The 71,841-nt window shown below is 47.0% G+C and overlaps 2 protein-coding genes across 2 annotated transcripts; one reads left to right on the forward strand and one right to left on the reverse strand.

Annotated features, from left to right (window-relative positions):
* Positions 1-19,447: 19,447 nt before the first annotated feature.
* Positions 19,448-31,242, forward strand: IGFBPL1 (insulin like growth factor binding protein like 1). The gene is made up of 4 exons (XM_061201122.1): positions 19,448-19,901; positions 28,619-28,728; positions 29,355-29,471; positions 31,093-31,242. The coding sequence occupies exons 1-4, from the start codon at positions 19,448-19,450 to the stop codon at positions 31,240-31,242; spliced, it is 831 nt and encodes a 276-aa protein (XP_061057105.1).
* An 11,227-nt stretch (positions 31,243-42,469) lies between these two features.
* Positions 42,470-44,333, reverse strand: ALDH1B1 (aldehyde dehydrogenase 1 family member B1). Its single transcript, XM_061201124.1, has one exon. It carries the CDS (start codon positions 44,152-44,154, stop codon positions 42,886-42,888), a length of 1,269 nt encoding a protein of 422 aa, XP_061057107.1. The 5' UTR covers positions 44,155-44,333; the 3' UTR covers positions 42,470-42,885.
* Between the last annotated feature and the right edge of the window lie 27,508 nt (positions 44,334-71,841).

Consider the following 71,841-nt stretch of genomic DNA (forward strand, 5'->3'; position numbering starts at 1 on the left):
AGGCTAGCTGTCCACAAGGAATTCCTGCTCCCTTGCCATAAAGTGAAGCTGTTGCTGGCAAGGACCTGCCCAGCCAGGGGGCATACTGCCCAGCCCACCAAGGAGTCTAGGAATAAACACGGGATCAAGGCTACCAATGGGATGTGAGCAGAAGTGATGTGTGTTACTTCTGGGCTAAGACAGTTAAGAAGCAAGTGTGTTTTTTCTACCCTCTCCTTCCACACCTGCTGGTTTAGGCCTCAAAGGCCCAAAAGGAATGGGATGGGAAGGAGCCTGAGTCCCTGAATCACCATGTAGAGGAAGCTGTCCTCTACACCAACTGTCCATAAGCAAGAAATAAAGGTCTATTGTAATAAGCCAGTGAAGTGCCAGCTTATTTGTTACAGCAGCTAGTGTTGCCCTCGCTAACATAGCACAGAGTGTGGAGGACTTGTAAGCATCATATGGTCCAAGTTCTTGATTTTAAGGATAAGAAGACAGAGGCTTAAGGAAGGGAAGTACACTAAGAGGACTAGCCTTAGAAAGCCTGCCATGTCCACAGAGCTGTGCCAACGGTGTGAGCATCCATACTGGTGCCATGCGATTCTGTGCCCCAGAGCACTGCTCATTGGACCGAAGCTGAGTGCCTGACCTAAGGGCAGCCAGTCACAAACCATATCAATCTGCCATCTGTGATGGACATTCTGTCCAACAGGTCATCTCTTTCAGGAGTCTGACCTTGAGACACAGAACAAGAAATAAACACTCATCAGTGGGACCGAGAACCAAATAACACCCAGAGAGATGCAGGAAGCTAAGGAATGGTCAAGTCCTGATCAGGGCAGAGCGTGACTCTTGCTGCTGAGAAGTGTGTTAAGATTTCCCAGTTACTAGAATGGCCCATGGATTCTAAATGACCACCCTGTTCCCAAATGATCATCCAGAGCCAAATGGGAACTAGACCCCAGGTGCTCTTATCTGTTAATTCACTGCATCCATCAGCTGCCAGGCCAGTTAATGGCAACATCACACTCTTATCACCCCTGAGTTGTCTGTGGCTCCTCCCCTTCTCTCACCTCATTTGTTCTGCCTCCTGGTGGCTCTTATCCATCCCTTGGATGTCAGAGGGCTCATTCCTCTTTTCCCTTCTGCCAGCCTGGAGTTGGTGTTCAGAATGGTGGAGCCACAACATGGAAAGAGCCTGGGTCCCTGAATCAACACTTGAGACTAGGAGACTAGGAATAGCCATTTGAGAGTTTACACAAATAAGTAATAAACTTCTATTATGTAAGAGCCATTATATGCTTTGGAGTTTGTTTGTTAGAGCAGCTAGTCCTTATCCTAATCAATACAACTTCCTTTCCATTCACACTGCTACTGCCGCAGTTGCAGCCCTCACCACCTCCTGCCTGGACCAGCACGAGTGCTAACAGCCCTGCAGCCTCCAGGCTCCATGCCTAGTACAGACATGCATCTCCCTAAAGCACAGCTCAGACTTGCCAAACATCCTCCATGGTCTGCTCTCCCAACCCTGGCTTTCCAAACCCTCCAAGAAGTTGCTTCAACCCTCTTTTCCAGCCTCATCTCCACTGGATTCCATCTATATTTTTTACAAAGTTGCTTATCCATCCCTAAACATGGCCTTCCATGTTACTCTGGCTCTTTAGGGAACAAGGAACAGAGATCCACTCGAGTTGCCTGGAGTTAAAGGGGTTTCCAATTCCTCCCCTGCAAGGACTGGGGCCCAACCGGGGAAGGCGTTGGAGACTGAAGCCACTCTTGGGAAAGGTTCCTCCCCTCTGTGGCCAAGTGGTCTTTCTCTTGTCTCTCTCCTATTTTGGCCTTTTTCTTCAATCTTTCCTCTCTCTGACTCAGCCCCTTTGCTTCCTTAGGGTTTCTGCTCTCTTGGGGCTTTAGCTCACCACCATCCTGACTTTAGTTCATAGTTATACTTTCAACCTCTACCTCCAAAGTCCACTGGCTCCTTCCCAGGGTTCCCCAGTTCTAACTGCTAAGAGAAAAGATCTGCCCCAGTTCATCTTTTTCCCAGGTGGTCACAGCCAGTCTATGCCTTCCTGTCTTTGGCTCAGTCCTACACCCCTCGTATAAGTTTGCTAGGACCCCCATAACAAAATACCACGTACTGGGTGGTTTAAACCAGAACTTTATTTTCTCACAGTTCCAGAAGCTGGAAGTCCAAGATCAAGGTGTCTGCAGGTGTGGTTTCTCCTGAGGCCTTTCCTTGGCTTACAGAGGGCTGCCCTCTTGCTGTGTCCTCACGTGGCCTTTCCTCTGGGCACCTGCACCCTAGCATCTCTGTGTCCTAATCTCTTCTTATAAGGACACCAGTCAGATTGCATCAGGCTGCCCCAATTGCCTTGTTGTAACTTAATTACCTCTTAAAGGCCCCGTCTCCCAATAAAGTCACATTCTAAGGTACTGGAGGTTAGGGCTTCAACATATGAATTTGGGAGGGGACACAATTCAGTCCATAACACCCCTGGTCTAATCAGCTCTGATGGAGTGGGAGGGGGTCCTGGAGGCAGTGAATAGGCACCATAACCGACAATTCAGGCCATCTGTGTTCGCTCACCTTGATCCCATTACTCCTGCCTAGAACGGCGCCTCCCAGCTGCTTATCACTATGGTTTTTTGTTCATTAAGTCCCACCTCAAGCATAATATCTGGCATAATATCCTGATCACCATGGTGTAATCTTATTTCTCTTGGCTTGGCCTACATCTCTTTTATGGCACATATTTAGGCCTTCTTTATTTGTCCATTTAGCACATATTTGTGGAGAAGCAGCCTGGGGCAGTGGTACAGAGTGTGGACTTTGGGGCCAACTCCACCATTTACCAGCTGTAATTCTGGCCACGTTATGTTGTTAACCCTTCTGATCCTCGGTTTTACCTGAGACAAGCTATACCTACTTCATGACAGATGAGGTTGAAATGAGCTAATATAAAATGCTCAGGAGGGCGCCTGACACACAGCAAGCCCTCAACGAGGGCGCCTGCTCTCTGCCGAGTGCCAGCTGTAATGTGGAGCAGACAGTCACATCCCAGTTAATTGTGCCCAAGTCCCAGTCCCCCTATTAGATCACGGTAGCTTGGAAGCCAGGACTAGACCTGATTCACCATGACGTCTGGGAGACAGGGGAGGCCCCACAAATGCTTGTTTTCAAAATTGAAAATGATGAAAGAAAAACGAAAAAGACAGAGAAATATGAGGATCAGTACAACATAACACTCTTACTGGACACCTGCAAACAAAGAAACACTGTCAATGTGTTTCCTCTGAAACCAGGCCCTCTCCTTCCCAGAAGAAGCAGTTCTCAGTACATCCATGCCGCATCATTCAGAGAAAAGAATTGTAAAGCTCTCCTCCTTCAGGCACGTGGAGATGCTATCTCTTCTGTGAGTGCCCATCCGCCAGGTGCTTCCTGGCTCCATTGCCCAGGCTTCAAATGGATATTTTAAATTCTTGGATTTCTCCTGGTTACTTCCGTCACAATTCTACAATTCCTCTCTTCACACCATTAAGGAAGAGTCACTATTGAATTGCCACTGACTGCCCAGGGGAGTTAGGAAGACAGCCATGTTAAAGCGGAAGAAAAGCCAAGACTCTTGTTCTAAAATGCTTAAGTTCAGCACAGTTTCAGTCACAGTAATAAGGAACCATTTCTAAGTGGCTACCATGCTCCAGACGTGGCCTCTTTGAACCTGGAGACAACCCTGTGTAATCCATTTCAATTTCCCCCCCATGCTTTCGCATGTTAGTGTCGAGTCTAAATGCAGAACTTGACATGCGTCTGTAGGACAGTTCAACATTTGATTTCTCTCTGCCATTCTAACCTCTGCAAGCCTTTTTGAATATTGCTTCTTCTATCCAATGTACATTAATTCCTTTTTGAAGTACTGGGGCATTTGAACACTTTCGCTGAGTTCATCCAGGTTACTGATAAAAACATTTAAAAGAACACAGCCCTAAGCACTCCGCTAGAAACCTCTTTCCGGGAGCCATGTAATGGTGCTGCAGTTGGCAGGACGTGAGGAAAGAGATGACTACACAAGAACCCAGGTTAGGAAGACTTACTCTATTTAAGCCCTGTGTTTATCAGGGTCCAGGGTTCTGGCGACATGACAGAAGGAAATTCAGCAGTGCATCACAAAGGCCATGCTTGTTTCCCGAGTGTTGGGAGCTTATCACAGGACAGCCTCTATTTATTCTATAGACATATGGCTTAATTATTTAATTTAGAAAAAAAGAACCAAAATATCTGGAAGACCTAGGGCAGGGCAATTTCTTCCTTAAGTAATATCAGTGGGTATGACCCTTGACTAGGGACAATATTTCTCACTTTGAAAAAGAATGAAACTACTATCCTGTATTCCCATCCTGTCCCTCCTCTGTCACAAACAGGCCTGGCTCCCTCTGCTGGCAGAAGAAGGGCAAACTCCTTCTCTGGGAGAATGTTCAGTGACCTTTGTGACCTGGCCCCAATTTATCTTCCCAGACTAGACTCAGCTCTGGAGAAGTCCACAAGACATCTGACTGACCTCTCAGGTGCCACCCACCTCCCCTTCCCGGACCTCACCCATTCATTCAGGTCCCCAAATTTACGAAGTACCTGTGTACTGAGAAGTATGGTAGTCCCTGAGGGCAGATGCCCTGGAGACACACCTTGTGCCCTCTTCCCAGGTCAGCCAAGACCCTGGCTTAAGTACCGTGTCCTCCCTGGGGAGGGTTTCGGTGCTTTGCAGTTTATCACAGGCGGAGTGCAGAGAACGAGGGAAGCGATTACTGCAGCAATAGGCAGGCTGGACAAACTGCTGGGATGGGGCTGCCCCGGGACAGACAGGAGCAGCAGATCAGATTCTGCAAAGGCCATTTCTGGCACTGGGAGGGGGACCCATTTTAACTGGAGGCCAACCATGCACAGGAAAAGGGGCCCTGGCCTGGGACACCCACCTGAAGCACTCTGATTTTGAGCGAGTCCCTTCCTACCCTGGGCTGCAGTCGCCCCCCTCTGTAAAGTGAGGATGTCAGAGGTGGTCTCTAAAGACCCTTGCTCTCTACCTGACCCAGCTCAGATGTCACCTCTGTGAAGCCTTCCCACATCTTCTCACCGACCCCACTGCTTCAGGTAGACTCACACCTCTGAGCATTCGGTGATCGTCTGTATGCATTTTTGTCCTCCCCTCAAACCGAGGGCACCTTATCCCAGCACTTTGGCTCGTTTGAATTATTAGGAAATACTATAGTATATTGAACTAAGGAATGAGGAAGTCATTTGTAGATCTGTAATCCCTGTATTGTCCACATGGTGGCAGTCTGCACAGGTGGCTGCTATACCTACCTTGCATTTTGGTGGAAGCCCTGGGAAAAGATGCTGAAGGGAAGAACGGAGAAGTAGGAAGGACTCTCCTCAAAGACTTATCCTCTGGCTCCTCGATGGGCATGTGCTGTCCCTCTCCCCTCCACCTTTAAAGTGTCAGTCTCAGACAACAATGCAGGCCCTGAGCTATAGGGGCCAAGCCTGGATATTCCACATTTCCAAGCTTCTCAAGCTGGCTGGGCAAGGCTGGTGATCTGGCCCTCACTGCCCTCTCCGGCCTCCTGCGCCTCTGCACCTCCCACCCCCATCCCCACGAGCTCTCTCCTCCCTCCTGACTATGCCTTGTTCTCTCTGGTCTTCATGCCTTCGGACATTCTGTGCCCTCTCTCCACTGTCCTTCCAGGCAGCACCTACTGGCTCTTCAAGACCCAGCTGAGTGTTGGAAGGATGTGGAGAAAAGGGAACCCTCATACACTGTTAGTGGAAATGTAAATTGGTGCAGCCACTTTGGAAAACAGTATGGAGTTTTCTCAAAAAACTAAACATAGAAGTACCGTATGACCCAGCAATTCCACTCCTGTGTATATATATCTAAAAAAAACAAAAACACTAATTCAAAAAGATACGTGCACCCAGTGTTCATAGCAGCATTATTTACAATTGCCAAGATATGGAAGCCACCTAAGTGTCCATCAACAGATGAATGGATAAAGAAGATGTGGTATATATACATACAATGGAATACTACTCAGCCATAAAAAAAGAAAGAAATCTTTGCAGCAACATGGATGGACTTGGAGGGCACTATGCTAAGGGAAATAAGTCGGGCAGAGAAAGACAAATACTGTATGATATCACTTACATGCACTTTAAAAAATACAATAAACTAGTGAATATAACAAAAAAGAGGTAGACACACAGATGTAGAGAACAAACTAGTGGTTACCAGTGGGGAGAGGGGAGGGGGCAGGGACAATACAGAGGTGGGGGAGTAAGAGGTACAAACTATTAGGTTTAAAATACGCTACAAGAATATATTGTACAGGGACTTCCCTGGTGGTCCAGTGGTAAAGAATCTGCCTTCCAATGCAGGGGATGTTGGTTCGATCCCTGGTCGGGGAGCTAAGATCCCACATGCTGCGGGGCAACTAAGCCCGCATGCCACAACTACTGAGCTCACACGCTTCAATGAGAGAGGCTGTGCACCACAACCACAGAACCCATGCGCCCTGGAGCTGGTGCACCACAACTAGAGAGAGAAAACCTGCACGCCACAACTAGAGAGAAGCCCACGCCACAGTGAAAGATCCCCCACGCCTCAGTGAAGACCCCTAGTGCCACAACTAAAACCCAATGCAGCCAAAAAACTAAAGAAAAGTAAATAAATAATAAAATAAAAAAAGAAGTCTATCTAAAAAAAGAAAAGAAAAAAGAATATATTGTACAGCACAGGGAATATCGCAAACATTTTGTAAAAATTGTAAATGGAGTGTAACCTTTAAAAATTGTATTGGGTTGGCCAAAAATTTGTTTGGGTTTTTCCGTAAGATATTATTAATATTAAATATTAACATTAAAAAAAAGACCCAGTTGAGGAAGCATCTTTTCCAGAAAACCTCCTTGACTCTCTTTTCCCCCGAGCACTGTTCTGTAGAAGCGTTTATTGCACTGAAATTGCTTCCTATCTGCCTTGCCTTCTTAAGAGCCTGGCTTGCTCTTCCATCCCCGCCCCCTCTGCCCTGCACAGGCCTGGCGGGCAGGGGTTAGGCCCTCTGAGAGCTTGCTGAATGAAGAATGAAGCAATGAATCTACGAATTAGGGATGAGCTGTAGTAAGATCAATGGAGAAACTCCCCCTCCCCAACAGGGGAGTCATTTGAGAATAAGAAAAAAAACCTTATTTTTCTGTTGACCCTGGTTCAGGAAGGGACCAAATGCTCCTTAGCACCATAAAGGCACATTATTACTTTGAAAGGAGCCGGGCCAAATGTTCATTAAAGGAGGCCAACGCTTTCCTCACGTGAGACTAGGCTGTGCTGCTTTCTAAGAATGAATGCTCCCTTTGGCAAGGTGACTCCTCTTTCAATTATTTATACAGAAACTGATGGCAGCTGTTTTACTCTCCTGGCAGAAAAGGTAAGTTCCAGGGGCTTCCTGCCTCTAACAGGAGACCTTACTCCATGTGTCACAGAACTGATGTTGGGATTCTGCCAGTTGCCAGGTGTGTCTAGTCGATTCAGTACCTGGAGAAGTAAGCACAGGTGGGTTCACTGTGATTGGAACGTGGGCCCTGACTGCTGTAAGCCCCCATGTTGACTGTGGGCTACAGTGGACCACTCTAGTAAATGATCACAGGTCCCTCTGGAGGGGGCTTAGATGAAGATTTCTAGAATCTGTACAGAGTTCTTCAAGGGGGCACGGCCTCCTCTTCCAACAAGGCGCTCCGTGTCTAGATGAAGTCTGAACCTGGTTAAGACCATGGCTTGAGATTGGTGCAAGACGGCAGAGTAGAAGGACGTGCTCTCACTCCCTCTTTCAAGAACACCGGAATCACAACTAACTGCTGAACAATCATCAACAGGAAGACACTGGAACTCACCAAAAAAGATACCCCACATGCAAAGACAAAGGAGAAGCTGCAATGAGATGGTAGGAGGGGCGCAATCACAATAAAATCAAATCCCATAACTGCTGGGTGGGTGACTCACAAACTGGAGAACACTTATACCACAGAAGTCCACCCACTGGAGTGAAGGTCCTGAGCCCCATGTCAGGCTTCCGAACCTGGGGGTCCAGCAACGGGAGGAGGAATTCCTAGAGAATCAGACTTTGAAGTCTAGCGGGATTTGATTGCAGGACTTCGACAGGACTGGGGGAAACAGAGACTCCACTCTTGGAGGGCACAGACAAAGTAGTGTGTATATCGGGACCCAGGGGAAGGAGCAGTGACCCCACAGGAGACTGAACCACACCTACATGCTAGTGTAGGAGGCCTCTCCTGCAGAGGCGGGGGGTGGCTGTGCCTCACCTTGAGGACAAGGACACTGGCAGCAGAAGTTCTGGGAAGTACTCCTTGGCGTGAGCTCTCCCAGAGTCTGCCATTAGCCCCACCAAAGAGCCCAGGTAGGCTCCAGTGTTGGGTCGCCTCAGGCCAAACAACCAACAGGGAGGGAACCCATCCCCACCCATCAGCAGACAAGCAGATTAAAGTTTTACTGAGCTCTGCCCACCAGAGCAACAGCCAGCTCTACCCACCACCAGTCCCTCCCATCAGAAAACTTGCACAAGCCTCTTAGATAGCCTCATCCACCAGAGGGCAGACAGCAGAAGCAAGAAGAACTACAATCCTGCAGCCTGTGGAACAAAAACCACATTCACAGAAAGATAGACAAGATGAAAAGGCAGAGGGCTATGTACCAGATGAAGGAACAAGAGAAAAACCCCAGAAAAACAGCTAAATGAAGTGGAGATAGGCAACCTTCCAGAAAAAGAATTCAGAATGATGATAGTGAAGATGATCCAGGACCTCGGAAAAAGAATGGAGGCAAAGATCGAGAAGATGCAAGAAATGTTTAACAAAGACCTAGAAGAATTAAAGAACAAACAAACAGAGATGAACAATACAATAACTGAAATGAAAACTACACTAGAAGGAATCAATAGCAGAATAACTGAGGCAGAAGAACGGATAAGCGACCTGGAAGACAGAATGGTGAAATTCACTGCTGCGGAACAGAATAAAGAAAAAAGAATGAAAAGAAATGAAGACAGCCTAAGAGACCTCTGGGACAACATTAAACGCAACAACATTTGCATTATAGGGTCCCAGAAGGAGAAGAGAGAAAGAAAGGACCTGAGAAAATATTTGAAGAGATTATAGTCAAAAACTTCCCTAACATGGGAAAGGAAATAGCCACCTAAGTCCAGGAAGCACAGCGAGTCTCATACAGGATAAACCCAAGGAGAAACACGCCGAGACACATAGTAATCAAATTGGCAAAAATTAAAGACAAAGAAAAATTATTGAAAGCAGCAAGGGAAAAATGACAAATAACATACAAGGGAACTCCCATAAGGTTAACAGCTGATTTCTCAGCAGAAACTCTACAAGCCAGAAGGGAGTGGCATGATATACTTAAAATGATGAAAGGGAAGAACCTACAACCAAGATTACTCTACCCAGCAAGGATCTCATTCAGATTCGATGGAGAAATCAAAAGCTTTACAGACAAGCAAAAGCTAAGAGAATTCAGCACCATCAAACCAGCTCTACAACAAATACTAAAGGAACTTCTCTAAGTGGGAAACACAAGAGAAGAAAAGGACCTACAAAAACAAACCCAAAACAATTAAGAAAGTGGTCATAGGAACATACATATCGATAATTACCTTAAACGTGAATGGATTAAATGCTCCAACCAAAAGACACAGGCTTGCTGAATGGATAGAAAAACAAGACCCATATATATGCTGTCTACAAGAGACCCACTTCAGACCTAGGGACACATACAGACTGAAAGTGAGGGGACGGAAAAAGATATTCCATGCAAATGGAAATCAAAAGAAAGATGGAGTAGCTATACTCATATCAGATAAAATAGACTTTAAAATAAAGAATGTTACAAGAGACAAGGAAGGACACTACATAATGATCAAGGGATCAATCCAAGAAAAAGATATAACAACTATAAATATATATGCACCCAACATAGGAGCACCTCAATACATAAGGCAACTGCTAACAGCTGTAAAAGAGGAAATCGACAGTAACACAATAATAGTGGGGGACTTTAACACCTCACTTACACCAATGGACAGATCATCCAAAATGAAAATAAATAAGGAAACAGAAGCTTTAAATGATACAATAGACCAGATAGATTTAATTGATATTTATAGGATATTCCATCCAAAAACAGCAGATTACACTTTCTTCTCAAGTGTGCACGGAACACTCTCCAGGATAGATCACATCTTGGGTCACAAATCAAGCCTCAGTAAATTTAAGAAAATTGAAATCATATCAGGCATCTTTTCTGACCACAACGCTATGAGATTAGAAATGAATTACAGGGAAAAAAAGGTAAAAAACACAAACACATGGAGGCTAAACAATACGTTACTAAATAACCAAGAGGTCACTGAAGAAATCAAAGAGGAAATCAAAAAATACCTAGAGACAAATGACAATGAAAACACGACGATCCAAAACCTATGGGGTGCAGCAAAAGCATTTCTAAGAGGGAAGTTTATAGCTACACAAGCCTACCTCAAGAAACAAGAAAAATCTCAAGTAAACAATCTAACCTTACACCTAAAGGAACTAGAGAAAGAAGAACAAACAAAACCCAAAGTTAGCAGAAGGAAAGAAATCATAAATATCAGAGCAGAAATAAATGAAATAGAAACAAAGAAAACAATAGCAAGGATCAATAAAACTAAAAGCTGGTTCCTTGAGAAGATAAAGAAAATTGATAAACCATTAGCCAGACTCATCAAGAAAAGGAGGGAGAGGACTCAAATCAATAAAATTAGAAATGAAAAAGGAGAAGTTACAACAGACACCACAGAAATACAAAGCGTCCTTAGAGATTACTACAAGCAACTCTATGCCAATAAAATGGACAACCTGGAAGAAATGGACAAATTCTTAGAAAGGTATAACCTTCCAAGACTGAACCAGGAAGAAACAGAAAATATGAACAGACCAATCACAAGTAATGAAATTGAAACTGATTAAAAATCTTCCAACAACAACAACAAAAAATCTTCCAACAAACAAAAGTCCAGGACCAGATGGCTTCACAGGCGAATTCTATCAAACATTTAGAGAAGAGCTAACACCCATCCTTCTCAAACTCTTCCAAAAAATTGCAGAGGAAGGAACACTCCCGAACTCATTCTATGAGGCCACCATCACCCTGATACCAAAACCAGACAAAGATACTACAAAAAAAGAAAATTACAGACCAATATCACTGACGAATATAGATGCAAAAATCCTCAACAAAATACTAGCAAACAGAATCCAACAACACATTAAAAGGATCATACACCATGATCAAGTGGGATTTATCCCAGGGATGCAAGGATTCTTCAATATACGCAAATCAATCAATGTGATATGCCATATTAACAAATTGAAGAAGAAAAACCATATGATCATCTCAATAGATGCAGAAAAAGCTTTTGACAAAATTCAACACCCATTTATGATAATAACTCTTCAGAAAGTGGGCACAGAGGGAAACTAACTCAACATAATAAAGGCCATATATGACAAACCCACAGCAAACATCATTCTCAATGGTGAAAAACTGAAAGCATTTCCTCTAAGATCAGGAACAAGACAAGGATGTCCACTCTCACCACTATTATTCAACATAGTTTTGGAAGTCCTAGCCACGGCAATCAGAGAAGAAAAAGAAATAAAAGGAATACAAATTGGAAGAGAAGAAGTAAAACTGTCACTGTTTGCGGATGACATGATACTATACATAGAGAATCCTAAAGATGCCACCAGAAAACTACTAGAGCTAATCAATGAATTTGGTAAAGTTGCAGGATACAAAATTAATGCACAGAAATCTCTTGCATTCCTATACACTAATGATGAAAAATCTGAAAGAGAAATTAAGGAAACACTCCCATTTACCACTGCAACAAAAAGAATAAAATACCTAGGAATAAACCTACCTAGGCAGACCAAAGACCTGTATGCAGAAAACTATAAGACACTGATGAAAGAAATTAAAGATGTTACCAACAGATGGAGAGATATACCATGTTCTTGGATTGGAAGAATCAATATTGTGAAAATGACGATACTACCCAAAGCAATCTATAGATTCAATGCAACCCCTATCAAATTACCAATGGCATTTTTTACAGAACTAGAACAAAAAATCTCAAAATTTGTATGGAGACACAAAAGACCCCGAATAGCCAAAGCAGTCTTGAGGGAAGAAAACGGAGCTGGAGGAATCAGACTCCTTGACTTCAGACTATACTACAAAGCTACAGTAATCAAGACAATATGGTACTGGCACAAAAACAGAAACATAGATCAATGGAACAAGACAGAAAGCCCAGAGATAAACCCACGCACCTATGGTCAACTAATCTATGACAAAGGAGGCAAGGATAAACAATGGAGGAAAGACAGTCTCTTCGATAAGTGGTGCTGGGAAAACTGGACAGCTACATGTAAAAGAACGAAATTAGAACACTCCCTAACACCATACACAAAAATAAACTCAAAATGGATTAAAGACCTAAATGTAAGACTGGGCACTATAAAACTCTTAGCGGAAAACATAGGAAGAACACACTTTGACATAAATCACAGCAAGATATTTTTTGATCCATCTCCTAGAGTAATGGAAATAAAAACAAAAATTAAAAAATGGACCTAATGAAACTTAAAAGCTTTTGCACAGCAAAGGAAACCATAAACAAGACCAAAAGACAACCCTCAGAATGGGAGAAAATATTTGCAAACAAATCATCAGACAAAGGATTAATCTCCAAAATATATAAACAGTTCATGCAGCTCAATATTAAAAAAAAAACCCAATCCAAAAATGGGCAGAAGACCTAAATAGACATTTCTCCAAAGAAGACATACAGATGGCCAAGAAGCACATGAAAAGCTGCTCCACATCACTTATTATTAGAGAAATGCAAATCAAAACTACAATGAGGTATCACCTCACACCAGTTAGAATGGGCATCATCAGAAAATCTACAAACAACAAATGCTGGAGAGGGTGTGGAGAAAAGGGAACCCTCTTGCAGTGTTGGTGAGAATGTAAATTGATACAGACACTATGGAGAATAGTATGGTGGTTCCTTAAAAAACTAAAAATAGAATTACCATATGACCCAGCAATCCCACTACTGGGCATATACCCTGAGAAAACCATAATTCAAAAAGACACATGCACCCCAATGTTCATTGCAGCACTATTTACAATAGCCAGGTCATGGAAGCAACCTAAATGCCCATCGACAGACGAATGGATAAAGAAGATGTGGTACATATATACAATGGAATATTACTCAGCCATAAAAAGGAACAAAATTGGGTCATTTGTAGAGACATGGATGCATCTAGAGACTGTCATAGAGAGTGAAGTAAGTCAGAAAGAGAAAAACAAATATCATATATTAACACATATATGTGGAACTTAGAAAATGGCACAGATGAACCGGTTTGCAGAGCAGAAATTGAGACACAGAAGTAGAGAAAAAACGTATGGACACCAAGGGGGGAAAGCGGCGGGTGGGGGTGTGTGTGATGAATTGGGAGATTGGGATTGACATGTATACACTGATGTGTATAAAATAGATAACTAACAAGAACCTGCTGTATAGAAAAATAAATAAATTTTTTAAAAAAAGAGAGACCATGGCTTTCTTCTACAGTGATTCAAATTGGTTTTTGGACATGAGACCCAGAGTTTTTCCTATTGTAATAGAGCAAGTAACCTTCTAGTAGGAGGCCATCTATTTCATTCTTAGGGACACTGACAATTAGCCAAGGCCAAAGACCCCTGTGGGTCAAACACTGTGATATCCAATTCACCCTGCCGTCCATTATGATACCTGCACCCAGCTAAGTCTTTGGCAGTTAAGTACTTGCACTTGGCCTCTGTTCTTCTGGGATCCCATCATCCCCAGTGGATTCAAGGAGCCAATCTCAATGGTGGAATCTCCCATCCTCATATGTGACTGACAGAGGAGAGCCACCACAGGGCTTTTCAAGGATACTAGTGCTCCCCCCCACTAATGAATTCCCCAACGTTGCAGGGAAAGGAAAGTCCTCTGGGCCCCCCCTTGGGGAATGTAGTGGGTGGGTGGGTGTGCAGGTTGTCAATAATAACTCTCTTCCAACATCTCCCATAAGCCTTTTGATTCCTTCCTTTATAACACAATAGGGAAGATGCTCATCATTGAGTCTCAATTTCACTCAAACAGATAAGTAAACTATAGGCATAACCAGCTGTACAAACCAACACATTAAGCCCATAATCTCAGGTAAGGCACTTGTATCAATAAATTCAACTTTTATTGAATGTATTCAACTGTCCTTCTTGGTCTAACACCCTTAGAATCCATTCCTGCACATAGTCCCCAGGATGCTGCAATGTAGTTTAGCAAAATCTTGCCATTCTTTCTACACTTGCCATACAGTGTAGAAGCTGTATCTTCCCAGATCACACTCTGTACTTGCCCTGTTTGAACATGTGGAGCTCTGATGCCAGTTGAGAGTCTAGTGGCCATAAGAGGGGGCAGGGTTAAGTCTTGAGGAGAAAAGGTATCCCTTGCAAGATAACTGCCCTGGGTGAACTTATCAAAGTGTCCTTAAGCAAGGGAAAGTGAGTATTCCCACACATAACTTGCAAGCTGCTTCCACTGGCAGGGGAGGCTCAGAATAACTCAGAGGCTCCAAACTTTCAGCTTCATCTGAGCCCACCAGATATCCCCATTTTAACTCTCTCTTTTTTTTGGAGGCACAAATAAGACAAATTTTTTATTTCAAAGTCTCAAATTTTGACCAGCAGAGCACCACTGACATGGGTACCCTGATAGAACTTTATGATTTGGTTACCAGAAATGATTATGCCACGTATAATTAAGGCTAACCAATCAAAATCCAAGTTCCCACTCCTTCCTAATCAATGGCCTAACTTTCACACAAGAGATTGGCAAGGCTGTAAATTCAACTTACTTTGTAATTATGCAAACCACACAATTAAATTTTATGTCATTTTCAGCAATATTTACCCTAATTTACCTTATTTATTTATAAGAAATAAATTTACTACTTTAGTAAATAATTTATATTATTATTGGTGCTTATTTCTAGTTAAGCTCTCTGGTTCTCTGATTGTGACCCATCTTTAAGGGTTGTTTCTTGAGACCACTCCACTTAGGGTCTAATCAGGTGGAAAAAAAGGAAGTTAACGTAAAGAACTGTTAACTAGGTAATTTGGAGGTAGCAACTGCAGGAAGCAGCTACCACTATCAGGAATAGAAAAACAAAGAGAGGGACTTCAGTGGTGGTCCAATGGCTAAGACTGCGCTCCCAATGCAGGGGGCCCTGGTTCGATCCCTGATCAGGGAACTAGATCCCACGTGCTGTAACTAAAAGATCCCACGTGCCACAACGAAGATCCCACGTGCCACAACTAAGACCTGGAGCTGCCAAATAAATAAATAAATAAATATTTTTTTAAAAAAAGGGAAAGGTTGGAATTATTTAAACTTAGTAGCATATGGCATGAGTTCTTAGAGCTGAAACTCACACCTCTGCAGTGGGTAGCTACTTGCCTGGTGTCTCTGAGCTTGGAGAAGGGTTCCTGGTGGGCTGGGGCACTCCATTCTGGATGGGCCTGTGTGAGCCCCAGCATCTCCACCCAGCCCTCAGCCTCCCAGCGGCTGCTCTCTGCGGAGCCTCCGGGTCTCACCCTGCACCTGTGTGGTTCAGGATCAGCCAAAGGTTGAAGGGGAATTTCTACACCGACTTCCAGGGTTCCCTCTCTGTGGTTCCTCCCTCTTTTGTGGCTGCCTCCCCACAAAACCCAGCTACCTGAGCCCTGAACTCTGATCTCTGCCTCATCTATCCAGGAGACCTTCTGCCATCTGCTTGGGCTCCACCTTCCCATACTGTGGTCTGGGAAACCTATCTAGGAGGAAGGTCTGGGTAGATGTGGGGCTCACGTTATGTGTGTCCCCTCTCAAGGATCACAGCCCCACGTTGGAAAATACTATCCAGTGTCTGCACACAGCTGTTTTCTTTATCTGTCCAGGTTTTATAGCTGTTTATGGCAGGAGGGCAAAGCCCTCTACCATTTTACTTTGGCTGCTCAGCATCCGAGGCCCCATCTTTGCAGAGCTCTACATCTTGGATGTTCCCTCTTACACAGTATTGGATTGAAATCTTCGCTCCTAGAACTCCCACCCCTCATTCATGGGCTTCTCTCTGGAAACCCACCTCTCCTTCTACTCTGGAATGGTCCAGCAGAGGCCTGGAGACAGGGATTTCATACTCCCTCAGCCTGGGTGGGGACCTTCTATGCCTGGCCTGACTGTCATGCTTGAGATTCAAGGGTATTGCCTGTGGATGGAGGGCCCTCTGCTCACGTGAGCCCCTCTCCACTCCCAGAGGGCAGGGTAGATATGAACGGAGCCATTCATATCTACATTCACAGGAGGAGTGAATCGGCTGGGACGTTCACACCCATGTTAGCAGCTGCTGGGTGTGCGTGCATCCACCCTGAGTGGGGCATTAGCCAGCTTTCCCTGTGTGCCCTCTGGGAGCAGAGGAGGTAGACACTCACGCCACGGGAGCTCATACCTGCCATGTGGCAGAGGTGCCTCAACCCCCTTTCCCGCCGGGAGAATTCATCTCCATTTTTCCCAGAATCCTATGGGCCCACAGGTGTTGCCCACAGTGTCAACTGGTGCTCTGGGAACCAGAGTTCGCTGGGCTATAGGCTCGCGGGCAACTTTTAAAAGGAAATGGATGCCTATCACCTTCAAAGCTTTGGAATGTTTTCTCCGACCAGATGCCACAGGCTCAGTGTTGGAAAATGAGTCTTCTGCTTTAATTCTGAGTCATGCTTACAGAATGCTCTTCCTACTACTTAAAAGGCATGTAGATCATTGTAAATGTGCCTCTGTGACTGTGTATCCCAACCTGCACTAAGCACACATTAACTTCATCATTATGACACCATTCAATTACTGCACTCTCAATGTTTGCATTAAAAGCTGGCAAATCATTTCTGTGTACATTTATTTGCCAATCACGACCAGCTTTTGTCCCGTCCAGGTCTCAGGGCACTGTACCATGGGAATCGTGGCTCAGTTTGAAGGACTTAGAGATCCTCTCACCCAATCCCTGATGCTTTGATCCCCTCCACACTCCTTGCCATCCTTGAACTCCTCCACTGACAGGGAGCTCACTACCTCCGGAGCAGTCCATTCTCACTTTGGACAGCCATGCCCATTTGAAAGTTTGAACCCACTAGGAAGGATGTTTCTGAAAACCAGCATGGAGCTTATCTCTTTTGTTTTCAAGCCCTGTTTTGTTCCATTTAACATTATAAGTGTTTCCTTTACATCATTAAACTATCTTGAATTTCTGCACGTATAAAAAACCACATATTTACAAATATGCCTTCATACTAGACATACAATTTATCATTGCTATTTCACTAAACAATATATTACAAACATCTTTTCATTGCAATTAAGCTACCTCTCCTTCCTCATTTTCAATGCCCAGGTAATCCTTTATTGTTGGATATACCATAATTTATTTAATCATTGCCTATCAGTGGGCATTTAGGTTTTTTCCAATTTTTTGCTGTAGTGACCAACTCCAGAATGAAATCTTCACACATAGTGATATTTCCTTAGGAGAGGCTTATAGAAGGGTGTAGAAGGTCAAGGGGTGTGAGCACTTTTAAAGACCATTCCAGGTAAAGACAGCAGCCTTCTGGTTGAAATCAATTGCTAATAAGTACTGAGAGCCATGTCGAGTGCTATACCGACATTATTATATTTAGTCCTTATCACCATCTACCACCACTCCCATGGTGCTTGTCTGTACCTGTTCTATGTATCTGCTTGCAAGGGAAGAGCTGCAGCAGGCCAGGCAGCTGGCCCTGCTCTGACCACTACATAAAGTGGCCTCCGCAGGGGCTCCTTTTGGGAATAAGGACATCTCCTGAAAACTGCAAACTGGAAAGGACCTGGGCTTGAAAAGCAAAATGGACATCACACAAGAGTACTGTAGCTGGTCTTCCCAGACTCCACGAGGCTTCCTCCATCTCTAGAAATTCAGAAAATAAAGAAAACAGCACAGGGCAAATGAGGGCTAGGGGGTGAAGGCATGAAAAGCCACTCGTAAAGTCTGGTCAACAAGTCCTTCCTTCCACCCAATGTCTTCATTTGGCCACACATTAAACTCCAGCAATCAAGACTCCCTTGGGTTTCTTGTCTGGGACCCCTGCCAGGACTGGGCCATGGACGGGGTGCAGAGTCTGACTCTGAGCAAGCACAGGGGCCACAGGAATAAAAATCTGACTGAAAGAACCTGTTCCACTGCGTCTTCCCAGCACGCACACCCCACTATGCCACAGATATGCGCTGCTTGTGCTCCAGGACATCAGAGCATTATTTGCAGTAGCAAAAGTACTGAAAACAACTGGTTAAATAACTACGTTTTTGTGCAGTTAAACACTTTGCAAAGTTAAAATGTCCAAGGACAATCCAAAATGTATCACCATCTCATCACAGCCAAAGTCACTGCTGACTTTGAGATGCACCATGACTTTATATAGCATTATGGCGGAAAAAACCCAGTTAAACTCCACTCCATTGATTGTATTTACAAGACGGTCAGTTTCACAGATGGTAAGAGGTGGGGAAACTATGGGAAATACCGTGGGTAGAAAAACCAAGTGCAGAGTAATGTGTAGAGCATGCTTGTGTGTGTGTCTGTGTGTGTGTGTGTGTGTTTAAAGGGAGGGGCTATGTAATCATACGTGGTTTTATAAACATACAAAATTCCTGGAAAGATACCCAAGAACCTGATAAAAGGTGTAGCCTCTTGAAGCTGGGGGGTGGGATACTGGGTCATAGGGTGGAAGGGAAGCCCTCTTTTCATAGTTACATCCATTTGTAAACTTTGAAATTTTAAACTATATATTCCCTTTTTAAAATAAAACTTAGAAAACTACTAAATGCAAAATAAAATAAAAGAGCGCATCCTTCTGGATTAAGTGGAATAGTACTTGGAGCTAGCCTCGGATCCGGAGACCGAACATCCAATCGTTGCTCTACCAGAGCGACCTCGGGCAAGTTCCCGCCCCGAGTGGGTCTCCAAGAGCCCACTGGTTGCCGGAGAGCAGGTCTCAGAACACCCCTCCAGTTCGGAACCCGGGCCGGGCCAGGAGCCTACCCGGCCGCGCTAGTCCGGGGCCGAGCAGCCGAGTGCGGGAGCCCCGCGGTGCAGGCCCGGCCAATCAGCGGCCGCGAGGCGGGCGGGGTGGAGGCGCCGCGCTCGCTGAGCGGAGCTCGAGGCAGAGGCGCCACTGCCGTCCCAGAGCGGAACATGCCACGCTCACCCGTGCTCTTCCTGCTGCTCCTTCTGCTGCAGCCGCAGCCGCAGCCGGCACCGGACCTCGGGCTCCGCGGCGCGGGCGCCCAGAGCCCCGAGTGCTATCCGTGCCGGCCGGAGCGCTGTCCCGAGCCCGCGCGCTGCCCTGCGCCCAGCATCGCGGCGCGCGACGAGTGCGGCTGCTGCGCGCGCTGCCTCGGCGCCGAGGGCGCGAGCTGCGGGGGGTGGGCCGGCGCGCGCTGCGGCCCCGGGCTGGTGTGCGCGAGCCGCGCCGCGGGGGCCGGGCCCGAGGGCACTGGGCTCTGCGTGTGCGCGCAGCGCGGCGCCGTCTGCGGCTCCGACGGCCGCTCGTACCCCAGCGTTTGCGCGCTGCGCCTGCGCGCCCGGCAGGTGCCCCGCGCGCACCACGGCCACCTGCACAAGGCGCGGGACGGACCCTGCGAATTTGGTGAGTCCGGCTTCTGCCCTGCACTAATGGCGCGGGTAAAGAAAGAGGGACCCCGACCCTCTGTGGGGTGAAGGATCACCCCGTGCACCGCGATGGACAGCACTGCACGGGCCTCAGTTTTCCCTCTGGGGTCAGTTTTTCCTTACCTGGCCAGTTACTTAAGGAGACCGCGGCAGGAATCCACATCCTGTACCCTTCCTTACCAAACCCATGGAGACACCAGCCACCGAGCTGGTCGTAATTTTGATGAGCCTGCTGTCCCTTTTGGTACTTAAGTAATTGCTGGTACAGTTATTTCCAGGCCTGGCATGTTTGCCTCCAGGAGACTGGGAGTTTGGGGAGCAAGGTGTTCCCACTGGGTCCAAATCCCTGGGGTCCGGCCTTACGTGGCGGGAGGTAGGTGGTTTGAATGAAGAGGGAGGGCAGATGGAGATGCTGGAGGAGGGGGAGCTAGAGCTCCAGACTGGGACTCAGGAGTCAGGGGATCAGAGCACCAGGACTCAGTGAGTGTAGGGTGGGGCCCTGCTGGGAGTCTTGAGGAAGCTCCCACCCAGGACAGGTAAGACCTTGGGAGACCCAAGCTCTGAAAAGATTATGGTGCCATCAGGGGCAGACCCAGGTTTTGTGAGGCTAAGGCTTACATAATTTGGAGCGTCCCACTTTAAGTAAAGTAACAGAAGATGATTAATTGCTTGGGACCTAGAAACATAAGCTTCATTCACATCACAATAAAACCATCTATGGGTGCCATCTTTGCTCACCCTCTATATGTAATTTTTAAAAAATCAAACAAAAAAAACAAAATATCAGTATAGGGATGCCCAGCAAAGCACCCTGCTGGCCCATTAGGTTTTGGAGAAAAGCCCCTTGTCTAGGCTGCCTGGAGGGGCCAGTGGCAAGTTTAGGTGAGCTTGTGGCAGGAGAGTCCCAAGGAGCCCCAGCCTGGGGTTCTGGCCTGGGACTGGAGACCAAGTCCAGACCTAAATGTTTCAGTCAGTGTAATGACTTCAGCTCCAACAAGGAAGCCTTGGGGGTGGGGGACGGCCTTTTCCAGCCTTGGGAAATTTCTAGTATTATTTCCCCGCAAGCATCCAGTTAGATGCCCTCAAGTCCAGGAGACCCAACGGGTTGTTGGAGATGAGGCAAGAAGGCCCCTGTCCCTGGAAACTTGGAAATAATCTGCTGCCCACTGGGGGGTCTGAGGCAGCCCCCAAAGCACAGGAAAGTCACCGCTGGCTGTTCCTGGTTGGGGCTCCCAGTGGAGGAGAGAGCTGGCTGGCGTTTCCCTGGCTGCAGCGTTGGGCTGGTTCCTTCCAGGGGCTGTGTCAGCCCCTGTGGAGCCACTGTAGAGGTTCCTCCACTTCAAACCTTTGTTTCTGCCCTGTGGCATTTAAACAGTCCTGTCTCCTTTCTTCTCGTTCCTGTCACCCGCTTTTACAATCTGCTTTCCTCAGCAGTTAATTCACAGGAAAGTCTCTTTGTTTCCAGACAGGTAACACTTTCACTTCACATGCAGGAGACATGAGAAATGCTGACCAGGTCCCCAGACTCTAACCGGTGCTGATGGTCTCAGATGATTCCTCCCTGGGCTGGTATTCTGTTCCTAAGAGACAGCTGCCTTGAAGGCATTTAGACCAAATCTGCTGTTATGCAGAGGAAACTGAGACCCATGGGGCAGGGGACTCATCCAGGGTGATCTGTAAAGCCTGGCTAGCTTCCGGGTCCCCGGCACCCTATTCAGTACTGTTTCAGGACAGGACTTGATAGTGTTAAGTCAGGCAGGTGGCGGTTGCCATGGTTACCAGAGTGCAGCCAGATGGCAGATGGAAGCCCCATACCCCTAATTCATTGAAAATTACCAAATGACAAGTAAATGTGACAGCCCCTCCACTCTGATCTGTGGGCTCTGAGCCCACCCCAGGCACAGGCCCTGGGAGAAAAGATGTGCACGGGGCCAGAGGCAATTCAGAAGCTGCTCTTAATGATCCCATTAGTGACAGGCGTCGGGCCTCCCCAGAATTTAGCCCTCCTTCCCTACCAGCGATTGTGTCATCGGCCACTATCCAGACCCCGGCACTGTTTTCCCATCTCATTTTGTCCTGAAATGTTTGTGTGGCCCCCCTTCCCTTGTGTCCTGGTGAAGCATGAAGGTGTGGACGGCGGATCTTTTCCAGCCAGGGAAGGCAGCACCTCATTCTGTGCTGCCCTCAAGCCATCCTTTATCCAGATGACTTGGCAGGAGCACTTTTTAACAATGCCCCTGGGGACCTCGCTTCAAGGGAAACAGACTGAGTCAGAGCAGCAGCTGTTCTGCTTCAATATTGGTAATAAAATCACCCCTCCTCAGTCCTCACCTGTGCCTTCAATAAGCAAGCACCTGACTTTAACGGAATGAGGCCTCCATAAATATTAGGTTCCAGCAGTGTGGGAAGTGTTCTTACCCATGCCTCTGAGGGGTATTTGGAAACAGTTTTCAGGCTTAAATTCTGACCTTTCCTCCTACTCTCTGAAATGCCCCAAAATGCTAATAATGAGAGTAATCCTTTGATCAACACACATGTATTGAAGACCCACTATGTTTCCATATAAGAATAATTCATTGCTGTTAGAAATCGCTTTTGCATTCCATCTTCTTCCTTGATTTTTACAACTACCCTGGCCAGGTCTCACTCCCATTTAATAGAAGGGCAAACTGAGGCAGGCAGAAGAGAATTCCCTGGAGCCACATGGCTAGTTCCCAGCTGAGGTGGGGCTCCAGCCTGAGTTTTCCTGGCTGTTTTCAGATGGGGCCATGCACCTCTAGCCCTCTGGCAACCTGATTAGGAAGGTGCTGCAAATTGGCCACCCTTGAATCTTCAGGGTTTCTCAGTCTGAATCCACCTTCCTTTTTTCCCCCAAGGCTTGTTGCTGGTTCCTCTGTTTAGCACCAGGTGATGGCTCCTGAGAGGAACAGGTATAGCTTCACAGAAGGGGAGGCATCTGAGAGGAGCCTTGAAGGATGGGTAGAAAATTCCTGGGTTGAGAAGGGGGGATGGGGAGGCACAGCATGAACAAATACAAGGAGGTAGGAGATCCTGGGGCGAGTGTGAATAGTGCACCCGTGGGCAGTACCCAGTGGGATGGCTGGCAGAGGAGATGATACCCAGAGTAGTCTGGGGCAGGCTTATTGCAGGCCTTGAGTGCCATGCTGCAGGGTGACGCTTCATTCTGTACTGAGTTATTAGTTCCATTTCTCAACAGTAAGGTGGCATGGCGTTGTTGTTACTGTTATTATCAGTAACAATACTGTAATTGTTATTGTTATCATTACTTTAAAAGGCTGCTTTGGGGGAATTCCCTGGTGGTCCAGTGGTTAGGACTCCACGCTTCCACTACAGGGAGACATGGGTTCGATCCCTGGTCGGGGAACTAAGATCCCGCATGCCACGCAGCGTGGCCAAAAATAAGTAAAATAAAATAAAAGGCTGCTTTGTTCCATGTATGCACCCTGATGTTTGCTAGCATTGGGAGGAGGTTGGGATCCTGCAGAAAGCAGGTTGAGGTCGTGTTTTGAATGCTGCATTAAATAGGAATGGGGTCCCGTGCCAGTGCCCATGAGGGCACTGAGCCCCTGAAGCTTCAGTGAGCTCTCGAGATCCGAAATCTTAGAAAATTCGCCTCGGTTGAAATTCCAGCTGCACTTAGAAACCTCAGTCTGTGCGAGGCATGTGTTACCAGGTAACCAGGAGAGGCAGCGAATACCACTTTGTGAGAGGGACAAAGAAGGGGGGGCCTCGTGCTCAAAAGCCTTTCATGCCGAGGGAGGGGGCTTGAGGCATAGGCTGCAGGGAGCCAGATTAAGCTGTTTCTGGTTCCACATCCTAACATGACTATTAGCATAAATTATCAGGGCTGTTCAGTGTGTTGATTATTAAAGTCTTTGGTTGTGTGCTTTTTTCATACGAGCAGATGGGTTCCTGGGGGATGACTTTTGATATTCTTTCCCTCCCGAGCGCCATTAACTTTAAAGAAATCTCAGAGGCATTAAGGAAGATCTTTCATTCCAGCCATCAAAGACACTCAGTTGACGGGGTTGGGGGACAGATCCCCACACACTTAGCAATATCGATCCCTTTCATTTGTATAGATCCACACGGTTAATAACACAGTCACATTCATTCTCTCCCTTCACCCTGGAGGATGTAGGGCCACAGTCATTATCCTCATTTGCAGATAAGGAGGAAATTGTTAGCAACTTGCCCAATGGTTAGCGACCAGGCCCCTGGGCATTTGAGTTTCCCTTGGTACTATTTTGCCCACCCCCAGTGCCCACCTGGGTGACTATTCTGTTACCTGATGGGTGGGTTTGTGCCATCCTAGCATTTCCAGGGCTGTTGCTGACATAAGCAAAAGGAAACAAGTGTTTGGCAAGGAAGAACTAGGGAGACGAAGCTGGCACATTCACAGACTGGGCTGACCAGACACCATCCTCCCTCCTGAAAGCCACATGACTCTTGCCAAAGGCAGGTAGAAAGGAGAGCCCTGGCTCCTCCAGGAGTGTGGCAGCTCGGGCAGCAGTAAGGTGAGAGGCTGTGCCCTGGGCTCGCCAGAGTGAGGGCTATGGGCCACGGCCTCTGGAGCCTTCAGGCAGGGCCCACCGATAGGCCCACTCACCAGAGGCCAATAGAGGGTCTTGAGCAGGCAAGGCATCTTCGAGGAGACTACCCTTTGGGGTAGCACAACCTGCGGGGTCCTCAGGTCCCTCCGTGGAAGCCTTTTACACTTGGCGAGAGGTCTTGTTACTGTCCTCACAACAGCCTATGTGGAGGGCACAGCGGAGAGAATGGACTCCTGTGCCCATTTTAAAGAAGAAACTGGAGTGTGGCAGAGACAGGATTGAACCTGCCTGTGGTAGTCATATGTGGAGGACCCCAGCGCCACACTCAAATGAGCCCTTGGGGACAGTAAGACTGGGAATGTCCTGCCAGGGTTAAGGACACATTGCCCATTTAATGGTATCTTCACAAGAGCTGTTCCCTGGGGTGATTATGGGGAGTTTCATTTCTGTGCAGAAAAGAGTAAACATAGCAGGCCTGAGACTGTTATCCTTAGAAAGCCCTGCTGGCGAGGTTGACCCTTGGCTGGTGTCTGAGAATTTGGATGTGGGGAGGCTTCCCACTGTTTCCAGAACTGATAAGAGGAGCTCACTGTACAAACAGCATGGTTTATGCTGCACACCTGCTTTCCTTCTGCGAGTCTGGAATTTTGGTACATAGGAGGCAGAGGCTGCCTGGGGGAGTGGACCCCAATAAAAACCCTGGGCACTGAATGTCTAGTGAGCTTCCCTAGTAGAGGGTATGCCACACGTGTTGTCACAGGTCGTTGCTGGGGAATTAGGCACATCCTGTGTGACTCCACTGGGAGAGGCTCCTGAAAGTGTGCTCCTGGTTTCCCGGGTCTTTGCCCCATGAGCCTCTTTTCCCTCTGCTGAGTTGCTTTGTCTCTGTTTGTTGTAATAAATCCCAGCTGTGAGTAAACTGTGCCGAGTCCTGTGAGTCCTTGTAGCAAATCATTGATCCTGGGACTTATCTTGGGGGCCCCCAACACAATCCCTAAGGAACTCTTTCTTATTCTGGAATGGAGTCCATATGGCTAACAAATGTTTCACTTTAAAAATCCATGTGGAATTAATGGAATCAGCGTGCCTGGGTTTGCATCTTCACTCCTCCAGGTGCTTCACCTTTCTGAGCCTTGGATTTCTCATCTGTAAAGTGGGGCTAAAAGCACCTACTTCACAGGGCTGGTGTGAGGATGAAAGGAGTAGCAGACATGGAAGTGTCATTTCAGGAGAAGGCAGGATGGTGTGGGACAGAGCTCAGAGCTAGACCGCTGGGCTCATAGCCTCACCCTGCTGTTTAAGGCTGGGTAACCCTGGCTAGCTCCCCCAGCTGGCAGCTGGGGAGATTGCTGGAAGGATCGAATGGCTTAAGCCTGTAAGCAGAAGGGTGGTATTATTACCATTAATACTATCATGATAATGATCACTGATTGTAAAGAGCTATTATGGATAAAAATATTTTAAATTTAAAATCAGATATGTTAAAATTACAAACAGATTAAGCAACATGAGGACATTTTTCAAGATAACTGAACAATGCTATATCTTGGGTATGGTGGTGGTTACATGGCGTATGCATTTGTCAAAACTTAGAACTGTATACTAGAAGGAATGAATGTACTGTATGTACATTTAAAAAGAAATCAAAATTTGAACGTCACTTTATCACCAAAAGCAGGGGGCTCTTTTGGAAAAGAAGTGCTATTTTCTGCCTTGAAATTAGTGGCAAAGGCAGTATTTCCAAGATGGTCTTTCTTAATTGTAGTTATGGAAAAAGAGGGAAATGCAAAGAGAGAGAAAGATGAAATGTGATTTACTGGCTTATTCATTTAGGCCTGAAAGGGATTGATGAAATCTCATTTAAAATTTATGACTCTACATGAAAGAAAGTAAAACACGTTGATTGAGTGTCCCTTTGGAATCTATTGAGGGCTTTGGAATAAGATGCAGTTCTGATTGTTCCCACAGCGAGCCATTTGACGACTGGTTTGGGCTCCAAAGGACGTAATGCTGGCAGGAGGATGTGAATAAATTAGACTTTCTTTGTCGTCCATTGCAGATGGGGCTCTGCCAGAGAGCAGCGGTGCTGTGGTTCTTTGTAGCAGTCGGCAGGTGGCTGGGTCATGTTGGGCAATGTTAGAAGCCTAGAACCTTGGTTCATTCAGGGGACTGGCTACACTCGGGGCTGTGGGTAGCGGTGTGGTGCTTGGAGGGCGTTCAATTGGTCACAGCTGAAGGAGTGAGCTGATCAGGCTGAGGGGGAAGAAAGCAGCCTGGGGGTGAGGAGGGCAGGGTCTATGTTCAACTCACTGGAAGCCATTTGAGGCACCCAGGGTGCTGTGGGGCTCCTGAGGGCAGCCCTGAGATCAACAGGTGGGAGTTACAGGAGGTGGGTTTTAGCTCCAGGTGAGAACAAGCTTTCTTACCAGCAGAGCCAAGGACGGAAGGACCTGGCTTCATAGGTAGTGAGCTCTCCATCACTGGGGGCATGCAAGTGAAGGCTAGATGAGCCCATCACAGTCAGGCACATGCTCTTGGGGAGTTGGGCCCCTCCAGTTTGAGACTCCATAGCTCTAAGACACTTTCCCAGAGATTTTTTGGCACCAGTTTGACAGGGTCTGCTTCCCAGTCTGTCTGGAGGGGCCAGGCCAGTCTCATTTCTGCGCCCCTTCACTCCTTCCCTCCATGCTCTTGCTCCAGCCTTCTGTCTCTCTCCCTTTGTTCTCCATTTTCATTGCAGCCCCACCTAGGTGGGCGAGGGCCCTTTCCCTCTCCAAGGCTGGCCTGTGGAGGGCTGCAGGGATGTCCATGAGTCCCCAGGTGAAGCCCCAAGAGTCGTGAACTCTGCATTTTGATGGCCCAAGGGTGAATGTGTTTGCTCTTTTATTTGTCATGTGTTTCTTCGCGGAGTCATCTGTTTAACAGGCCTACCCTGTCCCCCACTTGCATATTGTGTTAACTTAAACCCTCAGTTTCACACTCATCACGTGGTAAGATCAGCTCAACAACCCTGTGAAGCAGGGGTATTATCCCCACCTTACAGACAGCAAACCTGAGCCAAGAGCATACTCCCCACCAAGCCTCCACATTGCGCCCTGCCCAAGACCCCACGGGGCCAGCTGCGAGGGTGGGTTTGTGAGACGAGATGAAGCACCTGCACTGCAAGGCAGGCAGGGTTTCAGCAAGTCAAAGGGGGCAGACGCCCTGGTCCTGGACTAGGACACACCCCCAGGCCCTCAGGATGGGGAGCTGTGGGTGCACTCCACGTAGAGGGAAGGCAGGGCAGGGCAGGGCAGGCAGGTATGCTGAGGGCCGGATGGAGGGCCTGAAAGCTGAGGCAGTTGGACTTGATTCTTTTAGTTCCAGTGTGAGTAGAGCAGGTGCCAGGCACAGGGAGAAGGGCAGAGTGTGGGGTATCAGCTAAGAATGTCTAACTCAAATGCCACATGCTCTCCTGTCCCACCCAGCGAGCCCACACCCGCCCTGGCAGCCTAGCACCACATTGCCGGATTCCCTGATTTACCTTTCTCCATGCAGCGAGGCTCCGTGTCCATGCCTGCAGTCTTGCCCTCGGGGATGGGGATGGGAAGGTGTGTGGAGCCTGTGATATGCAAATGAGCATCTTGAACCGCAGGGGGTCTCAGCAGGGGGTGAGGGCAGCTGTTCTGCGTGGCGTTATTCTTTGAAATGCCCTCCATGCGGAAGGAGAAAAGCCCATCTGGTAGAAGACTCTGCCGTGGGTGAAGTGACACCAGCCCCTCCCGGAGCCTGGCGCACTGTCGTGTAGTTGAGCTGTAAGCAGATGGCAGCTGGGGTCCTGGAAGGGATCCTGGGAGGGAGTGTGATGAGACCACAGACAGACGTGCTGGGCGACTTTGAGAAGTCGCCTTCTTCTCTGGATCCCTGTTTTCCTGTTGGTAGAACAAAGGCAATGTAGGAGGAAACAAGTAGGCATCCTTCCAGGTCTAAGAAAACTCTCTTCTATGATTCCTTGCCTATGAGTGTGTCCTTTCTGTGGGGAGCTCTCATCTGCCCCAACATGCTCTCTGCAGGCAGGGTATCTTAGATGTGGGGGGCTTGATCAGGGTCAAGGTTGTCTTCCCTTGTCTTCTTCTCCCAGCTCCTGTGGTCATCACTCCACCCCGGAGTGTTCACAACGTCACCGGGGCACAGGCGTCCCTGTCCTGTGAGGTGAGAGCTGTGCCTGCCCCAGTTGTCACATGGAGGAAGGTATTTATATCCAAGAACTTCTCTGTGTGTTTGGGGGGGGTATAAATGTTTTTTAAGGGTGTTTATGTGTTTATATGTGAATTGGGGGATTAAAAGAAAACTTATGTTCCACTCCTCTGCCTCCAGATTTATGCCTCAAAACTTTTACCCCAAACCTCTCCCCAGAGAAGGGGTGTTGCCATTTGCTCCCTCTGCCACTTAGCTGTCCAGGAAGTTCTGCGGTTTATCTAGCCTAGGTCAGCCGGGATGAAGTTAGAGCTTCCTTCACTGGATCTGGGTTTTAGAAAGACTTGGCTGGTGGCAAATGACCCAATCCTCTTCCAAAACTAGATCTTTCTGCAGCTCGGTTTTTGAGAGACTGGCATGTGTTGTCCCCTTATCTCAACAGCCCTGAGAAAGGCAATGAAATTCTGATAGTGGTGGTGTCTACATCTTTGCTGTCCAGCAGGGGGCACTGTCTGTACATACATTCAGTAGGAAGAAACTGGCATTTAATAGGAATAAGAGATACTAGGGTCTCAGCCTTCAAGTCAGCAGGAGGGTGAAGACAACGAGTGTGTCTGTGGGGTGGTCCTTATCCAGAAATGCTTTTTCTAAATCACTCCTGGTTTTTCTGTCCTCTGTAGGTCACACGGTCTCCTGAGGGCACCCAGGTGCTGAAGGACCTGCCTGGGGACCACGTCAATATAGCTGTCCACGTGCAAGGGGGCCCTTCTGACCACGCAGCCACAGCCTGGGTTTTGGTGAGTATCTCATTTGTTTAGGATTATTGGCTATTATTGACTGGCCCTTATAAAGCACCTTTTATATTTCTATAACATGTTACACCTTTCAAATATTCTGAGCCATTTCTCCCTGGACCCTACAGTAACTGAGAGGAAAGCAGGGCAGGTAGTATAACCCCTGAGAGCAGAAGTGATCTTCAGAGGTAGGCAGAATTATGGCCCCGGAAAGATGTCTATGTGCTAATCCCTGTAACTGGTGGATATGGTATGTTGTGTGGCAAGAGGGGAATAAGGATGGAATTAAAGTTGTTAATCAGCTGACTTTAATAAAGTTATCCTGGGTTATCTGGGTGGACCCGATATAATCACAAGAGTCCTTTAAACGTGGAAGAGGGAGGCAGGAGAGAGAGCCAGAGAGATGGCAGTGTCAGAAGACATGAACTACTGTTGCTGGCTTTGAAGATGCAAGAGGGGGCCACAGGCCAAGGACTGCAGGCAGCCTCTAGAATGCTTCTCTTAGGGCTTCTAGAAAGAAGGCAACCCTGCTGATACCTTGGGTTTAGCCCACTGAGACCCATTCGGACTTCTGACCTCAAGAACTGTAGATAATAAGTTTGTGTTGTCTTAAGCCATTAAACGTGTGGTCATTTGCAACAGCAGCCATAGGAAGCTAATACAATTGCCTAAGACCACATGGCTGATAAAGAGGAAGATGGCACATTCGCATCCTCCTCCAGGGCTCTTCTATGCCACGTGCGGCAGTTTGGCTGAGAAGAGGGAATGCCCTGTGTTTGAAAGGGCGATGGAGTGACGAGATGGGGGCCCGCGTGGGGCTAGTTACCCTACCTCTCAGAGCTTCAGCGTCCACAACCATAAAAAGAGGGCCTTGGACTGGACCATGTCCAGTGACCCTAACAGTCTGTGACTTACCTGTGAGTCTCCTGTAATGTGAGGATAACGATGCTCCGCCTTCAGCCACCATGGGATCCAAACGAGATGGGGTGCACAAACCTTCTCCAGTCGGTAGTGACTAACACTTGAGAGAAGCTGTTATGACGAGAGAAAGCAAGAGAGGAGGGAGCTGCTGTGGATCTCCTCTGCAGGGGCGTGAGACGGGCTCTTGAGGGTGTCCTCCTCATTCCACCCCCATCTCGGCCAGCTTGGGCGACTTCTCCACCCAGCTCAGAGACTCAGAATGCAGTTGGGTCCATGGCTTTTTCACATAAAGTGTATTCCCCCCCTTTTATTACAAGGAGAGGCAGGGGAAGGTTGTCTCTGGTGTTATCTTGTAAAGGCTGCCTCCGTTGGGAGCATTTGTGGGCTATTCCGTGGTCAGTAGAGTTTTGTTCTTTTAGTTTGCAGTATTTTCCTTGGAATCTATACCTATCACCTTCAATAAAAGGACCAGGTAGCTCACAGTAAAAGGCAGAAATGCAGAGGAGACATTAAAATGAGAGCCAGGATACAGAAGGTACTGAGAAGGAAGTTTAACTCTTTCTCGGCAGCCAAGGCAAGAAGAGAAATAGAGGGTGAGCTCTCTCACTTTGAAAAGGAGTAAGTGTTCAGACTCATTAAGAACTAAATAAGTGATTTTGCTGTGCCATATATGACTGTACAAACTTGCCTGTTTAACTTCTAGATCAACCCTCTGAGGAAGGAAGACGAGGGGGTGTACCAGTGCCATTCAGCCAACGCGGTAGGGGAGGCCCAGTCGCACGGCACAGTCACCGTGGTGGATCGGAGCCAGTACAGAGCCACCCGCTTCCCGGGTCCAGATGACCACATGTGAGGGGGTAATGTGCATGTTCCAAGTCATCTGCAGTATTTGTACACCTGTGTCACCAGAGATCGAGATGAGTCATAAGATGCATAATAAATAAGAAGAAAAATACATGAATCAAGGAAACCAGAGAAATGCAAACCAAGAGTAGGAACATATTACAATTGGCAGGTAGACTCTGTGGTGTGTTCTACACACGTATCACACTAGGCTTCCCACTAGCATGCAAAGTCAAGAGCTGTGAGTGTTATGGGTATCCGTCAGGTGAAAAAGACCACCTATTTTTTTCTATTTCTCCAAGTCCGCCCAGTGAGGGTGCTAAGAGAGCAAACATGGTCACTATGACAGCACCCGGGTGAAAACACGCCCGCAAAGAAGACAGTCTGAGCTTCATGGGTCTATTCCCAGGTTCTTCCTTGTCTGTAGCTCTGCAAGTAGTTAGAGCTTCTAGAAACAGGGAGGAAAATGTAAGGTGTAAAATCATCAAATAGGAATTCAGTGAGGAGATGGCTCTTAAAGTTGCCCTCCTGATACTTACCTTTTAGTTTTTTATGTATGTGTGTAGTTATATATATGTATCAAAAAGTCAAGTATTGAGACTTTTTGTCCTGTACACTTGTATGTATACTTCTGTATGTACAAATGTGTGTATGTATGTTTCATGTTTTAAATATATGTATAATTTATAAGTACATATATTTATATTTTAAAAACAGAAATGATACCAGGGTATGAATATAGTCTATTATAAGTGAGTTTTAAAAGGGGTCACAAAGAGCCATGGAATTTTAATACCATTGCCACGGCCCAGTCCTTGAGTTCCGTCTACAACATGCAGAATTGGCCGGCTACTGCTTGCATACCTCCAGGGACACAGAGCTCACTACCACCAAACAACCATCTGTGGATTTTTCCAATAGTTGAAAGTTCTTCCACATATTAAGCTGGAATCTGCCTCCCTGAAATGCCCATCCATTGGTCTTACATGTATTTCTTAGACCCCACAGGCATCTCTGCTCCCCACCAGCACCACTCCTGGTTGGGGAGAGAGTTAAAGTTAGGGGCATTTCCTCCACCTTCCATCTAACACATAGTTGACTATGACAGAGCAGGCTTTTTTTCTCTAATTCTTTTCCCTCTTTTCTTCTAGGGTCTTAGAAACATTGATTACAGGACGATGGAAAAGCCAAGTCATGGATCTTTTTTGCTTTGTGAAGAATTGGAAGAACTGTGTTTGTAGATAACCGCTTTTGTATGTTTTTAAAAATTAGATGCAAACTAGATTCGTATACAGATGTAGTTTTTAGCAGGGCAAACATTGGGAAGACAGACTGCATGTAGCCTTTTTATACTTCTGAAATGAATAGCTCTGTGAGAATTCTTTTTTTAACTTCTCCCTCCAAGGGAAGGTCACGTTAGGTATATTTGTAATTCTAAAGGGCTGGACCGAGGCGTGTGTCAGCTGTGACTCTTTACCTCATTTGTCTAGGGCTGATTAGTGATTTAGTATGTGTTGTAGGAAGAGGGGGGAGGGTCCTGCTGTCCTCTGCCTGACCTCTCCAACTTTGCTGTGTGACCTGGGTAGGTCCCTCCCTCTCTGGGCCTTGGTCTCTTCAGCTGTGAATGTGGTATTTGGACTGGATGTTACCCATGTCCCTTCAGACACTGCCATCCTGGAGTAAGATGGTCCTACAGAAAAAATATGGGAAGTGTAGTCTTAGCATTCTTTTAAAAATAATATTCCCTCAAAAACAAATGTCATTGCTTCATATGAAGGTGTGGACAGCTGTTATTCCTGCTGTATTCCCATTTTAAAGAGACTTAGTCCTAGATGGAACACTTAACCAGACTCAGGGGCCCCTTGTCTGGGCATCTGGGGACCAAGATGTCCGCTTATTAACAAGCCCAGCATTCTCTAACCAAGCTGGCCGTGGAGACCTGGATTTTGGACATCAAATTGTAAAAATGGGGTCAACTGCTCTCTCTGGGCTGTGGAATTAGAGTGGAGTAGAATACATTTTACTTAGAGATGTTTTGACCTTACCCAGAAATAAAGCTTTCTTTCTTTTCATCAAGAAAAAAAAAGGAGAATATTTAATATCTGGCCTAAAAAAATAGACCCCCTAGGTGACTAAAATTTTTTAAAATCAGAATTGGGATCTCACATGTGGATAGTTGTTAAATTTCAAGAAACACTGTTCTGTCTGTGGTCACTTCCCATCTCTGGGACGGCAGGCAGGATGAGCATTAATGTCCCTCCCCCTTTACAGATGAAGAAAACCAGGCTCCAAGAGTAAAGCACTTGCCTGAGGCCTGAAAGCCTCTGAGAAGGACTGGAGCTGAGGGCGCCTGGTCCTCTTTGGCACCCTTTCCACTCCATGGTGCTGCTTCTCAGAAGAAATCTCATAACTATGGAAAGGAAGATGCTGCCAGTTCCACAGCTTTCAGGGATTCTCCTTAAGGTCCATCTCAACTTTTAAAGCAACACTCTCAAGCCACTCACACCGGGCATTGCATTTTGGAGTCCTTTCTGGAATTGCATTTTCTGCCTTTAAGCCTGGCTGTTCCACATCTGAAATGCTGGGGTGGCATCACCCTGACGAACATAGCAGGAGGGTGGCCCAGGAATCCAGGAACATGAGGTCCGTTTGGGAATTCACCCCTATCTTTCTGGGTGACCCTGAGCAAGTCCCCTTCACCTTCTGGACCTCGATTCCTCATTTGAATAAGAAGGGAATGAAACGAGATGGGTGGTTTTCAAACTTTAAAACATTGGAACCCCTTCTTTGAATAAAGTCAAAATTGAAGCTGATCAAAAGAGAAGCTATCCTTGTCTGTAGGAGGTTGGGCCTTCCAGGGGATCTGCTCACATCCCCTCCCTACTCGGCTCCCCCAAACCCCACGGCAGCGATTTCCGTATCTAAGTCTGCAGTTAATTCCTCTGTGATTTGAGTGGTTGGGAGATGGCTTGGGAAGAGACTTAGTGAAACCGTGTCAGAGGAATAGGGAACTGTAGAGAAGGTAGTAGAACAACATCATGCATCTGCTAATCAGCACATTCAGCAAAATCAGTTGAATCACCTCAGATTTGCCCAGTCAAAATTGGAGAGCTGGATGTGGACCCAAAGAGCAGGGTAGATGGAGCCCCGGGGTGACAGGGCTGAGCATCAAGACTGCAGGAGGCTGGGTGTAGCATCGTAATGATGTACAAAAAATAATAATAATAAATGTTACACTGTCTGAAGTTTTCACCAAAACCAAAAAGGTAGGTTAGCATGATTGTTCCAACCTAATGACTTTTCAACTGTGAGAGCCCCAAGACCTCTCAGAGGCTAAGCGAATGTATGCTGTGGCTTTTATCATTTGGAAACATGATGCCCTCAGAGCCTGTGTTTTCTACCCTATTTTCATAGATGTGATGATGTCACAGGATCCCTGCACTCTGAAAATAAATGTTTTTAGGGACAGTCTTTGTGGTCTCTGTCCTTGGAATGCTGCTGTAGGTGGGTCCAGGTCCCACTGATACTTCTCCGTCATCCCTTATGCATCTTGCCCTTTTTTGCTTGCCCACATCAGCTACTGTCATCCGAATCGTCCTTACCTCTCACACCTGAGCTGTGGTTACAGTCGTACCTGGTCACCTTGCTTGCAATTTTTAACCAGCCCTAACTAATCATCTACTGCCAGCCTGATCCTTCTAACTCCCTCTGAACTGGTGTCTCCCACTGTATAAGCATTCTACTATTTAATTCATTCACTTAGATCTGCCCTCTGTTACCCCACATGCACACAGAATAGCATTCTCCAGAGGCCAGAGGGTGCAGACACTGGCAATATGAAGGTGTGTGGGACCTGAGCCCTGCACTCAGGTGAGACTTGAGTGGGGATGAGTGGGACAAGGTTGCCATCCTGCCACACACCACAAGGTGTCTGCTTTGTGATCAGAGTAGGGGGGGATCAAGGAAGACTTCCTGGAAGAGGAGAGCCATCTGAGCTGGGGATTGAAGTGATGTGGGAGATTCCCGGCTAGGGAAGTAGCACGTAAAAGGAGCAGGGGTGGAGAAGTGCAGTGTAGTTTGTGCATGGGGAGTAGTGACCAGTTGTGGTTGAGAGCTCTAGTGGCAGGTAGGAGGGTAGTTTTTGGCCACACCCCTAACTGCCATCAGAAGAGGTTGGACTTGATGCTATAAGAGGTGGGCCTGAATCTCAGTCTTCTGTTGTCAACTGGGTTATAACTAGGCTTGAGGAAGATAATCCAAAAGCTAGTGTTCAATCCCAAAGGTACCTACTTTCCACCTTAAACAAGAAAGGGTAGTTTTTAGTCAAAATGGATTTTTTCTTCAAGTTTTAGGGTGAAATTAATCCCATGTCTTTAAAAAACATTGCCCTCCCCTCTCCCCCAGAGATGGATGATGCAGGAAAAATTAATAAGAGCAAGCAAACCAGTTGACAGTGAACAGTCTCCTATAATAAATTTCCTCATCCCCAGCCTTCGCCAGAGCCTCTTGAACATTAAATCAGAGAATGATTATTATGTGATATTTTAATTAATTAAGGGAAACTAAAGTGCCCTGGTGTCTGCAGCTGAATAATGAATTCAGAGCGTGGGGAGCCCATCATCCAGGGCAGAAGTGGATACACTTGCCCACGCTCAGCTCAAGCCAACACCTCTCTCCTGGAGCGTGAACTTTTTTACAGTCATGACTGCCTCTGAGTTCAGCATTGACTGCACCTGTGTCTCCTTTCACTATGGCTGTCTCTTTGTTATCCTAAATCTCCCCCATGATATTAGGGAGTGGTTGGATGTCAGGGGAAGAGTAAAAATCATTAATGCTAGGGGATGGGGGGCAGGGAGCAGAAGCTTTTCTCATCTTCATTGGTAAATCCACCCACCACACACATCTACAGAGCACCTACTGGGCGCCAGGCACTGCTCGGTGCTGAGGGATCTACTGTTGCTCACAGCCCCCAGAGAAGCAGCCCTGGTGCAGAGAGCTGGACCTGTCTCTGCTACTGAAGGTGCTGCAGTCATCCCTGGGGTAGAGTGGGCATTAGATTTGGAGTTGAAAGACCCGGAACCAAGGTCAAACCCTGCCATGGTCTGTGGGTCTGGGGCACTTGCCTCTGCTCTAGGAGCCTTCATTTCCTCATCAGTCCAGGGAGGTCAGCATCACTGCCCTGTCCTGCTGCCCTGAGGATCCCATGCATGAATGGACATGCACCGTCCACTCTCTAGGGGATACTGAGGGCTGTGAGCTGAGTGGCAAGGACACAGGGAGTCAGATCAGACATGCTGGGGGTCTGCGGGAAACACAGCCTAGTGGGACAGAAAATCGGACCCAAGAGCTGCCACAAGGCAAGACTAAAGGAAGGGTGGGTGCTATGAGCTCAAAGGGGCCAGAGATGACTTGATTGAGACGGTCAGAGAAAGCATCCTGGAGGAGGTAGGTCCCCAACAAGGCTCCAAGACAATGGGCTGAATTTGGAGAGGAAAGAAGGAAGGAGAAAGAAACAGCATGAGTAAGGCTGGAAGGTAGGAGTGAACAGCCCACAAGAGGATTAAGCTTTAAAAGCATCTTTGTAAGACACACTCTAACCATTGCGCACAACTGCAAAGAGGTGCTTCTGTGTGACAGAGCGAGCTGTCCTCCGAAACTTGAGGACAACATGGAAATGCCCCCATAACTACGTTTCCCACTTCCCTCTGCACCTCAGTTGGGTCAGATGGTTTTTGCCAATGGCTGGGCATGGAAGCAGTGCATTCCACGCCAATGCCAGTGCCTTAAGAAGTAGCTGTGCCTTTTCTGTACTTTCTTCCCCATCTAACAGGGGACATGAGGTCTCTAAGGCCCCATGCAGCAGATTTTCACCTGGGCCTGTGGACTCATAGGAATTCTATAGATGGCTTCATGGGGTCTATGAGCCCCTTGAAAGTGTGCCAGATTTTGTGTGGATGTGCATGTGTGTATTTATTTCTGGTGAAAAAAATTAGCTTTCACTAGCGTCTCAAAGGAATACATAACATAAAAATGGTCAAGAAGTACTGTAGACAGTGGAGCCACAAGATGGAAGGAACCTGTGTTTCTGAATCTCCACATGGAGGACACATGCTGATTAACCACACCTGCATTAGATTATTATCTAATAAGAAATAAAGCACTGTTGTGTTGAACCCTGAAAACTTGGGGGTTTATTTGTTGTGGCAGCTAATGTTACCCTGATACATGTGGGAAGAGCATTTGGTTGGGGGCAAGAGACCTGTAATCCAGGCCACGCTCTGACCTCACTGAGTTCCTTGGCCTTGGACGGTCACTCGGTCCACTCTAGTTAAGTGAATGGGGAGGCTAGGGGCTCTCAAAGGCCCTCACAATGTGCCTTCCTGCTTTCCTTCCAAGGTCTTCCAATTCTAGGATTAATGTACAGATCACTGGGGCTTGGGGGGATTAAGTGGTGCTCTCAACACACAGCAGTCTGGCTTCTGCCCCCACCCATTCACACAACCTGCCCTTACCAAGGTCTCCAGGGACCCCCATGGCTTCAGCCTCCTCTTACTTGATCTCTTGGAAACACCTGATTCCACCCATGGCTCCCTCCCGTTCCCGCCTTCCTTGGCTTCTTGACTCCTCTCTCCCAGGTCTTCCTCCTGCTCCTCCTGCTTTTCCTTAGTGCCTTTCACAGAATTCTCATCCTCCACCCACCCCTTGATGTCAGCATCATCAAGATCAAGCTATCCTCGCCCTCCCTGCAATCTGTTGTCAACACAGCAGACCCAGTGATCCTTTTAAAACATGTCAGATCACATTACAGCTCTGTTCCCCTTCTGGTTCCTTCATCGTTCAGAGTAAAGGCCCCAATCGGCACCGTGACCTTCAAAGCTCTCACCATCTGCCCCTCCCCCAGCCCTGCCTTTTCTCTGTCCTTGTCTCTCCCCACTGCTTGCTCCATCCAGCTCTCTGGCCTCCTTGTGCTCCCTGGACACCTCAGGTGTGCTTCAGCCTCCAGACCTTTGCACCTGCCATTTCCACACCTCTTTCAGTCCTTTGTCATCTCTTCAGTGAGACCTTTGTTAAGTGATGGACCTCTTCAGATGGTCTATCACTTATTGAAGATAACAATTCCTATCCCACCCCACCCATACTCCCTATTCCCCTTCCCAGCGGGACCTTTCTCCCTAATAACCTTAACCATCTGACAGACTAAATATTTCATTTATTTTGCTTACAGTCAGCCTCCCCCTGATGGACAGGATGTGCAGGACTTTAGTTCCCTGCTGTATCGTCAGCACCAACAATACTTCCCAGCACATAGCCAGCACTCAATAAAGTGTGCTGAATAAACAAACAAATAAATAAATAAACTCACTACCTTGTCCCCAAACCTGCTCCTCCAGCTAGGCTCCCTTTCCCAGTGGGGGCACCACCACCCACTTTGTTATCCCAGCAAGGAATTCAGGGTCACCCTAACTTTCACTCTCCTCTTGCAAGCAGTCTGTCACCACACCCCAAAGCCCACCTCTTGGCTCCCAGGATCTCCCACCCATCCTCACACCTGGTTCAGGTCAGCACCCCTGGCATAAGCAGCAGTGTCCCGAGTGGGCTCCCACTCCAAGCTGACCCCTCAACCTATCCTGCACATTGAAGCAGAGCCAGCTTTAGGAACCAAAATATGACCCCATCACTTTCCTTTGAAACCCTCGTGGTTGGACAACATGCGGCCTTCCTCACAGGGGTAAAGGCCCTTCCCCATCCAGTCCCTGCCTCCTCCCAGGTCTCTCCCTTCCTCACACCATTCCTTGCACCCTCTGTGCTTTCTCACAGACTCCATGCCCTTTCCTCTCCCAGGAATACCCTTCCTGCATCCCTGTGCCAGATTACCTCCTTTTCATGTTGCAGAATCCCATGCTCCTGCCATTGGGCCTTTCCCTTGGGCTGAGCTGGGTGCAGAAGACAGAGTCAGAACACCTGAATTTGAGTCCTGGCTCCACTTACTAGCTGAACATGGCTGGGCTTCCATGTTTATTTATCAAGCATGAAAATAATAAGTGCCTTGAGGGTAATCAGAAGCATTAAATGATATAACAAACATTATTGTAGGTGCCTTACAAACATTGTGGGTGCTTAATATTATTTCTTTCTGTGAGCTTACAGTCTCTGTACTTCTACTTATCACAGCACTTTTCACCTTGGTCTGTAATTATCCCCCTGCCAGACCATGAGCCCCTGCAGGACAGGGACGGCCTCATTCAATTGTTTCCCTACAACTTGCCTAGAGCCAGCACCTTAGCCTTCAAATTAATTAACAAAGTGGCCACCAGAGGGCAGCCTCACACCCAGAATACAGCCAACCCAAACAAGTTCTTAAGTGGCCTGGCATCTGGGTGATGGAGCAGCAGCCTGACGGCTCCAGCAAAGAGGTTGGGTGTTTGGGATTCTTTGGCATTGCTGTGGGCTCTCCAGGCTTTGGGGTTTGATTATATGTGCTCTTAGTTTGCCTCCCCCTCCCCTGTCTCCTGGACCCAATTCCAAAGTGTGTGTTGCTCAGAAGGGGGGTCCCCCATACCAACAAGCAATTCTCAGACACAAGCAGGTAGTAGAATTCAACTCAATTCTGACACTATCTACCCAGAGATAGTGTCAAATCCCATTTAGGAGTCAGTCCTACTAGACTGTCTCCCCACCGCCCCCCCCCCCCAGGTTGTTACCTGTGCTTCTGACTGACAAGGCCCAAAAGTCACTTCATTAACATAACAAAAAACACCTTTATCACTCTCATCACTTTGGAAATTCCAAGGGTTTTAGGAGCTGTGCCAGAAATGCGCGAAGACCGAATATATATGTCTCGTTATAAATCACAGTATCACACCTTCCTCCTGGCCCATAGTGTAGGCACATGGGAAAATTACTCCAAATGAGCTGCATACAAAACCTCTCAGCTTCTCTTTCCTCCTCTGAAAAAAGGGTAACCCCACTGCCTACTTCATAGGATTACTGTGAGACTTCAAAGGCATGTAAGGCATAGAGACTGACAAACTAAGTGCGTGGTGTAAGTTTGTCGAATGGGTGGATGCCCCGGAACTGCAACGTCTATGACCAAGTGAAGTCATGCAGGCAGTGTCCACACTCAGTAATGATGCCCGGTTCAGCCTCCCTGCTCACACTCCCCCGCATTCAGAGCAATGGTGATAAGAAAAGAGGGATTTTGGGGGCTGAGCTGATTGGGAATCTGACCCATTTGACTCCTCAGTCTCAGAATTTTAGGGACTGAAATGAGGGACTTAGAAGATTATCCTTTTCCAGTCCCACCCCATACTGGGACACCCTCTACAAAACTCCTCTTTGGTTTAGAAAAAATTTTTTTTAATTTACTTATTTTTTACTTATTTACTTTTGGCTGCATTGGGTCTTGGTTGCTGTGCGCGGGCTCTCTCTAGTTGTGGCGAGCGGGGGCTACTCTTCGTTGCGGTGCGCAGGCTTCTCATTGCGGTGGCTTCTCTTGTTGCAGAGCGTGGGCTCTAGGCACACGGGCTTCAGTAGTTGTGGCATGCAGGCTCAGTAGTTGTGGCTCATGGGCTCTAGAGCGCAGGCTCAGTAGTTGTGGCGCACGGGCTTAGTTGCTCCGCGGCATGTGGGATCTTCCCTGACCAGGGCTTGAACCCGTGTCCCCTGCATTGGCAGGCGGATTCTTAACCACTGCGCCACCAGGGAAGTCCAGTTTAGAAGTATTGAGAAGCAAATGAGGAATGAATTTGTTAAAACATTGAGATGTTGCATGTTAATCATTAGAGGCCCCACTGACCCATCAACCCACTCACTCATTTCCCTACTTCACGAGAAACTTTCACCATGGTGGGAAGTGCCAATAGCCTCCAAGAAAAATAGGTAAAATGTGCACTTTGGGGGGCAGTCAGGGTCATCCCAGCCTTAGACAAATGGTGTAGAAAGGAGATCCTAGGAAGGAGAGATGAAGGGACCAAACAGACCCTGAATCCTCAGGAAGCAGTTTCAGGCCAACTCCAAGGTAAGATACTGAACAAAATCGTTTCAATGCCTAGGTGAGATAATGGGGTGTTAAAGAGATGACGGGGTCGGGGGGTGCATTCACAAGGCTGAGTGGACCTAAAAGTATGGTGAGTCATGAGCAGCATGGTCTAGAAAGATGGAAGACAAGGAGAGAGAGGATCAGCATTCTGTTTCTGAATCGTGCTCTGGCTGACTTGGTTTCACTCCCATCAGCTGGGGAATGGAGTTGTGAGACTAACAACAAACAAACTGAACACTCAGGTTTGAAATTCCCCAAACCCTAGCATGTCAGGCTGGCCCTGATGCTGAGCTTGGCTTGAGGGCTGGTGTGTATTGGTGAGGGCTGGAGGGACAATACCAGTGGAAGCCTTGAAATGAGAGCTGAAATAAACTGGCTCTAGGCAGGACCCAGCCCTTTTCTCTGTGGGTCTTAAAGTTGCACTTTGTCACTCAGGTGAGAGAAAACAAAATCAAAACTAGAAATATTATGGAGGAGACTTTTGACTATCGGGGTCCCTTCCATCCCCAAGACTTTGTAAAATGTTCAGCAGCAAAAGAATATTGATACAAAATTCATTTGCAAACAGAATGTGTGAGTTTATTTTAATTTTTAACTGAAATTAATTCACATATCATAAAATTCACCCTTTTAAAGTATGTAATTCAGTGCGTTTTGGTATATTCACAAAGTTGTGCAACCATCAACACTAATTCCAGAACATTTCAAAACCTCCCCAAAAGAAATCCTATAGCCATTAGCAGCTATTCCCCATTCCCTCCTCCCCCAGCCCCTGGCAACCACTAATATACTTTCTGTCTCTATGGACTTGCTTACTCTGGATATTTCATATAAATGGAATCATACAGTATGTGGCCTTGTACGTCTGGTTTCTTTCACTTAGCATAATGGTTTCAAGGTTCACCTACGTTGTAGCATGTGTCAGTACCTCTTTCCTTTTTAAGGCTGAACAGTGTAAGAAATATTCCATAGAAACATTTTGTTTATCCACTCATTAGGTGATGGACATTAGGGCTGTTTGAGCTTATTTTAAGTGAATGGTTATATAAATGCATTTTCTTTCTACCTCTTCCCTCAAATTAAGGACAATCAGTAGCAAAATGAAGCAATGCAAGCAAGCAAACCAGCCAGCAACTGGTACTTAGAAAAAGAAAAGCAGCCTTGATTTTTAGGGTACGTCACTGAAGAATGGGGCCAAGATTATGGGGTCTAGCTTAAAACTCCTAATGCCTTCCAATCCCATGTCTGAGATAAGTCTACCCACTAAGACGTCAGTTAATCCACCGGGAAGTCCTTGGATCAGTAAGAAGAACTGAGAGCCATGGTCTGGATCAGTGTTTCTTAATCTGTCGTTCAGAGACTCCTAAGGTTTCATGGAAGTAACACAGGGCCACCAAGGGGGCTGGAGTGCAGGTGGACAGGGCTCTGAGCCCGGCCCCCATCCCTGCTTTAACTAAAGCAGCTCTCATTTTAATTGCTTTATTTGTTGAGGTTCCCTCTAAGTGTTCATCTGGAACAAATAAAGGGGGTCCATGGCTAAAAACCTGTTTGGCAACCACTGGCAGGTGGTGGTGGCATCCTTGGACTAGAGTTGGTGCTCCCTGGCAGCTGTTCTTACGAGTTCTTCTTAGGAACCTTGATGGTGATTGTCTTCACCTCTGTGTAGGCCTTAAGCCCATCCTCCCCCAGCTCCCTCCCATTGCCAGATTCCTTAAAGCCTCCGAATGGCGTGTGGCAGGTGACAATGTTGTAGGTGTTCACCCACACCGTCCCAGCTTGGAGTGCCTGTGTGAAGTACATGGCTTTGTCCAGGTCCTGGGTGAACACAGCAGCAGCCAAGCCATATCTGGTGTTGTTGGCCCTCTCAATCACCTCCTCCATCTTCCTGAACTTGAACAGAGGCTGCACAGGCCCGAAGATCTCCTCCTTGGCAATCCTCATGTCATCCTGCACACCACCAAAGACCGTGGGCTTGATGAAGAAGCCTCGCTCTCCAAAACGCTCCCCACCGCAGAGAAGTTTTGCCCCCTCCTTCTGGCCAAGCTGGATGTAGCCCAGGATTCGTTCAAACTGTTCCTTGTCCACCTGGGGCCCCTGCTGGGTGTCCAGCTCAAAGGGGTTCCCAACTTTCCTCTGCTTAGCTTTTTCCACAGTTCTCTCGAGAAACTCATCATAGATGGATTCTTCAACGAAGGTCCGGGAACCGGCACAGCAGCACTGACCCATGTTGAAGAACAGGGCTTCATGGCACTGCTCCACAGCATGGTCCATGTCGGCATCAGCCAGCACAATGCTCGGGCTCTTCCCACCCAGCTCCAGGGTGACTCTCTTGAGGTTGGAATCGCCGGCCGCCTTCTGGATCAGGTGGCCCACCTCGGTGGAGCCAGTGAAGGCAACTTTGTCGATATCCATGTGATGGGCAATGGCCGCTCCTGCTGTTGGGCCATAGCCTGTGATGATGTTTACCACCCCAGGGGGAAAGCCCGCCTCTTTGACGAGGGAGGCCAAGTACAGGGCAGAAAGGGGGGTCTGCTCTGCCACCTTCATGACCACAGTGTTGCCCGTGGCAAGTGCCGGGGCCAGCTTCCAGCCCTGCATGACCAAGGGGAAGTTCCACGGGATTATCTGGCCACAGACGCCAACAGGCTCGTGCCGGGTGAAGCAGAAATGCTCGCCATCCATGGGGATGGTCTTGCCATGCCACTTGTCAGCCCAGCCAGCAAAGTACCGGTATACCTTGATGACCTCATCCAGGTCCAAGACATAAGACTCCTGGAAAGGCTTCCCATTGTCCAGGGTCTCCAGTGAGGCCAAGTAGACACGATCCCGCTCCACTAGGTCAGCCAGGCGGTTCAGCAGCCGGCCCCGCTCTGAGGCATCCATTCAGCGCCATGGAGACCCCAGGTGGAAGGCCTCCCGGGCTGCTTTCACCGCCCGATCCACGTCAGCCCGGTCCCCTTCAGCCACGTGGCCGATGACCTCCCCCGTGGCAGGGCTGACTGTCGGGAAGGTCTTCTTGCTGACCGCGTCTTGCCACTCATTGTTGATGAACAGCTGGTTGTAGCGGATGTCTGCGTTCAGGATGGGGCTGGGGAGGGCTGCTGCTGAGGAGTACGGGGTGGCCAGACGGTGCAGGCAAAGGAGCCGGGGCACCAGGAAGCGCAGCATGCTGAGTACTCTGGAGAGGGACAGGAGCCAGGGTGAACACGGAGAGGGAAGCAGGGGTCCCCCAAAGGCCCATCAGCTCAGATGTTCCAAGATTCTAGCATAAAGGGGTGTCACCGCTGAAAACATGGATCATAAGGGGACAGAAGCCCTGAAGAACTCTCTGGTTCAATTCGTCATGTCCGATCTAGCCTCTTGCTTACTCCTTCACTTCTCCTGGGTCTTCGCTCAAATGTCACCTTCTTAGTAAGGCCTTCCCTGACCACCCTTTATAAAACTGCAACTTTCCTCAGCCCCAGGGCTCTCTCTCCCCCATACTGTGCTCTATTTTCCCCCATCTGACATACCAAATAGTATATGTACATGCTTCTATGTTTATTGTCTGCCTCTCCCCAACAAAATGGGCTCCATGAAAGCAGGGACTTTTTTTCCTGTTTCATTCATTGCTATGTCCCTGATACCTAGAATTACGCTGCCTACAGAGTAGCTGCTCAGTGAGTAGTTATTAAATGACAGACAGAGGAAACATCAAAATATCCACAAAGGCTGTTTAACGGACCTACGGGTAGAGTAAAAACCCAAGGGACTCAGAACCAGAGTTGTTGAATGCTGAATGGGGTCGTGCGTATGAAAAGCCTGGCACACCCACCCAGGTCATCGGAGCTGGTGGCACCCTCAGAAACCAGCCCAGCCCAGCCCAGTCCCCCGGGGACCGGCTTCAGCTTTCCCAGGAGTGCAGTGAGTCCGGCAGCTGGAAAGAAGGCTCTGTTTACTCTTGCCTACAACTCTGAAAACAGTGTAGACTTTATTTAAAAAACTATAACATTTAAACAGTCTATAAAATTTGTTCAATGAAATTTAAATGGTATATAAATTTCCTAGATTCATTAAAGCAGTTACTCTCCAGCTAGGACATCAATCCCTCCACCTCTGCTGTCTCTCTTGAGCCTTACCCCACCAGCCCCCAAAAGGAATTGCACCTGCCCTACCCCAGCACACACACCCTCTGACACTGGGGAGGGAGAGGAGCAGAGAACTCATCCAGGAAAACAAGACCCCAGCCAGGTCGCTGGCCCCACGCAAATCAGTGCTGCCCAGGAAGCCATCCCTTGGAAGAAGCTGACCCAGCAGAACTGTCAGGGGTGCACACAGGTCCACTCTGCTCAGGACCCTGCCCCATGCTGGGACAGATGCAGCCTTGGGTCCAACAGGCCTGGGTCTGAGGAAGGAGGAGTCCCAGGGGAGGTCAGGATAAGGGGGATGGGGGGTCACTAATCCATGGGCTGGTGGTACAAGGGCTCAACAGGCAGGAGGGGTGGTCACAGACCAAGGCTGGCAAGCCTGCTTTCATGCCCAGCCAAGGCTGTTTCTACTCTAGGGGCCTAGGTGGGGTGTGCACTGGGCCTCCACCTGCATATGGGAAGAGGACTGCTCAAAGCACACCATGCTTTGCAGTTTGCAGGCCACCTTCTCAGTAGTTAACTGACCGAGGCTTCCAGCAGCTCTGATGACCCTCATTGTGGAAGAAAGCTGGGGATCAGAGAGGTTCTGGGACTCATTGAGGACACACAGCAATTAAGAATAGGAGCCTCAGGCTGGATTCCCACAGCCCTAGCTTTGTGTTTCTTCCGTACTATGGACAATTTCTTACAGTTCCCACTATTAGCGCCCAATGTGCCAAGGACCGGACCTTCTGGGTCATCGAGGACAGGGTGGCTCCCACCTCATCCTTTCTGCGGGGAGGCAGTGCGTGTCCTGGCCTCTCGGCTACAGTCAGGGGCCCAGTAGGCCCTGTGGGCGGGAGCGATGAGGCCGAGCTAACCGGGAAGGTTTCGAGGGTGTGAGTCCACGGGGCGATAAGGCGCCACCCCGGGACCCGGGTGCTGGAAGGAGGGGTGGGAAGCGTGAAGAGGTTCCTACAGTGCACGCCTCCGGGGCAGAAAGGCCGGTCCCCACGTGGGGAAGCCGAGACCCAGAGAGGAAGCCTCCACTGCAGGGAGGGGAGCTGCGGCCTGCCCGGGGGGCCGAGGGGGAAGGGCGCCAGTTACCTGCAGCAGGCTGGCGCTCGCGCTCGGGTGCACGTTCGGATTCTCGCAGCCTGGCCTCTGGCTGGGTGCTCGCCGCAGGCCCCGCCTCCGCGCAGTGGCGGGGCTCAGCCACCAATGAGGCTCCGCCTGCGCCTGGGGCGCCGCTGACCTCCCGCCCCGCTGCTAAGGCAGCTCCTCCCTCCGGGCGCAGGCGTGTTGGGGCTGCTGGGACTGGGGTGATGGGACTGGGGACTGGGGGCGGGGAGCGCCACACCTTTCCCACGTCCCAGCGCCCCCTACCCCGGCGGGTATCCCGCAACACGCCAGCGCTCTCCTCTCGCATCGCCGCTCGGAGCTGGAGTCCTAAGGCCCTCGTTGGGAGCAGAAACAAAGACGACGAATGGGCAGGAGTTCTCAGGTCACACAGCAATCGGAGACTGGACCCCAATTGTATTTTTCCTTTCTCTCTCGCACACGATGCGCCTTGTTAGGTTACCATCATTTGAACCTCTCCTTAACCCCTTCTGGGTCTCCCCTCTCTCTGTTTTTTCCTTGTTTCACTAATTTGACTGGCTTCCACTCTCTCTGCTCTTTTTCCCAGTTGATTTTATATTTGTGTTTTTAAAAGCTGCATTTTTAAAAAAAGGACATAAAGAGTATATGTGCAATGTAGAAAGCTTGGAAAACACAGAAAAGGATACAAGAAGAAAATATATTACTTTCAATCCTTTCACCCCAAAGTTGCCATTAATCTTGCTGGTATTTTTTCCTCTGCATTTTTCAAAAATTCTTTTAATAAAAATGAAATCATATGGTGACCTCTATTTTGCTACCTTTTATTTTTTTAACAGCAATTTATTATGAACCTTTTCTCATGTCACTAATTAATTAAAAGACAACATCATCCTCTCCGGGGTGGTGTAGAATTCCATGGTAGGGTGGATTGTTGATGGACATTTAGATTGTCTCCATCTTGTTGTTGCCATAAAGGAAGCTAAATCCAGAACCTGCATCTCTCAGCCACTTCACTTACACTGCACCCTCCTTCTGGTTGGAGACATTGGGACACTACAAGCTGTTTCCCAGCCTTGTTTGCAGCTAGAGTTCTGGATGTGAACTCAGTGGTGCCGATTAGCAGTACCCCTGTCACATGTGGAAGGTGGAGGGTATTGTCCTGCCCCCTTGTGTCATCACTAGCATGATGGCAGAAACATGAGGATTTTCTGCATCCTTCTCCAGCTTCCTGGGTGTGGGGTGGCCACTGCGACTGCAGCTCCTTGACTCCAGCTACCTGTTCCCTTGCTCTTTGAATCATGGCTGCAGGGGTGTGTCTTGAGCTAAATAGCTCCAGAGGTGGCCTCAGATAGTAACAACACTGGTGGGCCACATCCATCTCATTCTGGGCATCAGTCCTGAAGGTCGAGTCCTCCCTGATTCTCCCTCCCTCTGGCCCTTCCAGCAATTCTGTCAGCACCCAATGTCTGTATTAACTCTCTACCTCTCCACATGTTTAGAGTACTCACATTTTCCTGTTTGAACCTGACTAATTCACATGATTCTTTCCTTAAGCTACATCTCTATGCAAGCTTTTGTTACCATGTCATCCTTAGGATGTTCACAGTCCTTGAGGCAAAATTTAGTTCTTCACTAAAAGCACTACATCTTGTGTCTTGCCACATCTATGTTCATGTTTTCCCAGCAACCATGTGGCCCCTTGCAAAACCCCTTCTGCCTCCCACACAGCACATGGCCAGCCTAGCACCCCTTGGGCACTTGGCATGGCACTCCTTGGTAGATTAACTTAAGGCTTATTTGGTCAACTATTAACAGGCCTCATTGATAGAGGCAGTGAGTCTATGACAAAGCAAGTATCAGTCAGTCTTCATATGGTCAGACCACTTGGAAAGCTGTGGCAGGTGTGAGAGGCCAGCAGCAAACAAGAAGTGACCCCTTGGGAGAGGCTGTGTCCTGTGAGGAGCAGCTGAAGGAACTGGGAGTATCCACCCCTCAGAGCTCAAGGGACAGGATTTCACCCTCCAAATCTCCAAAGGGCAAAAACAGACGTAGTCTGTGGGGTCCTAGAAGACAGAGCCAGACCCATGAGGGGAAGTTAACGGGGTCAGAGGAAGAACTTCATGACAAAGCAGAGCTGGCTAAGGATGGGTGGGAGGGGCTGCCTTGAAAGGCAGTGAGCCCCCCATCACTGGAGGAGTACAAGAAAGGATATAAAACCACTTGGCAAAATCCTATAGAGGAGAATACCAGATAAGGACTGAACTAGACCAGTGGTTCCCAAATGTAGCTGTGCATCAGAATTGCCTGGGGAGCATTAAAAAACAACAACAACAACAACAACAAACTTTATAATCTCCCTGGGCTTACCTTCAGAGATTCTAAATTATTAGATGTTGGTTGTGATCCAGGAATTTTTTAAGTTCCCCATACGCTTCTGATGCACAACTATATTTGGGAAGCAGCAGCCTAAGTGGTCTTTGGGATTCTATGACTCCATCATGGGTGGTTTTCAGAAAGGGACTTATCAAGTGAATGCTTTGTCTGTATCTAGAGTCCATCCAGAAGGCCCACCCTTGACACTTCATAAGCTGTGGCTGGCACCAGAAAGTAGTCCTGTTGCAAGGCATTTGTAAAAGCATCCAAAAATTTAAAAAATTAAAACCTTCCACAGTGCTTGACATTTATGGTTTAGAGAGACGGATGAATGTGCAATGGCTCAGGGTAAAATGCACAGATTATTTCTGCAGGAGGAATGTTTTAGATTCAGCTTTTTAATTGGCAAAAAACGATCCAGGCCTCTAGAATGCAAGTTGGGCCTGGAGCCACTGTGAGTGTTTGGACTGAAAGGACTGAAGGGGAATGGTGAGATAACACAAGCCATAGTCAGGTCATTGTCAGCAAAGAATGTCACCCAGGGATGTGCTTACACTGGCCTGGTGGGGGAAGAGAAGCTATATCTATCTTTCAGGGTTTTGAAGCCTTGGATGTCTAGGAAGCTGCTGGAGAAGACTCCAGGCTCTGAGATAATGAATGGATCAGACAGATTCCAAACAAAAAGACACGCCAGCTGCCCTGGGCATTGATTCTACAATGAACATAGCAGGTGCCTCCATTCTCTGCATTTGAACAGAAGATGGAAGACGGGGTCAAGACACCAAGGGAGGTGCAGGAAATGGAAGTTTAAAAATAAAGATGCATGCAAAAGCAAACCAAAATATACCTCCCCCCCTCTTTTTCTCCTACATGGACCTCTACACTCTGCTAAATTTACAGTCTGTGAACATGAACTAAGTCTGAATGTTGTCAAACCAAAGCAGCCCTGAGTCTTTACCACAAACTGTTTCCCTCCCACCTGCCTGGCTTCCTTGTTCGTTCCCTCCCTCTGCACCTCAGTTCATGGTTGAGAAAACTGAAATCCAGAAAGGGAGAGGGATTTGCCCAATGTCACAAAGGAGAATGAGTGTCTGAGTTCCGACTAGAATCGAGACTCTCACGCAAACACACAAATAACACTGGGATGGAAGCAGACGTTGTGGCAGCACATGGGCATCTGCAGTTAAGGATCCTGAAGTAGGGAGATGATCCTGGATCATATGGGTGGATCCAATGTAATCACAAGGGTCCTCATCAAAGGGAGACGGGAATGTCAACATCAGAGAAGATATGATGATGGAAGCAGAGGTTGGAGTGATGCAGCCACAAGCCAAAGAATGCAAGTGGCTGGGAAAGGCAAGGGAACAATTCTCCCCTAGTGTCTCCAGAAGGAACATGGGTCTGCCAACACCTTAATTTTGCCCAGTGACACTCATTTCAGACTTCCAAGCCCCCAGAACTGCAAGATAAAGTTTGTGTTGTTTTAAGCCACTAAATTTGTGATAATTTGTTACAGCTAACAAATGGAAACTAATACATTGATTCACTCAATCTATAGGCCTTATAGGCATTTGGGATTATGGCCTCTGGCCTAGCTGGAGCAGGCCAGGTGGTCGACAGTATTCTGTTGTGTAGACACTCCATAATTATGGTGGACATCATTTCTTTTGTCTGCCCAACATTCCTTTCTTCTAAAAACAGCACCCCCTTCTCCTGCCTTCACCCCAATCATATTTTTGAGTCAGAACTACCCATCATAGCATTCTACATATTTGGGAGACCTTGTTAAACCTTGTTAACTATAAATGCCTTCTGTTCTGCGTGTCTAAGTTGCCCAGTGATGCCAATGCTGCTAGTGCCAAGCCCACGCTCTGAGTAGCAAGGGTAGAGGATGAGATCTGAAAGACAAGTAGGGCCCAACTGAATGAACAGGCAGGTTAAATTGCAGGTAATAGGGACAGGCATGTGCCCAGGCCTGGAGGTGGGAGGGGTCAAGATGCATTCAAAGAACGGGGAAAAGACAAGTGGGCAGAAGCGGGAAGTGCAAAGGGGTGAATGGTTCTGGAAGAGGCTGGAGGCGTGGGCCACGCAGAATTTTGGAGGCCCAGTTAAGAACTCTGACCCCTGGCCCAGGCACACATGGTCCCACCTGGAGGCAGCAGAGAGACTGACCCAAACAAAATGAATGCACTAAACTGCCATATAGGGCTTCCCTGGTGGTGCAGTGGTTAAGAATCTGCCTGCCAGTGCAGGGGACACGGGTTCGATCCCTGGTCTGGGAAGATCCCACATGCTGCGGAGCAACTTAGCCCGTGCCCCACAACTACTGAGCCTTGGGAAAAGATGACCTTTCAGCTGAGCCACGTATCAGAATCAGTTCAGACACATATGATTAAACAGAGGTTCTCAGATTTCAAAGCCATGTGTTAGCATCACCTGGAAAGCTTTTTAAAACACTGATGCCTGAGAAACACTCCAGACCAATTGAATTGGAATCCCCTCAGTGTTGTACTGCGTTGTCTGGTTTTTATTGTTGTTTCATTTTGTTTTGTTTTGAAGTTCCTCTGTTGATTCTAATATGTAGCTACACTTGTGAACTACTGACATAAGAGGAAACCCAAAATAAAGTGGCTTAAAGAAAAGGGAAGTGTATCTTTCCCTCACTTAAAAGAAGTCCAGAGATAGGCTGTCTAGGGTAGGGTGGGAGCCCTGCTGTCTTCTTTCCACAGCAGAGGATCCTATTAGACTTTTGAGGAAGAAGGAGGTCAGTTAACACGATCCCAATCCCGTTTGCAATTTGAAAAGATCATACTGGTTGGAGCACGTATTTCCTCTAGTTTCCTGGGGAAGAGTTATGTTACCAAGTTATATGACCAAGAACAGCAGGCGTTGATAATTATTAAGCTGGCTGCTGATGGGCACAGAGGATTCATTATACTCTCTCTTTCTCTCTCTCTCTATTTTTGTGTATATTTAAACTCTTTCATAATAAAAGTTTTAAAAAAATAAGAAAAAATTATGTTACCACATCAATAGGATGTATCTTCCTGGTTCAAAGACTCTGTATAATGGATCTGTCCCTTCATGACCCTCATGAATGGTCCCAAGGAGTCCATGTCTTTCTAAATCCACAGTTAATTATTGGACAGCAATCACAGAACGGGCAAGGGTTGTGCAAAGGGCATGAGGGTTGGAGTGAGAGCCTGGCTCCTGGTCCCTTCACCAGCCTCTCCCTGTGACCTTGGGCAACTTCCTCTCTCTTGGCCTTGGTCTTCTCCATTATAAAAGGAGAGGATATGAGATGAACAAAAGGGCCATTAGGTGATCAGGGCCCCCGAAAGTTCTAGTAAAGCTGCTAAATAATATTCATTGTTAGCAGAGTCCTTGGACCACAAACTTTGGACTCCAAATGCATGTTACTTATGAAACCCATTCAACTGACTTTCCCTTCCTGTTATTTTTGCTGGTTCTGGGCCATAATGAGGCAACGGTTGAAGTGCAAAGAGTTGGCAGGGGCCAAGTGTATCTTCACACACTTGCTGATTGAGTGATCCTGAAATGCTGCCCCACCGTTAATGACACATAGTGCAGATCTGCCAACGAATGCACCAGGGTGTCTTGGATCCAGCAGTATCCATCTCCTAGGTGACCAGAGTAGGGCAGCAGGAATGAGCAGCTGCTCAGGATGCCCTTGACTTTCACCTCTGTCTCGAGTCAGTTCTCTCGGCTTCAAAGACTATTTCCTCAGCACAGCCCTCACGAGGCCCAGCAGTTTCCACATTGGCAAGCATCTGCCACCCATTATCCCTCCCTCACTCAGCTCCTGTTACTGACAACCCTGTCACTGAGGCCCTGGCAGTGCAGAGATGAACCAGACACCATCCCCATCCTCAGGCCACTCATAGACTGGGGAGGCAGACAGACACAGAAACTGGTGTGCGTCTCTCACGCGGTGGAGCAAAGAGAAACAAGAAACGGAGCAAAACAAAGCCTGGGAAGGTCTAGGGAGGCTTCCTGGAGGAGGTGATACTTGGGCTGAATCTTGAAATCTGAAAAGGGCCAGGGGAGAGATGGCATTTCTGGAAGACAGAGTTGCATGTGCTAAAGGCCAGAGGTGAGTGGTGGCTTGGTGTCGGGGAGCTGTGAGTAGCTCCTGCTGGCTGGTGCCTGTGGTATGATGCGCAGGGTAGGGAGCAGTGAGAGAGCCAAGGCTGGAGGGGTTAGAGGGGACAAATCACGAAGGGCCTTAAATGTCATGCTGAGGAGTTTCAATGTTATCCTGAGGAGGCATAGAAGGACTTTAAGGCAGGAGGGTGCCTTGGTTAGAGAGAACCTTCTAATTTCATCAGATCCCATGGCAGTGAGTGAGGATTAGGTTTAGCTCTGAGTGACAGAAACTCTAATAACAGTGGCAAAATGGGAGTTGATTTCTCTAAATAAGTAATATAAGCCCAGAGGTAAGTAGTCTAGGAAGGTGATAAATGATCCTCAAGGATATTTGCCCCTTCCAATTCATCATTTGGTCAATCTTAGCAGTAAGCATTGTCTTCATCATTCAAAATGGCAGCTACCACATCCAGATTTCAGGCAGCAGGATGGAGGGAGGGACGAAGACAAAAAGGCAAAGAATGCACGCCAGCTGCTTAAAGGAAGGGCCCCCAAAGCTGCCCCCAAACACTTATACTTTCATCCCACTGGCGAGAACTTAGTCACATGGTACAACTAGCTGCAAAGGAGGCTGGGAAAGTAGTTTTTATTTTGGGTGGTCATTTCGAGGGCTTCCATTTCTGTGACTGTGGAAAGACAAGACATGGGATAACTTGGAGTCTACAGACCCTTCTGCTGTGAAGACAAGTGTTATCAATTTCATTGACAGCTAAGGACACTGAGGCTGAGAGGAGAAAATGATTCACTAGTAAGTAGTACATCTGGAATTGCAAAGTTTGACTTTGAATGCCACTCTCTTAAGCACCCCGCAAGCTACTGGAGGTGACTGACCCAGGTTGAGTCTCTCCTCTCCAAATCTGATTCTAAATATCCTGCCATGTGTCTGCCTCAGTGTGTCATCCAGGAGGAGCAGCCCCTACCAGAGAGGATTCCCATGACAGCTAATCCTGCCCCTGGCCTTATAGAATCAGGGACAGATCAGGGAACAAGGGGGCTGTCAGAGCTTCAACCTCACCATTGTACAGATGGGGAGACTGAGGCCCAGAGAGGCAAAAGGGCTTCTCCAGGTCCTTCAGGGAATCCATGGGGAAGAGGGGGTTGGACTAGCAACCGTAATAAGAACCCACAGGTGCCACAGTCTTATTTATTGTTCACCTGGTGTCAGGTGTGGTATTTAAACAACCTTTTCAGACAGGCTGATTAAGGCATTAGTTGCAGGTTGGTGAAACTGCCTCAGGGTTGGAATAAGGAAGGTGTTTCCCATTGTACATCTGTTCATATGGATTATGTATGGATCATGGAATATTCCTTCCCCAGAACAGAGTGATGTGTCTGCACAATGAGGACAATGGAACCACAGAGGAGAGAGGACATGAGATGGAGTGGGCAGAGCCCCAGGCTGGGGGGGCCAGAGGCCTGCTTCACTATGTGCCCTCTGGGCCTAACTGTCCACACGGTGAGGGGAAATTTTATACAAAAGGCCAATGTCAAGCCAGGTAAAGAGGAGTAGCTTGCTAGACCCCCACCCCCTGGTGACCCTTGAGGCAGTTCCAGGGGTCTCTGTAGCTCCGTGGTCCTTCCTAGCTGTGCCCCTGGGTGGAGGGGTCTGGGAATATTCATGAGGAAGGGGCAGTGTAAAGTGACTCAGGGGCAGGAACCAGGGAGTGTGGCCTCTATCTGGTCTGGTGAGAGTCCTCCATGGGGTTGGAGGACAGCTGGCCTGCTCTGTCCTCTCAAGGCCAACTTTTTGGACCAGATGACCTGCCAGAAAGGAGGGTGGGTGGACAGATCAGGGGTCCCTGGCTGGGAGGTGGCTTCATTCCCAGCTGCACTCAGGTTCTTCCACAAGCTGGGCCCCACTCTGGGATATAAAGGGTGGGAGAGGCTCCTCAGAGAGACAGTATCAAGACTGGGAAGTGCTTGAGTCCGTGGAGGGGCCCAGGCATGCTATTCAAAACGTTAACTAACAGAACGTCCAGCACTGACAATGTACGTGAGCCTGGCTGTAATTCTTCTATGGCCAGTCCTTGGGTCCCCCTCACTCGGCCAGGCATTATTCCTCTAGATGCTGAATCATGGGGAGGTTTGGGGGAGGCGGGGTCCCAGGGCAGGGGCTGGGAGGTCAGAGTGGAGGTGGGCTCTTGGGGGCTTAGACATCGGCTGCTTACAAACTAGTAAGTGATCATTTTATATTAAAGTACCCATACGGCAGTACTAGTGCTTTTCAGCTGAAAATGAGTCCTGCCTTGTCATTTAGGACTTGAGCCAAAGGGGTTCATCACTGTGATAGGATGACTATGAATTCATAGTATTGTCACCCTGATTATATGGGACAGGAGACTGGATCCCAGAGAGGGACAGGGACTTACCCCGAGCCAGGCAAGGAGACCCCAGCAGGCCAGGGCAGGGTAGAGTAGCACCAAGAGGCAGCCTCCACATCCGGAAGCCACTACATCTGTGGCCTTGGAGCTGCAATTAACTGCATGCTGGGGACAGATCAGTGCCTTTAATAGGCATGTTTATTTAACAGGCTTCCTGACTTGTAACACCCAGAGGGGAAAAAAGGATAATTCAATCTTGTTTTCAAGCAAAAACAAAACAAAGAGGAGGGGTAACTAGGGGGCAGAACAATCTTCCAGCTGGAATCTCAGGTTGCCTTGCACCTCAGCCCATCTCAGACCTCAAGCGGGGACAAAGGAACGGCTATACTGGGGCAGGTGGTTCATTCACCAAGCAACGTTTGCAAACCTGTTTAATCATTATCTCTTTATAATCACCATCATCGGTTCTCTGCTTCCCAGAGCCTCGGGTGTGGTAGAGAGTGCCTCACCCCACCCCTAACGTATAGGCTTCAGGCCCCACAAAACCTGGGTCTGCCCTTGCTTGTTCCCTGATTCCTGCTCCCAGAGCTTGCAGCCCCTGGGTTCCATTCCCAAAGCTCTCTCCAGTTAGGAAACTGTTTCTCCCTCTGCCTGAAGAGCTCTGAGGAGCACAGAAGAGGAAAAGCAATTATTTTTGAAAACTCGAAGCCACCCCTTCGAGGCAGCCCTTGAGTCCATTGTAAATCAAGCTCTTGGTCTTAAAACCTGAAGGATTTTTAAAAAATTCTGGTCTGCTTGCCAGACAGGTCCTTTCCGTCCAGAATATTTATAAATGGGTCATTTCTTGCAACCTTAAGGCAATGCTGGGAGCGAGACACTCACCTAGGTTACACTGCCCTGTGCTTTGAGTGTGGCACTGGATTCCCACAAAGCCAGAGAGACCTCTGATTAGACCGCATCTGTGTCTCCCTGGAGTTTGAAATGCCTGGTTTAAGTGTACCTGAAAATGTCACCATGTTAGTGATCTACTGAGCCTTTCTATTTATCCTGAAAATTTTGAAAAGGGATAGAGTAGGGGACACTGAAAGATGATGATGATGAAAGATGATCCACCTGTCTAGATTGAAGTATAACAATAATTAATATATACTGAGGGCTTACTATGTGCTGAACACTTAACATGGATTACCTCATTTCGGGCTCCTCACACCCATGTGATATGTACCTAACTATGATTTCTATCTTGGAGGAGGAACAGATTTAGAGAGGGGTTGCTCAGTCTGGCTGCATGTTATAATCACCAGGGGGCTTATAGAAACACTGATGCCGGGACTTCCCTGGTGGTCCAGTGGTTAGGATTCTGTGTTTTCACTGCCGAGGGCATGGGTTCAATCTCTGGTCGGGGAACTAAGATCTCACGAGCTGTGTGGCATGGCCAAAAACAATCCATTAAAAGCAAAACAAAACACTGATGCCCAAGCCTCACCCCAGACCACCTAAATCAGAGTCTCTAAGGATAGGGACTGGCCACGGGTGTGGTTTGAAATGCTCAGGGTGATTCTAATGTGTAGTCAGAGTCAGAAGAAAAGATCGGGTTGCATAATTTGCTCAAGGTCACCCAGCTAATGAGTGGTGGATTCTAACCCAGGATGTCCAACTCACCCAACCTCACTTGAACATTCCGGAAATCAGTGTCAGTCATTGCTCTCTCAGAGGAACTGGGGCTTTGAGGAAGTTCCTTCTCCCCTTAACAACAAAGGCATATGTGAGCCTGAAACCTCCAGCACTTACAGCTCTGGAACCAGAGGTGATATTTATTTCCTGCTCTAAACATTCCTGGTTGTACCAAATGGATATGACACTGTGTATTGGTTTGCTATTGCTGCTGTAACAAATTACCACAAACTTGTGGTTTGAAACAATGCACATTTACTCTCTTATGATTCTGGAAGTCAGAAGTCTGAAATCAGTTTCATTGACGAAAATCAAGGTGTCAAAAAAAAAAGAAAAAGAAAATCAAGGTGTCAGGGCCGTACTCCTTCCTGAGCACAGGGGAGGCTCTAAGAGAGAATCCATTTCCTTGCCTTTTTCAGTTTCTAGAATGACTTTTCTTGCATTCCTTGGCTCATGGCCCCTTCCTCCATCTTCAAAGTCAGCAGCATATTATCTGCTTCTCTTTTGTAAGGATACTTGTGATTGATTGCATTTAGGGCCTACCTGGATAATGCAAGATAATCTCCTCATTTTAAGATCTTTAACTTAATCACATCTACAAAGTCCCTTTTCCCATCTAAAATAATACAGATTCCAGGGATTAGGACCTGAATCTGTTTGGGCTCATCCTCTGACATGCCCACTTGAAATCCTGGGGGTGGGGGCTGATCTGGTAGTCTGTGTCTTCCACAAACACCCAAGCACCCCCGGGGAGTCTCGTGAGTACCCTAACCCCTGCTCCAGGCCCACTCTCCTCTGCTGTTGAAGGGGTGTCTCACTCTGCTCGGGCTGCCATAACAAAATACCACAAACTGAATGGCTAAATTAACAGAAATTTATTTTCTCACGTTTCTGGGGGCTAGAGGCCAAGAGTTAGTTTCTGGTGAGAACACTCTTCCTGGCTTCTAGACAGCCACTTCCTGGCTGTGTCTCACATGGTGGGCAGAGAAAGAAAGCTCTCTTCTTATAAGTATACTAATCCTATTGGATCAGGGTCCCACCCATATGATCTTATTTAACCTTAATTACCTCCTTATAGGCCCTATCTCCAAATACAGTCTTACTGGGAGTTAGGGCTTCAATATATGCATTTTAGGTGGACACAATTCAGTCCACAGCAAGGACTGCAGGACACAACTACTAAGGTTTAGAGGACCGAGCTGCTAATCTCCAGGGAGCTCTCCTTCTAAACCGAGCTGGGCTTTGGGGAGATGAGAATGATTTAACTTCTAATGTGTTTTTTTTTTTTTCTGATTATAGAAACAATTCATGTTCAGTGTAAAAAAAAATGGATTGAACTGAAAATATTGGAGTGAAAAGGATAAAAATCATCCAGTGATAACCACTATTCCCATTTTTGGATGTTTCTATCCAGTTTTGTTTTCTATGAATATATATGAGATCCCATGGTTTGGAATATTTTTCACATGAAAGGCACGGTGGTGAAGTGTATTCGAAAGAACATTGACCTTGAAGCCTGAAGACCTGGGGTCCCAGTCTCATTTCCCCACTTCATTTTTTTGTGTCCCTAAAATTTTAAAATGTACTTTTTCTGAGCCTCAGTTTTCTTGTCTGTAAGTTAGAAATAACTATACTCATTCTGCAGGGCCATTGTAAGGACTAAGAGAACCACGACTGTGGAGTGTGACCAGCACACCAAAGGACACAACCAAGTCCAGCATTCTGTTGGTCAGTGATCCATTTGAGCAGCAGAGGAGAGAGGAGGGAACAGCCCAAGGACCATTGGGACCAAAGGCCTGGAGGTGGGAAGAGCATGGAGGGGAGGGAGGGTTTGGGAACGGGTGGCTCAGAGTGAGTGAGGGAGCATGAAGCCTGGGTAAGTAAGCTTGTGATGGAATCTGCCCTCTATTCATATGCCTGCTCATCTCCCATCCAGCCTGTGCCCCCAGATCCACTGCCCCTTGCCCAGTGCACTTGGCCTCCCTCCTGGCACTCTCTGCCTTGGAGAGAGGCACAAACTGCCCTGGATTCACCTTTGTGTCATTCCTCTTCTCTTCACCAAAGTTTACCTCTCCTTTGTCCCTTTCCCATTTCCCTCTGCTCTCTGCCTGGGTCAGGCTGGATGAAAACAACCCCAGTGACCAGTTAGGGTTTGCAGTGGTCAGAGAGCTGTATCTGCTAAGGCGTTCTCACCATGTGTCCTTGGACTTTTCTTCTCCTCTCTGGGCATCTGCTGTTCACCTGCAAAGCCCAGGGGCTAGACTAGACCAGCGGTTCCCAGTTAAAGGCTTTTCAGGGTTAAAAAATTCCAGAGGACACTATTGCTTGGAAATACGTCCTCTCAGGTGAGTACTTAATAAACTCCGCTTGAGAGGTAGACACAATAGATCCCAGCAAAGAGCCCAAGGGAATGTGTAATGACAGGGGCCTCTGGGGACAAAAAGGCTGAGGACTTCTGGCTGGGAAATCTCCCAAGTCTCATCCAGGTGTCACAGTCTGAGACTCTCAGATTTCAGGTCAGCTTGAGAAAGAACTTTCCAACCAGAACTGCCCCATAATGGAAAGCACTGCCTTGATAGGGAATGAGTTCCCTGTCATCAGGGTGTGCAAACAGAGGCCAGACATTGGCAGGGGTATTGTAGAGCAAGGGCTGCAAACTGAAATGCATCCAGGGGCCACGCAAATGACCTGCCAAGAGTGAAGTAGGTTTGTATATTAAACATGTAGAGGGCCAAACAAGAATCATCTCTCCCACTTTTTTTCTGAGATCATGTGGCCCTCTTAGCCTGCTGGCATGCTTGCTTTCCTTCTTTCTCTCTTTCTTTCTTTCCATCTTTCCTTCTGTCTTTCTTTCTGTTCTATTTTTGGTAGATGCAAATACTTCTCTACTCTAAGAAAAATAATGCTGCAACTGGGTTAATATACAGTAACTAGTCCTGTGTCTCAGGACAGGGAACAAAGCGGTGAGGACTGTGGTCAGCAGACATCCCACACACTCTCACTGGGACAGCCAGGCTGGGTCACAAGCCAGAGTGGTCAGAGTTTCCTACTTTCCAAAGAAGCAGAAAACTTGGGTAGTTATAAACAACCGCCCTCTTTTTTTTTTTTTTTTAAGCTGTACTGCTTTAAAAAAAAAAAAAAAAAACCCAACTTTTTATTGACAGATAATGCACAAACAGAAAAGTGGATACATACATCACAAGTGTACAGCTTGAGGAATTTTCACAAAATGAATGTACCTGTGAGAGCAGCATCAACATCAAGAAACAAAATATTATGAATGCCCAGACACCCTCACCCCAGCCAGTGACCCTTCCAGTGACCCTCCCTAAAGGTAACCACTGTCCTGACTTCTGACACCATAAACCAGTTTATCCTGTTTTTAAACTTTACAAAAATGGAACTCTATTAATGGGAATCATAGAACATTGCATCTAGTGTTTGTCCCTCAACATCATGAGAGATTCAGTCATGTAGCTGTTATTTCATCCTCATTGCTGTATAGTATTCCTTTGTGTGAATATACCACAATTTATTCATTCACTCTACTCTTGATGGGCTTTTGGATTGTTTCCAATTTGGGTCAATTACATATTGTGCTACTTTGAACAGCACGTGTCTTTTGGTGCCCAGATGCAACTGGAAGAGGAATTGCTGGGCCTCTGGGCATGCATGCATGCAGGTACTCAGCTTTTAGCAGATAAATGTCAAACAGCTTTCCAAAGAGGTTGTTCTCATTTACACCCCAGTAGCTGTGGATGAGAGTTCCAGTTGCCCCACATCTCCCTGTTTTAAAATATTAACTACAGGGGCTTCCCTGGTAGCGCAGTGGTTAAGAATCCGCCTGCCAATGCAGGGCACACGGGTTCGAGCCCTGGGCTGGGAAGATCCCACATGCCACGGAGCAACTAAGTCCGTGTGCCACAACTATTAAGCTTGCGCTTTAGAGCTGGCGAGCCACAGCTACTGAGCCCACGTGCCACAACTACTGAAGCCTGCACGCCTAGAGCCCGTGCTCCACAACAAGAGAAGCCACCACGATGAGAAGTCTGCACACCTCAACCAAGAGTAGCCCCCGCTCACCACAACTAGAGAAACCCTGCGCGCAGCAACGAAGACCCAACACAGCCAAAATAAATTAATAAAATAAAATAAATAAATTAAAAAAATAATAATAAAATAAAATAAAATTTTAACTAAAAATTTTTAACACCCTTTGCAAGCCAAACAAAATACGGATTTGACTGGTGACCACCTGTTTTAAACCTCTCTGGTGGAGAGAATTCAAGTGACAGAGCAGCTGAGGGTTAGACAGGAGGATTTCCTACATCTCTTTTGCTGGGGAGCCCAGGACTGGCTCCAACAAATGGCTCAAATCTCTCTAAATTCTCTGCTCCCACTCAATACCCACCTCTAAAGTTTGTGAAACAGGCCTCACCTCCCATTTCCCTCCCCAGATCAGCATGAGGACATACTGATAACCACCTGCAGATCACACAGTGACGAGATAGAGGGCTGTAAATATACAATAATCATGGGATAGATCAGCATTACACCCAAGGCCATGACTCCTTACATCAGCCTTTGCCCCAACGCAAATCCTCTGCCATCCAAGAGTTCAGTCCAGGGCTCCTTTCTGTGCCCATGAGGCCCCTCAGACTCTCCAAGGAGCGCCCTCTGCCCCTGGCCACAGACTTGGCTCTGGCCCGATTCCCCCACTGCCTTCAGTCTTCACCAGCTCCTCTCCTTGCAGCTGCCTTGATGAGTCAGACATTCCCTCACCTCCTCCCAGCCTCCTGGTCCTTTGCTTTCTCCTCAAATCTGTCACAGACTTGCAAGCCTGTCTGGAGCCCACCATGCTCACCATCTGCCTCACCACTCCTGCTGCTCTAAGGTTCTCCAGGATGACTGAAATTAGAGAGACCTGACTGACTGAATCCTGACCCTGCCTCTCACTAGATGAATAACCTTAGGTACGTCACTTTACCTCTCTGTGCCCCGATTTCCGCATCTGTGAAAAGGGAATATCAATAATACTTATCACCTAAGATAGGCATAAGGAATAAATGAAATAAAGCACTTGGAGACTGTTAACCTCAATGCCAGATGGGAGATTTAAGGCCCAGAGAGGTGAAGGCACGACTCTATGGTCACACAGCATGTCTGTGGAAGAGGTGGGAACTGAATCTAGGTTTCCTGGGTTCCAGGCCTGGCCTCCGTGCACTGCCTGGGAGGGGTTTCTGCTGGGTTGTGCAGACCAGTGAGAGATTTCAAGTCAAGCGCTAGGAGGAACCAGAGTGAGGAGCAAGTAAGAGGTCCATTTCTAGTCCTAACAAAAGGTAGTTGTTCTCTTTTTAATGAAAGCCAATCATATACTAGGTGTACTACATGCTTTATAGTCATGAACGCTTCCCTCAAAAGGAAGCAATCATTTTACAGAAGAGGACACTGAGGCTCAGAGACATCCACAAGCCTTGTTCAGTGGTGGAGCAGGAGCTGGAACCCAGGTAGAGAATATAGACTTTCTAAGATACTAGGCTGTTGCCAGCTATGGGGTTAGATTGCTTGCATCTTTTTTTTTTTTAAGTAATTAATTAATTTTATCTTTGGCTGCATTGGGTCTTCGATGCTGCGCGGGGGCTTTCTCTAGTTGTGGCGAGCGGGGTCTACTCTTTTTTTTTTTTTTTTTTTTTTAATTTATTTATTTTTGGCTGTGTTGGGTCTTCGTTTCTGTGCCAGGGCTTTCTCTAGTTGCGGCGAGCGGGGGCCACTCTTCATCGCGGTGCGCGGACCTCTCACTATCGCGGCCTCTCTTGTTGTGGAGCACAGGCTCCAGACGCGCAGGCTCAGCAATTGTGGCTCACGGGCCCAGTTGCTCTGTGGCATGTGGGATCTTCCCAGACCAGGGCTCGAACCCATGTCCCCTGTATTGGCAGGCAGATTCTCAACCACTGCACCACCAGGGAAGCCCGGGGGGCTACTCTTCATTGCGGTGCACAGGCTCCTCATTGCGGTGGCTTCTCTTGTTGCAGAATACGGTCTCTAGGTGCGCGGGCTTCAGTAGTTGTGGCACGCGGGCTCTGTAGCTGTGGCTCGCGAGCTCTAGAGCGCAGGCTCAGTAGTTGTGGCGCACGGGCTTAGTTGCTCCGTGGCATGAGGGATCTTCCCAGACCAGGGCTCGAACCCATGTTCCCTGCATTGGCAGGAGGATTCTTATCCGCTGCGCCACCAGGGAAGTCCCTGCTTGCATCTTTTTAAACTAGGGTCTTCAGATAAGTGTGTGGGTGCTAGGGGGGGCAGGGGGGCTGGGCCTCCTTTACTGGGACAGGCAATTGTATCCCAGGAGATACGACCCATTTAAGGAAGACCCTTTCTCTGAAAATCTCCGTCTTTCCTTCCACACCTCTACCCCACCACCTTCACCTTTGCTTTTCCTTCACCTTCACCAGGGGACTTTGGTGGGAAGAGCTCACTCTGGTGTTGGGAATCTCCTTTTCTATTCCTGAACTGGGGTCTCGTTCTGCCTGCTTTCCTAACCCAGCTTCTGGGCATTTCTCTTCTTTGCCCTTGACCTCAGTTTCCCAATTTGCCCACTGACTACAGTGAAGGCTGTTAAGTGACCCTGACTCTCTTTTCTTAACAACATTTCCACCTGCTCCATGCAAGGGAGACTCAGCTGGGGGTCAGGGTCAAAAGGAAAGCAAATGAACACAACATTGTAAATCAACTATACTTCAATAAAATAGATTTAAAAAAAAAAAAGGAAGATGGCGGAAGAGTAAGACGCGGAGATCACCTTCCTCCCCACAGATACATGAGAAATACATCTACACGTGGAACTGCTCCTACAGAACACCCACTGAACGCTGGCAGAAGACGTCAGACCTCCCAAAAGGCAAGAAAATCCCCACGTACTTGGGTAGGGCAAAAGAAAAAAGAAATAACAGAGACAAAAGAATAGGGACGGGACCTGCGCCAGTGGGAGGGAGCTGTGAAGGAGGAAAGGTTTCCACACACTAGGAAGCCCCTTCACTGGCGGAGACTGCGGGTGGCAGAGGGGGGAAGCTTCAGAGCCACGGAGGAGAGCGCAGCCACAGGGGTGCGGAGGGCAAAGCGGAGATTCCCGCACAGAGGAGCGGTGCCGACCAGCACTCACCAGCCCGAGAGGCTTGTCTGCTCAGCCGCCGGGGCGGGCGGGGCCTGGGAGCTGGGGCTCGGGCTTCGGTGCTAGCCGGGAGGGAGTCCGGGAAAAAGACTGCAGCTGCCAAAGAGGCAAGAGAATTTTTCTTGCCTCTTTGTTTCGCGGTGCGCAAGGAGAGGGGATTCAGAGCGCCGCCTAAACGAGCTCCAGAGACGGGCGCGAGCCGCGGCTATCAGCGCGGATCCCACAGCAACAGGGACGCAGAGGGGAAAACGGAGAGATTCCCGCACAGAGGCTCGGCGCCGAGCAGCGCTCACCAGCCCGAGAGGCTTGTCTGCTCACCCGCCGGGGCGGGCGGGGGCTGGGAGCTGAGGCGCGGGCTTCGGTCGGATCCCAGGGAGAGGACTGGGGTTGGCTGCGTGAACACAGCCTGAAGGGTCTAGCTCACCACAACTAGCCGGGAGGGTGCACGAGAAAAAGTCTGCAGCTGCCGAAGAGGCAGGAGACTTTTTCTTGCCTCTTTGTTTCGCGGCGTGCAAGGAGAGGGGATTCAGAGCGCCACTTAAACGAACTCCAGAGACGGGCGCGAGCCGCGGCTATCAGCGCGGACCCCAGAGACGGGCATGAGACGCTAAGGCTGCTGCTGCCGCCACCAAACAGCCTGTGGGCGAGCACAGGTCATTCTCCACACCGCCCCTCCCGGGAGCCTGTGCAGCCCGCCACAGCCAGGCTCCCGTAATCCGGGGACAACTTCCCCGGGAGAGCGCACGGCGCGCCTCAGGCTGCTGCAACGTCACGCCGGCTTCTGCCGCCGCAGGCTCGCCCCGCCTCCTCCGTACCGCTCCCTCCCCCCGGCCTGACTGAGCCAGAGCACCCGAATCAGCTGCTCCTTTAACCCCGTTCTGTCTGGGCGGGGAACAGACGCCCTCAGGCGACCTACATGCAGAGGCGGGTCCAAATCCAAAGCTGAACCCCGGGAGCTGTACGAACAAAGAAGAGAAAGGGAAATCTCTCCCAGCAGCCTCAGAAGCAGCGGATTAAAGCTCCACAAACAACTTGATGTGCCTGCATCTGTTGAATACCTGAATAGACAACGAATCATCCCAAATTTAGGAGATGGACTTTGGGAGCAGGATATATTAACTTTTCCCCTTTTCCTTTTTTTTGTGAGTGTAGATGTGTATGCTTCTGGGTGAGATTTTGTCTGCATAGCTTTGCTCTCACCGTTAGTCCTAGGGTTAGGTCCGTCCGTTTTTTTTTTTTTTTTTTTTTTTTTTTTTGGCTTAAAAATTTTTTTTTTCCCAAATAAATGTTTTCTTAATAATTTTTTCCTTATTTTCTATTTTTAAAAAAATTTTTAATAAGTTTTTTCATATTTTTTATTTAAAAAAATTTTTTTCTTAATAAATTTTTTCTAAATAATTTTTTTCTTATTTTTAGTATAAAAAATTAATAAATCTATTTTTAAAAATTAAAAAAATTTTTTTTCTTAATAAATTTACTCTTAATAATTTTTTTTCTTATTTTTTATTATAATTGCTTTATTTTATTTTATTTTATCCTCTTTTTTTCTTTCTTTCCATTTTTTCTCCCTTTTATTCTGAGCCGTGTGGATGAAAGGCTCTTGGTGCTCCAGCCAGGCATCAGGGCTGTGCCTCTGAGGTGGGAGAGCCAACTTCAGGACACTGGTCCACAAGAGACCTCCCAGCTCCACGTAATACCAAACGGCGAAAATCTCTCACAGATCTCCATCTCAACATCAAGACCCAGCTTCACTCAACGACCAGCAAGCTACAGTGCTGGACACCCTATGCCAAACAACTAGCAAGAGAGGAACACAGCCCCATCCATTAACAGAGAGGCTGCCTAAAATCATAATAAGGCCACAGACACCCCAAAACACACCACCAGACGTGGACGAACCCACCAGAAAGACAACATCCAGCCTCATCCACCAGAACACAGGCACTAGTTCCCTCCACCAGGAAACCTACACAACCCACTGAACCAACCTTAGCCACTGGGGACAGATACCAAAAACAACGGGAACTACGAACCTGCAGCCTGTGAAAAGGAGACCCCAAACACAGTAAGATAAGCAAAATGAGAAGACAGAAAAACACACAGCAGATGAAGGAGCAGGGTCAAAACACACCAGACCTAACAAATGAAGAGGAAATAGGTAGTCTACCTGAAAAAGAATTCAGAATAATGATAGTAAGGATGATCCAAAGTCTTGGAAATAGAATAGACAAAATGCAAGAAACATTTAACAAGGACGTAGAAGAACTAAAGAGGAACCAAGAAACGATGACAAGCACAATAAATGAAATTAAAAATACTCTAGATGGGATCAATAGCAGAATAACTGAGGCAGAAGAACGGATAAGTGACCTGGAAGATAAAATGGTGGAAATAACTACTGCAGACCAGAATAAAGAAAAAAGAATGAAAAGAACTGAGGACAGTCTCAGAGACCTCTGGGACAACATTAAACGCACCAACATTCGAATTATAGGGGTCCCAGAAGAAGAAGAGAAAAAGAAAGGGACTGAGAAAATATTTGAAGAGATTATAGTTGAAAACTTCCCTAATATGGGAAAGGAAATAGTTAATCAAGTCCTGGAAGCACAGAGAGTCCCATACAGGATAAATCCAAGGAGAAACACACCAAGACACATATTAATCAAACTATCAAAAATTAAATATAAAGAAAACATATTAAAAGCAGCAAGGGAAAAACAACAGATAACACACAAGGGCATCCCCATAAGGTTAACAGCTGATCTTTCAGCAGAAACGCTGCAAGCCAGAAGGGAGTGGCAGGATATACTTAAAGTGGTGAAGGAGAAAAACCTACAACCAAGATTACTCTACCCAGCAAGGATCTCATTCAGATTTGATGGAGAAATTAAAACCTTTACAGACAAGCAAAAGCTGAGAGAGTTCAGCACCACCAAACCAGCTTTACAACAAATGCTAAAGGAACTTCTCTAGGCAAGAAACACAAGAGAAGGAAAACACCTACAATAACAAACCCAAAACATTTAAGAAAATGGGAATAGGAACATACATATCGATAATTACCTTAAATGTAAATGGATTAAATGCTCCCACCAAAAGACACAGACTGGCTGAATGGATACAAAAACAAGACCCATATATATGCTGTCTACAAGAGACCCACTTCAGACCTAGAGACACATACAGACTGAAAGTGAGGGGATGGAAAAAGATATTCCATGCAAATGGAAATCAAAAGAAAGCTGGAGTAGCAATTCTCATATCAGACAAAATAGACTTTAAAATAAAGACAATTACAAGAGACAAAGACGGACACTATATAATGATCAAGGGATCGATCCAAGAGGAAGGTATAACAATTGTAAATATTTATGCACCCAACATAGGAGCACCTCAATACATAAGGCAAATACTAACAGCCATAAAAGGGGAAATCGACAGTAACACAATCATAGTAGGGGACTTTAACACCCCACTTTCACCAATGGACAGATCATCCAAAATGAAAATAAATAAGGAAACACAAGCTTTAAATGATACATTAAACAAGATGGACTTAATTGATATTTATAGGACATTCCACCCAAAAACAACAGAATACACATTTTTCTCAAGTGCTCATGGAACATTCTCCAGGATAGATCATATCTTGGGTCACAAATCAAGCCTTGGTAAATTTAAAAAAATTGAAATCGTATCAAGTATCTTTTCCGACCACAACGCTATGAGACTAGATATCAATTACAGGAAAAGATCTGTAAAAAATACAAACACATGGAGGCTACACAATACACTACTTAATAACGAAGTGATCACTGAAGAAATCAAAGGGGAAATCAAAAAATACCTAGAAACAAATGACAATGGAGACACGACGATCCAAAACCTATGGGATGCAGCAAAAGCAGTTCTAAGAGGGAAGTTTATAGCAATACAAGCCTACATCAAGAAACAGGAAACATCTCGAATAAACAACCTAACCTTGCACCTAAAGCAATTAGAGAAAGAAGAACAAAAAAACCCCAAAGCTAGCAGAAGGAAAGAAATCATAAAGATCAGATCAGAAATAAACGAAAAAGAAATGAAGGAAACAATAGCAAAAATCAATGAAACTAAAAGCTGGTTCTTTGAGAAGATAAACAAAATTGATAAACCATTAGCCAGACTCATCAAGAGAAAAAAGGAGAAGACTCAAATTAATAGAATTAGAAATGAAAAAGGAGAAGTAACCACTGACACTGCAGAAATACAAACGATCATAAGAGATTACTACAAGCAACTCTATGCTAATAAAATGGACAACCTGGAAGAAATGGACAGATTCTTAGAAATGCACAACCTGCCGAGACTGAACCAGGAAGAAATAGAAAATATGAACAGACCAATCACAAGCACTGAAATTGAAACTGTGATTAAAAATCTTCCAACACACAAAAGCCCAGGACCAGATGGCTTCACAGGCGAATTCTATCAAACATTTAGAGAAGAGCTAACACCTATCCTTCTCAAACTCTTCCAAAATATTGCAGAGGGAGGAACACTCCCCAACTCATTCTACGAGGCCACCATCACCCTGATACCAAAACCAGGCAAAGATGTCACAAAGAAAGAAAACTACAGGCCAATATCACTGATGAACATAGATGCAAAAATCCTCAACAAAATACTAGCAAACAGAATCCAACAGCACATTAAAAGGATCATACACCATGATCAAGTGGGGTTTATTCCAGGAATGCAAGGATTCTTCAATATACGCAAATCAATCAACGTGATACATCATATTAACAAATTGAAGGAGAAAAACCATATGATCATCTCAATAGATGCAGAGAAAGCTTTCGACAAAATTCAACACCCATTTATGATAAAAGTCCTGCAGAAAGTAGGCATAGAGGGAACTTTCCTCAACATAATAAAGGCCGTATATGACAAGCCCACAGCCAACATTGTCCTCAATGGTGAAAAACTGAAACCATTTCCACTAAGATCAGGAACAAGACAAGGTTGCCCACTCTCACCACTATTATTCAACATAGTTTTGGAAGTGTTAGCCACAGCAATCAGAGACGAAAAAGAAATAAAAGGAATCCAAATCGGAAAAGAAGAAGTAAAGCTGTCACTGTTTGCAGATGACATGATACTATACATAGAGAATCCAAAAGATGCTACCAGAAAACTACTAGAGCTAATCAATGAATTTGGTAAAGTAGCAGGATACAAAATTAATGCACAGAAATCTCTTGCATTCCTGTATACTAATGATGAAAAATCTGAAAGTGAAATTAAGAAAACACTCCCGTTTACCATTGCAACAAAAAGAATAAAATACCTAGGAATAAACCTACCTAAGGAGACAAAAGACCTGTATGCAGAAAATTATAGGACACTGATGAAAGAAATTAAAGATGATACAAGTAGATGGAGAGATATACCATGTTCTTGGATTGGAAGAATAAACATTGTGAAAATGACTCTGCTACCCAAAGCAATCTACAGATTCAATGCAATCCCTATCAAACTACCACTGGCATTTTTCACAGAACTAGAACAAAAAATTTCACAATTTGTATGGAAACACAAAAGACCCCGAATAGCCAAAGCAATCTTGAGAACGAAAAATGGAGCTGGAGGAATCAGGCTCCCTGACTTCAGACTATATTACAAAGCTACAGTAATCAAGACAGTTTGGTACTGGCACAAAAACAGAAATATAGATCAATGGAACAGGATAGAAAGCCCAGAGATAAGCCCACGCACATATGGTCACCTTATCTTTGATAAAGGAGGCAAGCATATACAGTGGAGAAAAGACAGCCTCTTCAATAAGTGGTGCTGGGAAAATTGGACAGGTACATGTAAAAGTATGAAATTAGAACACTCCCTAACACCATACACAAAAATAAACTCAAAATGGATTAAAGACCTAAGTGTAAGGCCAGACACTATCAAACTCTTAGAGGAAAACATAGGCAGAACACTGTATGACATAAGTCACAGCAAGATCCTTTTTGACCCAGGTCCTAGAGAAATGGAAATAAAAACACAAATAAACAAATGGGACCTAATGAAACTTAAAAGCTTTTGCACAGCAAAGGAAACCATAAACAAGACCAAAAGACAACCCTCAGAATGGGAGAAAATATTTGCAAATGAAGCAACGGACAAAGGATTAATCTCCAAGATTTACAAGCAGCTCATGCAGCTCAATAACAAAAAAACAAACAACCCAATCCAAAAATGGGCAGAAGACCTAAATAGACATTTCTCCAAAGAAGAGATACAGATTGCCAACAGACACATGAAAGAATGCTCAACATCATTAATCATTAGAGAAATGCAAATCAAAACTACAATGAGGTATCATCTCACACCGGTCAGAATGGCCATCATCAAAAAATCTAGAAACAATAAATGCTGGAGAGGGTGTGGAGAAAAGGGAACACTCTTGCACTGTTGGTGGGAATGTAAATTGATACAGCCACTATGGAGAACAGTATGGAGGTTCCTTAAAAAACTAAAAATAGAACTACCATATGACCCAGCAATCCCACTACTGGGCATATACCCTGAGAAAACCATAATTCAGAAAGAGTCATGTACCAAAATATTCATTGCAGCTCTGTTTACAATAGCCAGGACATGGAAGCAACCTAGGTGTCCATCATCGGATGAATGGATAAAGAAGATGTGGCACATATATACAATGGAATATTACTCAGCCATAAAAAGAAATGAAATGGAGGTGTTTGTAATGAGGTGGATGGAGTTAGAGTCTGTCATACAGAGTGAAGTAAGTCAGAAAGAGAAAAACAAATACAGTATGCTAACACATATATATGGAATCTAAGGGAAAAAAAAAAAAAAAAAAAAAAGAGGTCATGAAGAACCTAGTGGCAAGATGGGAATAAAGACACAGACCTACTAGAGAATGGACTTGAGGATATGGGGAGGGGGAGGGGTGAGATGTGACAGGGTGAGAGAGTGTCATGGACATATATACACTACCAAATGTAAAATAGATAACTAGTGGGAAGCAGCCGCATAGCACAGGGAGATCAGCTCGGTGCTTTGTGACCACCTAGAGGTGTGGGATAGGGAGGGTGGGAGGGAGGGAGATGCAAGAGGGAAGAGATATGGCAACATATGTATATGTGTAACTGATTCACTTTGTTGTAAAGCAGAAGCTAGCACACCATTGTAAAGCAATTATACTTCAATAAAGATGTTTAAAAAAAAAAAAAAAAAAAAAAGGAAAGCAAATGGATTGCAGTAATTCACACCAGGGAGTGAATGGCTGGTAGCTCCATAACTACACCCCTGTTCCCCATTACTTGTATTAGCCTTAAGAGCAAAAACAAAATAAATAAACAAAGGAGTGAATCATTCTGGTGGCGGTTCATGTGGACTGAAGAGAAAAGGGAAATACTCTGGCAATGAGGAAGACATGAGAGTTTGGGACCAGAAACCTCTTCTCCACAGCCTGGGGCAAGACTTCAGTTTCTGGGATCAGACAGAGCTGAGGTCCAATCAGCCCTGCCACCAATGGGGCTGTGTGGCCTTGGCAAGTTAGTAACCTCTCTGAGCCTCCTTTTCCACATCTGTAAAAGGTGGTCACAGCCCCTGCCTCTGACTTGTAATGAGCTGTGAGCAACCAGTCCAG

The sequence above is a fragment of the Eubalaena glacialis genome, chromosome 9, assembly GCF_028564815.1.
Source record: "Eubalaena glacialis isolate mEubGla1 chromosome 9, mEubGla1.1.hap2.+ XY, whole genome shotgun sequence".
NCBI lineage: Eukaryota > Metazoa > Chordata > Mammalia > Artiodactyla > Balaenidae > Eubalaena > Eubalaena glacialis.

What these genes read in the sequence shown, in the direction of transcription:
- IGFBPL1 (XM_061201122.1), top strand. Translation starts at nt 19,448, where the DNA reads ATGCCACGCTCACCCGTGCTCTTCCTGCTGCTCCTTCTGCTGCAGCCG. An exon ending in GGACGGACCCTGCGAATTTG is followed by an intron (nt 19,902 to 28,618) that starts GTGAGTCCGGCT and finishes TTCTTCTCCCAG; the next exon opens with CTCCTGTGGTCATCACTCCA. An exon ending in CAGTTGTCACATGGAGGAAG is followed by an intron (nt 28,729 to 29,354) that starts GTATTTATATCC and finishes TGTCCTCTGTAG; the next exon opens with GTCACACGGTCTCCTGAGGG.
- ALDH1B1 (XM_061201124.1), bottom strand. Translation starts at nt 44,154, where the DNA reads ATGGATGCCTCAGAGCGGGGCCGGCTGCTGAACCGCCTGGCTGACCTA.